The 67,782-nt window shown below is 44.0% G+C and overlaps 2 protein-coding genes across 3 annotated transcripts; both read left to right on the top strand.

Annotated features, from left to right (window-relative positions):
• Positions 1–11,661: 11,661 nt before the first annotated feature.
• On the top strand, positions 11,662–34,162 carry SLC2A2 (solute carrier family 2 member 2). Of its 2 annotated transcripts, XM_050966015.1 has the most exons (12): positions 11,680–11,694; positions 15,629–15,724; positions 17,957–18,038; positions 18,075–18,180; positions 20,001–20,125; positions 21,057–21,172; positions 22,901–23,063; positions 24,236–24,423; positions 25,956–26,060; positions 29,212–29,313; positions 33,526–33,729; positions 33,959–34,162. In XM_050966015.1, the coding sequence occupies exons 1-12, from the start codon at positions 11,680–11,682 to the stop codon at positions 34,160–34,162; spliced, it is 1,506 nt and encodes a 501-aa protein (XP_050821972.1). The 2 variants fall into 2 exon arrangements, with proteins under 2 accessions (XP_050821971.1, XP_050821972.1); XM_050966014.1 differs by having other exon boundaries at positions 11,662–11,694; positions 17,957–18,180.
• Positions 34,163–50,107: 15,945 nt separating this feature from the next.
• EIF5A2 (eukaryotic translation initiation factor 5A2) lies at positions 50,108–60,885 on the top strand. Its single transcript, XM_050966192.1, has 5 exons — positions 50,108–50,220; positions 50,764–50,956; positions 53,073–53,177; positions 55,015–55,146; positions 55,981–60,885. The coding sequence occupies exons 2-5, from the start codon at positions 50,792–50,794 to the stop codon at positions 56,038–56,040; spliced, it is 462 nt and encodes a 153-aa protein (XP_050822149.1). The 5' UTR covers positions 50,108–50,220; positions 50,764–50,791; the 3' UTR covers positions 56,041–60,885.
• The last annotated feature ends 6,897 nt before the right edge of the window (positions 60,886–67,782 follow it).

Here is a 67,782-nt window from a genome sequence, read left to right as displayed (position 1 = left end):
TGCCAGCCCAGTTATTTAGATCCATGCAAACTGGAATTGTACAAACTTCTTTTTAACCTGAACAGTGATAGTGTCCCAAAGCCAGTTTGTTGTCACAACCACCTCAGGAACAGGTCTCATAACAGCCCCAGTCCCAAAACCCCTCTCCTAGCCAGGCACAAACTCTCAGGAGATTAATGACACCTTGTGCTGCAGCTACAGCTGAGCCCTGAAGGAAGGTGGGAATGAGGTTGTAGTATAGGGAAATAGGCACCCAGCATGCAGGAGTCAGATGGAATTCACATTCTTACCCTCTGCATCAAAAGGTTGACAGGATTGCCAGCCTGGTACATTTAGAAATAGTGGGCCCCAAAAATCATGAGACTGGCTTAAAAATCGTGAGATTTTAAAACAATCATAAATTTGGGTTTCTTTTTCTTTGCCTTGTGGTTTTTCAGTCTTTAGGGTGCAGCGGGGATCATGTTTTCAAACTGTGGTCTGTAACCATGAGGGCTAAATGCTTTTTTGTAATGGAAGCTGGGCTTCTCATGTAATCTTTTACTTCCAGGGGCTGGGGGTTTAAGTAAAAATACTAAACATCATGAGATTTGTGATAAATTCACGAGAGCTGGTAATGCTGCATTGGTCAGGTCAGGATGATCAAGCCCGTGCTTTGAGTCCTGAGGTTCCCTGCCACAAAATAACATTCAGTAAGGAAATAGCGAATGCCACTAGCTCTCCATGGACTAACACGATTCCACTATTTCCTTCCAAGTAAGTGCTTTCTTTAGATGTTGTTTCTGAAATGGTGCCTTTCCTTGCTGTACATCCATACAAGAGCATTACTGATGTTCCGTATGCAAGCAGAGAGAGAGAGAACCAAGTCAGTGCAACATTCTGGCTTGATTACTTCCTCCACGCACACACATTCCTTTCTCCAAAAGCATTTCCTGAAAGACAAGATCTTAAAGTTCCTAGACATGTCCCTATGCATGATCAGATTACAGTGTCCCTTACTGGAAAGCTATTCATCTTAATCCTTGGTTCATAAGGTGATGATATATCACTTGCTTCTCACCAATATTATTTCCTACCTCTTTTAGCACAATAATCAGATGTGGCAGTTCAGGACTATGCTGCTTGTAGTCATCTGCATGGAACATGGAAGGAAGAGTCCAGGATGCAGCGGGATGAGTTTGGAAGAGGAATCAGGAAGTCTGTGTGTTAAGGAACGTTAAGCTGCAGCTGGAACAGCTCTGTACTAAGCTGCTTTAATAAAGAGCCAGGTTTATCTAATAAGAATGGGGTCCCCTCATGTTATTATCCAGGACGTGGTACAAGAATCACTGTCTTCACCCCATCCCAAGGTCTGTCTTCCACTTTTTGCCTATAACTCTTCCACCTGTCCTCTTGTCCCCAAGCCCTTTGTGCTTCATGTCATCCACAGCTCCCTGTGCCATTCCCAATCTCTCCCTTATCTTTAACAATCACCCTCTCCTAGGGATCATTTCTCTCTGCCTTCAAGCACACACTTATATCCATTATCTTGAAATCCTTGCCCAACATCTCTTACTGCATGCCTCCGATGAAGTGAGCTGTAGCCCTCGAAAGCTTATGCTCAAATACATTCGTTAGTCTCTAAGGTGCCATAAGTACTCTTTGTTCTTTTTGCCCATTCTCGCTCTCTCTGCTGGCCTGTGGCTCCTGGATTTCCAGCAGGTCAGGGTCTGGTAACACTGGTTTAGTATTCCTCTGTGGTCTTTGAGGAAAAAATGAGTAACACCTAACTCAAAGCACTGTCCATTACTGTCTTGGATCATTGAACTCTTAGGATGCATGAAAGATTAACAAACTCATGACACATCCGTGCCCTCTCTGCATGACTGAGCTGTGCCTTTCAGGGAAGCTACACCACTGCCAGGCCTGATTCTTGTTTACAGCAGAGGCCCTTTAAGCCACATTGGTGGTGTAAAGAATGGTGTAAATAACATCTAGAGCAGTACAAAGGGAACTTTGTGTACGTGAAAATCAGGCTCAACCATATCTTTAGTAGGAGACAGAGAAAGTGGTTTGAATTACATTGGCTCATTATTTTTTAATTTCAATATTTTTTAATTTCAATATTTTAAAGCTTCATAAGTAAAGACTGACAGCGAATTTTACCCATTGTACATTGGATTCATTGTAAATATTGCTACTTGTGTCTATTGTGAAATGCCAAATAATTAGTTAATGTATGAGGAAATAAAGTATAGTCACATGGATTAGTATGAATAAGTGGTGGTGTGGCTATTTTTGCCATTTAACTATTTTTAATCAGATAAATGCAAGGCAATGAAGCCTTTCAATACAAGCAGTTTAACTATAATAGTTCTGGAATTGTAAATAAAACTGAGTCCAATTCAGTAACTAGAAAAATATAAGAGCAAGACTGTGATTCCCTTATTTGCATGGAGTCAACAGGACTATCCATGGAGTCAGGCTCACTAAACATGAGCCAGTGGTATTTTGGTCTGACCTGAAATTGTTTAATTTACAAATGTTGGGGCATCCTGGACCATTATATTCAGAAAAAGCTCAGACCGAGCAGCTATCTGAACAACTGTCTTTGGAGGCAGGGCAGGATTATTGTCCCCTGACTGAACATTCTCCAGTGCTCTGTCTAACCAACACTTAAATATCTGCAGTTACTCACATACCACAAGCGACAGACCTATGATAGATTTAGCCAAGACATATAGGCCCTGGTTCAGCAAAGCACGTAAGCATGTGCTTAGCTTTAAACATGCGCTAATGTGCTTTACTGAGATAAAGCTGGACATGTCCATGCATTTATTTTGTGCAATATCTTTTTGTTACCTAGACTGCTGCCACCTAACAACAAGCAGGTGCATCTTTTTTCTGCAGATTGTTCCTGGAAAATTACTAAAGGCCTTTGCTTCTGATGGAACCAAACATTTCCTACTGGGATTGCAGAAACTCTCGGCCTTGTCTACACTACAAAGTTGCAGCGCTGGTGAGGGGGTTACAGCGCTGCAACTTAGGATGTGTACACACCTGCAGGGCATTACCAGCGCTGCAACTCCCTATTTACAGCGCTGGCCATACACCCGGTCGTGCCTCGGGTGTAGAGGATCCAGCGCTGGATCACCAGCGCTGGTCATCAGGTGTAGACACTCACCAGCGTTTTTGTTGACCTCCGTGGAATAAGCAGGTATCCCTGCAGTGTGCTCTGGCGTTCCCCAACCCCCCCTCCAACAAGGTCTCCTTCCCCGCGGTTTGCTCTGGCATTCCCCGACCCCCCCCCCTCCAAGCAGGTCTCCTTCCCCGCGGTTTGCTCTAGCGTTCCCTGACCCCCCCCTCCAACAAGGTCTCCTTCCCCGTGGTTTGCTCTGGCGTTCCCCGACCCCTCCTCCAAGCAGGTCTCCTTCCCCGCGGTTTGCTCTGGCGTTCCCCGACCCCCCCTCCAAGCAGGTCTCCTTCCCCGCGGTTTGCTCTGGCGTTCCCCGACCCCCCCTCCAAGCAGGTCTCCTTCCCCGCGGTGTGCAACAGCGCTGCAGTGTGGCCACATCTAACACCACTTGCAGCGCTGGTTGCTGTAAGTGTGGCCACTCTGCAGCGCTGGCCCTATACAGCTGTACTAATACAGCTGTAACAACCAGCGCTGCAAAATTGTAAATGTAGACATGTGGGATAGTGGCATAGCCAGAGATTGTTTTTTCCTGAAGCCCAATTAACCTGGGTATAAAACAGTAGGAGAGTAACAAACTATAAATCAGGTTAATATAATTAATTATTTCATCAACATAATGTGATTTATACAACAAATTATATAAGCTATTAATATATCTTATTATTAGATATTTAATATTAAAATCAATGCGAGGGACAAATACTATGAAAAATCAGATCACGATATTTAGGTGCCTAAATTTGAATCAACGTGTCTAATTTTAAGAATCCAAGTCTGGAAAGTTGGCCTCAATCCGCAAAGTCTCATTCTAAGTAGGAAATTGGAATAATTTAATGGCTACACAAACAGGTGATAGGGAAGTTGGATTTGATTGCTATTAGCAGTGGCTACCTTCACAGCTACTTCTCACAGCTTCCCTGCAACATACTTAAATATTCTTAATTTCATTCTTAAAATGAAGATAAGTGACAAGCCCATGGTCACAGAAAGAATTAGTGTCAGACCTCAGTAGTTACTAGAGACTCCCAGTTCTGCGCTCTGACAATTAGATCGCAGTCTTCCTGTCTTGATTTGTTGAATGCAAACCCAGTCCTTCTTTAAAATGACATTTTGCAGTCCATTAATACAAAACACTGACCTGCCATTTTCTAAACAAATATGTGGCCTTTGTAGTCAAAAAGATATTACTCTGGGAACTGTTACCTGCCGAAAATAACAGAACTTTTTAATGTTCAGATTTAGTAGTGGTCACCCACAACACTACCTGGCTGCTTAGATGCCTCTCTAGTGCCTCCAGAATCTACCTGGCACCAGAGCTGCCCCTTGGGTAGGGCGAATCAGGGCGATCACCCCGGACCCCGCGCTTTGGGGGGCCCTGCACTTCGATAAAATCAGGACTTTCCTGATATTTAGCTCTTTGTCCTGCATCCCGACCGATGTACAATTGGGATGCCATTTGTCCTGATATTCAGGTGAGGAGGTGGGTGGGAAGGTGAGGCGGTTTGGCCAGCAGGGTGAGGAGGCAAATGGGGAGGCAAGCGGCAGGCGGGCAGGCAGGAGGGAAGTGAGGAGGCAGGTGGGCAGGCAGACAGCAAGGAGGAGAGCGGAAGTATAGTGTGTGGTATATTGAAAACTGTGTGAAATGACAAGCTATTGCTTGCAGGCTAGGGGGCCTGAAGTAGTCAGTCTGTACAGAGTCAGCCTAGAGCAAAGTAGGTTGAGTTGTGTGCCTCTGCCTTTGGAAGCAGTCTGCTTGTCTTTCTCTCTCTCCGTTTATGGTTCTTGTGAGATAGGGTTCTGGATTCTAAGAAAAAAAGTAATTTTATGTTGTAACCTTCCTGAAAGATTAAAAAACAAAATATTCAACTTCCAGAATCTTTCTCTGTGACAGGAAAAGGCTCTTGCAGTTCCCTGTGGTGGGAAAAGGCTCTGCTGTGTGGAGCTACCGGAGCCTTTCCCTGCTTCCTTCCCTCTGCCAGAGCCTTTCACTGTAGTAGGGGGAAGGCTCCAGCAGCAGGGAGGCCGTGGGATGCCACACTGCTAAAAATAGCAGTATGGATGGGAGAGGCACTGCTTGGGTGTATAGAGAGCTGTGTAGGGTACATATCCTAAGGGTCTGGCTTGTCTGTACTCTGATCACCTAAGCTGTCCCTCAGCATCTACACTGCTATTTATACCAATGCCAGTTGGGTGTGTAGTGTCTGTGCTCTACCCACCACGATGAACATACCTTGTGTATATGCCATGAACTTAACATTTAGCCTCTCTGTGCCTCAGTTCTCTGTCTGTAAAATACAGATAATACTTCCGTACTTCATGCGGGTGATGTGAGGATAAACACTTTAAAGGTTGGAGGTGCTCAGTTACTATGGCAATGGGGGCTATATAAGTATGATAGATGATAATAAGGGATAGATTAAGTTGGCAACTCTTGTTATCTTGGTGAGGCTTGTTATCATAACTTATGCCAGTGAAGGCTGAGCAAAGTTTCCCTGACATGCTGTTCCTTGTCCTATCACCTTAACAATCATGATTCGGGGAGGAGAATTATCTTCCAGCATTAGACCTCTAACCTTCCAAATAACATCAGTCTACTGGCAAGCCTTAAATCAATTTCTCCGAACCAGCAAAGGGGAGACTGAGAGTTATAAATCTAGGCCCCAATTCAGCTTGTGCTTAAATTCCATTGATTTTTATGGGATTTATCCATGCGTGTACATGCTTTCCTGAATAGGGCTGCTTTCCTGAACCAGAGTGCTAGCCATATTGAGCTATACAGTGAGACATTTCTCCGTGTCACCTGTGTCAGTAATATGTTCTCTTGGTCCTGGAGGGTCAAACTGAGGCGTTAGAATATCTGGTTAAGAAATGCCTTTCTTTGCTGAGGCTTTTTGTTCGAAGTGTATGTTTTGCTCCCGTTTATAGAGCCGCAAGAGCTGAAGTAACTGATGACAGATTGTCCTCAGAAGCTGACGGTTTGAACTGCCATGTTCTTTCACATTAAACCACAGGTTTCAGGATTCAGATATGACAGAGTCAGCGCATGAGGGAGAAATGAATGATCCAAATGTTGTATTCTTTAGCCAGGTAGTTGTGACCAAATGCTGCTCTCAGTGACACCAATTGAAATCCAATGAGCTCAGGGAAAGTTTCTTTGGATTTACAATGATGTAATAGAGGAGAATTTCCCCCTATTTCCTAAAGACAAGATTGTGATTTACCATACGTGGCCACATAGGAATTAAGGAGCGCATTGAAATCTCCCCTTACGACTTCCCTGCATTGCTGGCCTGAGGGGGAGGAAGTGGGGTGAAAGCAAGGTCCACAAGGCAGCTCTGACCTATGCAGGTCAGGGGTCAGTAGGGAGTGAGCAAAGAGAGGTGGGAGAAAGGGTGGACCCTGGGCTCCTCCCCCTCCAAAATGAAGGCCAGCACAGCTGAGATCCACTGGGAGGTACAATAATCTGCTTTTGGCATGGGCTGGTGGCTCCCTCTTGGAGCAAGGGCAGAACTTGGGATGACACAAAAAGTCTTGCCCTAAATTTGAAAATGTTGTTGTTGACCAGCTATTTATTATGGGCCAAATTCTGCTCAGAGTTACATGGGTGCAACGGTTGTCCCATTGACTCCATAAAGGAGAGCAGAATTTACTGTGCATATGCTTTGTGTGGTTCCTCTGTTGCAGCTCCCCATTCTTAATATCACTGGCAGCAGCTTTTCTCTCTGTTGTTTAAACTGTAAATATGAGTATGTCTTCAGCAGAGGTTTGGTGAACACCAAGCCTCTGCATTAAAGCATGGTTTGATTTACTGTGTGATAAATGTGCTTCCCAGGCATTTGTTGAAACAACACAGAGATTACTAACAGTCCATTAGGTTAGTTTCAATGCATGGCCCATGGATACAGTTTGAGATTCACTTAGCTAAGATTCTGATCCTGCAGTCCCTCCACGCACAGTGCTGCCATGGAGGTCAATGGGAATTCTGCGCATGGGGTCTGATAACAAAGCCTACTGAAGTCAATGGGAGTCTTTCCATTGACTTCTATGAGCATTCCATTGGGCCTATGGTGAGCTTGCTGGATTGGGCCCCCAGCATCCACTTTTTCTGTGAAAAGAGCCTGACTTCAGGTGTCTGTCAGTAAATTCAGCCATTCATGACTAAATGATCTATCTGGTCAGTAAACACCCACCATCTAAACTCTGTTGTCCAATCTAGCCAAATTCCAAGCCAAATGGAATCTCCTTGATTGTCCTGATGCGTGTAAGAATGAATACAATGTGATTGGGAAGATCTTGTGTCCCTGCCACAAAAGACTGGTACGCACTCAGATGATGCTCAGACAAAAAGAGGATAACCAGGAGGTCAGCGGAAGTCTGAAGATGGTTGAGTCATTCAGGACCAGGGACTTTCTTTATTTAGCTTTCTTTATTTAAAAATGATTGGGACTTGTTTGAAGAATGTGGAAGCCCAGACATGCTCCTTGGCAATCTTTTCTGTTTCCGTAAGGGTGCTACAGCACTTACTTTATGCTGGTGGGTAGCTGCAGTTTATCTCCTGCTGTGAGCACTAGTTCTGTTTTCTTTCATTCATACAAGGCACATGCACCAGTGAGCTTTCTTTTTTTCAATGAAATCTTGTCACTTGGAGAATATTTCCCGTAGAAGAGCCAAATTCAGAGATGATATCTAAGGTGGCTTAGGAAACTCTAAGGCCCCAATTCAGCAAAGCATTTATGCACATGCTTAAGTCTATCTCTATTCAGCACAGCACCTAAGTACATGCTTAACTTTAAGCACATGCTCAAGTTCCACTGAATTCAACGGGACATGTGCATGTGATGATGTACTTTGCTGAGTAGGGCTGGATAGCTGAACTGGGGCCTAAATGAATTCTAGTTCATCAGCATGTAACGTTTATCAATTTATATCCATTCATCCCCACTTAGGTCTTGTCTACACATAAACTTGAACCCATTTAACTAAAGTATGTTTTAAACCTGATTTAGTTAAATCAGTGCAAAACTCTGGCCTATGAGTTTATGGTCTATGCTATGAGTTTATGTTGAATTTAGCAGGGTTAAATCGAATTAACCCTTCACCCATCCACACAACAAAGCCCTTTACTTTTATATAAAGGGCACTTAAAATCAATTTCTGTAATCTTCCCCGATGAGGCAATCCAGGGAAAAGGGCATGAAATGATTGTCTGCCGTTGCTTTCACGGAGGGAGAATTGACTGATGACATTTACCCATAACCACCCGTGACAAATTTTTGGCCCTATCAGGCATTGGGATCTCAACCCAGAATTCCAATGGGTGGGGGAGACTGCGGGAACTATGGGATAGCTATGGGATAGCTACCCACAGTACAATGCTCTGGAAGTCGACGCTAGCCTCGGTACATGGATGCCCACAGCCGAATTAATGTGCTTAGTGTGGCCGCGTGCACACGACTTTATACAATCTGTTTCCAAAAATCGATTTCTGTAAAATCGAAATAATCCCATAGTGTAGACATACCCTCTGTTTGATCTCTATTAAATCAATTTTAAAAGTCCTTAAATCAATTTAGTTTAATTTGGTAAGTAAACTAAATTGTAAATCAACGAAGTTGGTAAGTAAACTACATTGATACGAGTTGTAGGTGTGGACAAAGCCTTAGACTCACTTACACACCACTTTTGACTTTGAAACAGGGAGATGACTTGAGCAGTGTACTCCTTGCCCTTTCTTGGCACTGCGAATGTATAACCAGGAATAGAGTTCCACCTTCTTACTTCTCACACAAGTCCAGAAGTTCATTTTCACTTCAGTACAGTCGGCCTGGTCTACACAGGGGTGGGGGGTTGGGGGGAGGAATCGATCTAAGTTACACAACTTGAGCTACATGAATAGCGTAGCTGAAGTTGACATACTTAGATCTACTTACTGGAGTGTCTCCATTGCGGTAGGTCAACTGCTGACGCTCCCCATCAACCCTGCATCTGCTTCTCGCGCAGGTAGAGTACCAGAGTAGACAAGAGAGTGTTCGGGGGTCGATATATCGCATCTTCACTCCGGATCACTCCGGAGGTAAGTGTAGACATGCCTCTTAGTGCTGTGCTATTACTCTGTGTGCCTTATAGAATTTTATGTGGAGAATTACCAAAACCTATTTGTTATATGCAAGGAGCCAAATCCTCAGAAATACTGAGCAACTGCAAACTCCCACTGAAAGCTGTTACGATTCTCTTCTGTCTCTACCCTACATCCTAGCCTATGTCTCTAATATCTACTGATTAATAATAAATTGGGCAAAAAATCCCAAAGAGAAACATGTCTAAATGAGAGATGTGTCTGAGCCTCAGATTTTCACAATGTTCAGGATTATTTAGATTCAATGCATTGGTTTGGGCCCATATCTACTCACTGTAGAATCCAACCCAAACGTGAAAAGCTGTTAATTCCCTCGTCCTGTCAACCAACCTATATATAGGTACTGTATTTTGCTCTGCCTAGTGTCTGAATACAATATTAAAAAATGGTGTTTGTAAAATCTACACTTTCCACGTGTTTATTCCCCCCTCCCCCCTAGTTCCTCACATCTTCGTGTCAATTGCTGGAAATGGGCCATTTTCATTACCACAACAAACAGTCCTTTTTCTCTCCTACTGATAATAGCTCACCTTAACTGATCACTCTCCTTATAGTGTGTATGGTAACACTCATTGTTTCATCTTCTCTGTGTATATATGTATTTTCCACTGCATGCATCCGATGAAGTGGGCTGTAGCCCACAAAAGTTTATGCTCAAGTAAATTTGTTAGTCTCTAAGGTGCCACAAGTACTCCTGTTCTTTTTGCGGATACAGACTAACAAGACTGCTACTCTGAAAACTTTCCAAGCACACACTGATGAAAAGGAGGAGGATATGGTCAAAAATAGCAAATAAAAGCTAAAAATATGGGGACAACTTCAAAAGGTTCAGACTACTTCCCTTCTTCAAAAATAAATACACTTCAATAGCTTTAGTTCTTGTGGCTGATCCTCTGACAGCTCAAAAATCAATAGGAATAGATTAACGGACTGAACTTTTCTCCTTAAGTTAAAGTTTTACTTGCACATGCACCCAGTGCAAAGATTTCTTTTTTCTTCTTTACAAAGTACATTTTATGCCCATGTGAAAGGTGTCTGACTGACAACACTGGAATCTTAGGTCCTCTGGCCAAAGGACAGATTGATCATAGGCTGCAGCCACGTGAAATTCCTCAGTTCTAACCAATACGGATTCCCTTTTGGAGTAAACGTATTACTCAATCTCTGGCTGCGCTGCTGCAGATGCCAGAGTTACTGTGGTGGTTTTTTTGTTGCTCAAGATGTCACCAATCGCTCAGACTAAAGGAGCACCAGTTTAGCTCATTATCCCAGCAGGGACATTAGCTCATGAGCTAGCAGCCAGGACCAAACTAATGATCTAGTACAAAGCTCATCATTATTGATTAGTCACCTGGGCCAAAGGTTAAATGCTATTAATGAACAAGAAACCATGAACTGGCGAACTGTTATTGAAAGGCTGGGTATGAGAGCTTTTTTAAATGAAGAATTTTTGTGAAAATATTAAGGGTAATTTTGTATATTTATAATATGTAAAAAAAAAGGTTAGTGCATTATGTTAAATAATTATTTATTTGTATAGATATGTATTTGTGTGCATGTGTACAGATAAGTAGATAGATCTCTTTCGGTGTGGGTGTATGCATTATCATTTATTTGTATTTCCATAGTGCCAATGTACACACAGATATCTTTTAACGCAAGTTTTATGCCGATTAAGAATTAATTACTGTGACCTCTCCGTTTTGTGAGCCATCTCTTTTTATTATATCTGCTGGAAAGAATTTCTTTCCACTCTCCCTATTGAAATTCTGTGACAGGCAAAAGGAAGCATTATAATTCAATACACAAATCCTGCACTGAAGCCAAGGAAGGTGATCATGGCTCTATCGATCCTGCTAGAACCGAACAGCATGTACTGTAAACATATACTGAAGCAGTTCAGGCATCCTATACTTTTGCTGCTGCACAATTCAACACAATTTCCCATTATTGCAGACTCTGTCTATTGTTTTTTTATCGTTCATGAAGCTGGACTGATAGAAAAATGAGAAGTCATGACTTCCCAATGTAGCATTTTAAATTTCACCATATCTTCTGATCCCTTTCTCTGTTTCCAAATTGTTGATTTGTTCTCCAAATCTCTCTATCCTTTACTATTGTTCCGAGCTAAAGGGTGTTGAAGTGCTGCTAAATTTTGGGTTTTTCATTAACATTCATGTTGATTAATCCCGTCTTCCTGACTGCAAGTCATTTCCCCCAACCCTCCCCTCTGTGTCTCCTTTCAACTGCCCCTCCTCCTACACCTGAGATATAAGTACTCTCCCAGTGTCTGGAAGAGTCTCAAGGCTTGGGAAAGGACTGCACCCAGACAATCCTCTGCAAGACCAACAGAATGGAGAAGACTAGTAAAATGCAAGAAGAAAAGGTAAAACTGACTCAGTGCTATTTTACTGAAGTGCCAGTGTCAGGCTGCTTAATGGGGAATGCATACCAAATAGTTGGGGAGCTATTGATTGCTCATAGCAAGAAACCGTCCAAGTTTGGGACCTGCTTAGGATTTTTTTAAAGGATCATTTCTGTTAACCAAATGTTTTGCTAAAATGTGCCTTTTTGGGTCAATTTTTGCATAATTGATGCTGCAGCTGACTTCAGTAGGATTTAAGTTTGAGTAAAGACTGAGGAACTGAGCCCATCATATTGAATGTATGCTTTTTAAAACTCTATATACGAAATCTTAAACTTATGAAAGAGGCACTTGAATTACTGCTCCTTAGGAGTATTTCTTTAGGTGTGCAGAGGAATCTGTTTAGTAAGAGTCTGTTTGTAGCCAGTCTCTGTTCACACTGGGGAGCAGAATGAAAATCCCAATTGCTTTTTGCCCCACAATATGCAGTTCTGGTTGTAGGGCCTAGTCTTGCAATGCAGGGAGAATCCTCTCAAAGATATTGTCTGCCTTCAACTCCCAAAGGAGTTAACAGGCATCAAGGGTGCTCAGCACCTCCCAAGAGGCACTCACTAGCTCATGGGATCTCCACCAAGAACTACCTCTTCTAGCACTCAATCCTGCATGATGTGGCATGTCCTCAGCACTCACTGATTTCAGTGGTGTTGAGGGTGCTCAGCATAATAGTGTGTGTGTCAGGAGGGAATTTTTCCACTGACCTCAATGTCAGCAGGATCAGGCCACACTAAGGAATTTGATTTGCAGGGGAAGCAGCAAGACTTTCCCTCCTTGCAATCCCCCTGGATGTGCAGATCTCCCTGCCCATGTCCTGCCATAGCCAGCAAACGTTGTCTCCAGGGATCGCTATACCAGGGCCGGCTTTAGGCCAATTCAACCAATTCCCCTGAATCGGGCCCTGCCCTTAAGAGGGCCCCGCGCCCAAGCCCTGGTATGGCATACTGGCAAGAGCCAGTATGCCGTACTGGGGTAGCCTGGCTTCCCCAGGGGGGCAATTTAAAGGGCCTGGGGCTCCCAGCAGGGGCTGGAGCCCCAGGCCCTTTAAATTGCCACCAGAGCCCCATTGCTGGAGCCCTGGGGTAGGGCTGCGGGGCTCTGGGAGTTATTTAAAAAGTCCAGGGCTCCCACTGCTTCTATCGCCCTGGCCCTTTAAATAGCCGCTGGAGCCCCGCTGCTTCCCCAGGGCTCCCTTGGCTATTTAAAGGGCCGGAGCAGTAGAAGCAGGGGAGCCCCAGGCCCTTTAAATAGCCCCCAGAGCCCTGGGGTAGTGGGGGGCTCCCAGGCTATTTAAAGGGCCGGGTCTCCAGCTGCCTTTGCCGCCCCGGTCCTTTAAATAGCCGCCAGAGCCCCGCCTCTTCCCTAGGACTCCCTCGGCTACTTACAGGGCAGGGGCAGTGGAAGCAGGGAAGCCCTGGGCTGCTGCTGCTATCCTGGTGGGGGAGGGAGGAGGAGGAGGGGGCAATCACCATACAGGGTGGTCTGTACCCTCTGTGCCCGCACACCCTGCCTGCAGCCAGCCCCTGCTGCACCCCCTGCCCACAGTCAGCCCATCTCCAGCCAGCCCCTGCTGCACCCCCTGCCCTGCCTTGCCCGCACCAGCCCTGCACCCCTGCCCTGTCTCCAGCCAACCCCTGCTGCACCCCCCCCACCTGAAGCCAGCCAGTCCCACACTCCTCTGTCTTCAGCTTTGCCAACCCCTGCCGCACCCACCCTGTGGCCCTGCCTGAAGCCAGCCAGCCCACCCCACACACCCTTGTCTCCAGCCAGCCCCGCACCCCTTGCCCTGCCTGCAGCCAGATCCTACCTCTAGTCAGGCCCTGCCCTACCTCCAGCCAGCCTCATGTTCACTGGTGCCCTGCAGTTCCCAGGGCAGTGACCCTGCACACCTGCTTCAATAAGGAGGGCGGGGAGCAGCTGGGACCCACACATGTGCACACCCTAGGGTGACCAGGCAGCAAGTGTGAAAAATCAGGACAGGGGGTGGGGGGTAATAGGATCCTGTATAAGAAAAAGACCCAAAAATTGGGAGTGTCCCTATAAAATCAGGACATCTGGTCACCCTAGCGCACCCCCAGGGAGTGGCAGGGACCCACACATGTGCAGGAATTATGGAGCTCATTTCTAGTTCAGGTCCATCTTTTTAAAAAAGAACTTTAGGTAGGGTTAACATACATCTGTATTTTCCTGGACATGTCAGGCTTTTTGGTTCTTAAATCGCCATCCGAGAGGAATTTTTAAAATTTAAAAATTTCTCCTGGGAAAATATGGACGTATGGTAACCCTATTGGTACAAAAAATAGATATTGTGGCACATCCCTTAAATCAAAACTTCTTTTAGGGAACCGGTTGCTAAGAAATGAAAGGCTTTTTTTTACATGTTTTTTTTTTTCAGTCATCCCTGCCGGGGCCCCACAGAAAATGTTCGAATTAAGCCCCACACTTCCTAAAGCCGGCCCTGGCTATTACTGCTGTTTTTACAGTCTCCTATTTCGACGTGACTATAGAGTCGGCAGAGTCCCTATTTTCCATGCTGAACCAGTTATTGGCAGGTGTATCCGTAGCTGTTTCCTCACCCTTCAGCTCCTATTCCTAGGGGATTTCATGCTGAAGATGGGAAATAACTATCAGGCCAGTTGTCTACACAGTCAATACAAGCGACTCCTTGGGGCGCCATGCTTTGGAGGCCTCTACATATACTGAGTGACTTACAGATCAGGCCACCTTTCCCTTCCAACAGAGGGAGCGGGGGAGCAGCCAACTACCCATATTTCTCCATGTGGTTGTGGGATAGGATTGAAAGGCAACGCGCTGTCTGAGCTTGCCTGTCCAGCAGATCAGTGTCCTCTAAGTCAGTGGTTCTCAACCATTGCGAACTCCTAAAACTGTTGAATGGAGGTGCAGATCCCTGTAGAAATCTGTTGTCTGTATGGATAGATGAATTCTGTTCAGTCAAAGTCTTTTGCAGACCCCTTAGACATAATCTGCGGACCACAGGTTAAGAACCACTGCTCTGAGTTGTAAGGCAGGCCCTGGAAGAGATCTGGGGAAAGGCACCGAGAATTAGGACAGCATATTTTAGACTTGATCATGAGATGAACTGCATTTAATGATATAGTTGATGTCAATGAGAGTGATGAGTGTTCACTGGATCTTGCCTTAATTAATTCTTTTCAAGAGACCTCCCCTTACATACAATGTGCCATTCAGTCATTATGGTAAAAGGCATAAAATCTTTAGGCTAAATCCTTAATTACATGTGGTGCAGGTGGGCCACCTTTCTATCCCCCTGATCCTGAGGCCAGATTGGGGCCATTTTGTTCTCTGGTGCAACTTAGAGCAACCACAGGGCTGCTCTAAGCTACATCTGACTGGAAGGAAGCTCCAAAAGCTGTTACATCTGGCCACAGGCCTTCCTCTCAGCATACCCCCCTTATACCCCTTTCACTGGCTTTCTGGCTGCATTATGAAACTGGGACTGGCAGGCAATCAGTCTGGCATAAGTTGAAGAAGCCTCAGGATTGCTCTTCCCTACTCCCAGCTGCCTATGGGATCCCATGGGATCATTCTGGCACCTGGGAATCACCAGAAACTGGACATACTCCCTTTCTCCTAGACATGTCCTTACACCAGGAGACCGAGACTGGGGGCATGAAGGAGTTACTGCAACAGCTTTACATTCACTGAATAAATCCTCCCCTCCACTTGTTATGCTGCTTTGCACTGCCAGGACAGTGCAGACAGAATGGGCCAAATTCTGCTGCCACTTAAACTCATGCAACCCCCCTGACTTCAATGACAGCAGAATCCATCCCAATGTGTTCAAGGTTTATATGGCAGAAATGTAGAGCCTGGGAAATAGAAAAGTGACACCATTTTCTGTTTCACAATCCTCTCCTAGCACCTCACAGGAACCTTGGTTCTCTCTGTCTTCACTGCGGTGCTGGGCTTCTTCCAGTATGGATACAGTCTTGGTGTCATCAACGCTCCTCAAAGGGCAAGTACAGCATATTGGATTCCTTTCAAAACAGGCCATGACTTGCAGCAGCACTTATGAGCCCTGTTTTATTGCTATACTATTATCTATCTATAATAACCAATAAATTAACAAAAGCATATGTCATTAAGATGAACTTGTCATTGCTTTCATTACCATTGTTTCCATAGAGACAGTATAAAGGTTTTGAAGTTGTTGGTCAGATACTATAAGTGCTAGCAAAGCATACAATGCGAGTCTGAAAACTGGTCAATAAGCTTCTGAAGAATAGGACTGTAGTAACCGAATAATCCCTGAGACAGCTGCAAGTGAGTTTCTAAGTTGATACCCTGGATGTCCCTGTCACCTTCTAGCTGTGTCCTGTGTCCTCCCAGCAATCTGCCCCCTGCCCAGGCTTTATGAGATAACTGCCCAGTTTTTCCCAGCATGCGCTGAAATTAACACAGTCAGGTAGCCTAATAGGTGTGGACATGCAAACATGAATGACGTGTGGTTCTGTCGTAAAATAAAGCTTCAGTGTAAACACAGCCATGTTTTCCCCAAACTGGTCACATCAGTGTCACACACTGGTATAAAGGCACATTTGTGTTCATAGGTTGCAATCTTGACCCTATTGATGTCAATGACAGCGCTTCCATTGACTTCAGGAGGGCCAGGATTTCACCCATAACGTATACAGAGCCAGGTTGTCACTGAACTGGGCTTCTCCCCAGCTCCAAAGCATGTGCTGCCGCTCCGAGGCTCAGGCAAGGGGGGTTATTTCTTTAACAGAGCTTATCAGACAAACAGAAAACAATCTTAATTCTGCCCTCAGCCCCATGGTCACCCCTTCCAGGGATCTCTGGCACTTGAGTTCTTGGCAGCCACCTAGCATCAGTTGACTCAACTCCCTTTCTGGCATGGCAGCTGCAGGGCTGCTTCTCTGAGCCCCAAGCCCACGATGGGGAAACTACGGCCTGTGGGCTGGATCCAGCACACCAGCCATTTTAATCCAGCCCTCGAGCTCCAACTGGGGATTGTCTAGAGCTTTCCCTGGTCCAGTGCTCCAGCTGAGGAGCAGGGTTGGGAGCCGTTCCACACAGCTCCCAGGAGCAGAGGCATGTTCCCTCTCTGGCTCCTATGCGTAGGGGCAGCCAGGGGGCTCTGCTCTGCATGCTGCTCCCACCCCAAGCACTGCCCCCACAGCTCCCATTGGCTGGGAAGCATGGCCAATGGGAGCTGCAGGGGCGGTGCCTGCGGACGGGGCAGCGTGCAGCAGAGCTGCCTGGCCGCACTTCCACGTAGGAGCCAGAGGGGGGACATGCCGCTGCTTCTGGGAGCTGCTTGAGGTAAGCGCTGCCCGAAGCCTGCACCACTGAGCCACTCCCTCCCACCCCGCGCCCAACCCCCCTGACCCAGCCCTGATCCCCCTCCTGCCCACCAAACTGCTCGGTCCCAGCCAGGAGCAACCCTCTTCACCCCAAACCCCTCATCTCCAACCCCACCCCAGAGCCCACACCCCTAGCCGGAGCTTTCACCCATACCCTACTCCCCCTGCCCCTGCGCAGAATCCCCTCCTGCACCCTGAACTCCTCATTTCTGGCCCCACCATGGAGCCTCATCCCCTTCCACACCCCAATCCCAATTTCATGAGCATTCATGGCCCACCATACAATTTCCATACCCAGATGTGGCCCTCGGGCCAAAACGTTTGCCCACTGCTGCCCTAGCCCCTTGCTCCTGGGACCCACCACAGGCATTAGCTCTGCTGCAGGGTGGCTTTCCCTCCCCAGAACACACGCTTTTGTAGGCTCAGCTGTAGCCCAGCCCGCTTTAATTAGCTGGATTGCGCTCACCTTCTCTGGTCCGGGGGGCGCTGGGCTTAGTCTGCCCACAGGGACCTGCTACCCTGTGACACTGGGTTTTATGGGCTGCAAAGTAGAAAAACCCTGACTAGGAAATGAAGGCTTCCTAGCGAGTTAGAAGCAGAAGAACTAATGCATTCATAAGAACATAAGAACAGCTATACTGGGTCAGACCAAAGGTCCATCCAGCCCAGTATCTGTCTACCGCAGTGGCCAATGCCAGGTACCCCAGAGGTAGTAAACCTAACAGGTAATGATCAAGTGATCTCTCTCCTGCCATCCATCTCCACCCTCTGACAAAAAGCGACTAGGGACACCATTCCTTACCCCATCCTGGCTAATAGCCGTTAATATACTTAACCTCCATGACTTTTCTTTCTCACTGCAGGTAATAGAGGCCCATTATGGCCGTGTGCTAGGCATTGCCCCTATTGACAGAAGTGCCATCGATTTCACAGACACGAATGGAAGCATGATCTTCCCAGATCTAGAAGAACTGGATGTAGGCAAGAGTACGCTCACTCTGTACTGGTCCCTGTCTGTGTCCATTTTTGCCATTGGTGGAATGATTTCCTCTTTCACTGTTGGATGGGTTGGAGACAAGTTAGGCAGGTGAGAAACACTCTATCTCTGTAAATTGACAAATGGCCAGAAAACACTGAGTAGGAAAGGAGGTGGGACCCAGCTGAGATGGCCCAGGGAATCCCCAGCTTGCAGTCAGAAAGCCATCTTAACTGGTTATGAGCTGCCAGAACAGCACAAAGCAGCCAGACCTAGGGTCAAGGATCTGGCCCAGTATCTTTGCTGATGATTATGACTTTCCACAAACTGATAGCCTAATCTAGAACTAAAATTAGACTTTGGCCTCCAGATTGTATTACCGCACTCTGTGCAAAAATCCTTTCCCATTCATTTCCGGTGATTAAACCTTAAGCCCCTAGATTTGAATTTTCACATGGAGATGACCTCTCCTGAAATTGGTTCTCTGTTACTTTTTCCAGCTTGAAAAAAAATAATGAACCCTCCAAAACATGGCCCCTGAAACTATAAAATGGAAAAATCTGGTTTCTTAAAATCCTAAATTTTAAATCAATTTTTTTTATTGTTACCTGTAGCTTTTATCATTTCAGAAAATAAAGAGGTGAACAGCCTTTATTAAGTTTTAATTCGAGCCTTTTTTCCCCCATAACAAAAGAGACTACAGTATATGTGAAAAGAACTTGTACAGGATGTACATTAGAACTCATTAGCCATTCAGTTATTCTGATTCTGCCTCTCCAGTACATTTTTCAGTATGCACACTCATTATTCTTTATCCTTTAGCTTTGATTAACTCACTGACAGATTGCCTAAATTTGTATTTTAATGCCTAAAAGATGGGCGTACGTCTTCATTTAGAGGCATTTGGAAACAGACATGCAGCATCCTTGCAAAGTAATTTGGCAGACAGCAAATCATGTGACTAGCAGGGAAGTTAATCCAGAATTAAATCAAGTAAATGGCAAAACCATGGGCCAGTCCTTCCCTTGTGCTGGTGGCTTGCGGCTTTGAGTTCAGATCGTGTGCAGTGCTTTCTGCCCTCAGCTGCCATAGACATCAGTAGGCCCTGATGCCATTCAGAAGCACGCAGTACTCCCAGTGAACAAGACATTGATTAAGAATGTAAAGCAAGATTCTGTTCTCAGTTACATCAATATAAAACTCCAGTGCCTTTAACTCCCTGAGCGCTCAGCACGCCACACAGAGTGCTCAGTAGCTCTCAGAATTGGGCCAGTTTTGGTCCATATGGTAATTTGAATGGTCTTTTTTTATTATTAAAAACAACGAGGAATCCTTAGAGACTAACAAATTTATTTGGGCATAAGCTTTTGTAGGCTAGAACCCACTTCATCAGATGCATGGAGTGGAAAACACAAGGGCAGGTATAAATACATGAAAAGATGGGAGTTGCTTTACCAAGTGTGAGGTCAGTCTAACGAGACAATTTATTTAACAGTAGAATGCCAAGGGAGGAAAGGTAACTTTTGAAGTGGTAATGAGAGTGGCCCATTTCAGACAGTTGACAAGAAGGTGTGAATAACAATAGGGAGAAATTAGTATTGGGGAAATTAGGCTTAGGTTTTGTAATGACCAGCCACTCTCAGTCTTTATTGAGACTTAATCTGATGGTGTTCAGTTTGCAAATTAATTCCAGTTCTGCAGTTTCACACTGGAGTCTGTTTTTGAAGTATTTTTTGTTGAAGAATTACCACTTTTAGGTGGAAGATATAGTGACTTTACTTGAATTTATATCCAGAAATGTATAATAACAATTAATAAGGCCTATGCAAAGAGCATGGGACCACTCCTGGAACTCCAGAATATCTACGGTGTAGTTGAATTCAGTGCTGGTTTTACTATCACATTGTAGTTTTCTTCTTAATTAATTGCAGAGTGAAAGCCATGCTGGCTGTGAATGTTCTTTCTATCATTGGAAATCTCCTCATGGGGCTGGCAAAATTTGGCCCATCTCACATCCTTATTATAGCTGGGAGAGCAATCACAGGGCTGTATTGTGGTAAGTTAAGGCAAGTTCTAAAATCTTGCTTGTCTGTGTATTCCTAGTGGGCTGCTATGGTAAGCCCATTGTACTAAGCTAGTGCACACCAAAATGGCTGCAAAACATAAAGAAGAAATTTTGAGAGAGGAGACTTGTTTTTTTAACCAGCACAAATGGAATCTCATGTTTGTGCCAAGACTTTGGGAAATAGAAGGTGACACACATGAAGTAGAAGAGGAGGATCTCTTTCCATTTAGGGAATCACTTACCATTTAGGTCCCAGTTCAGCAGAACACTTGAACAAGCATGTGCTTAAGTACTTTACTGAACAAGGATGCATTTAAGCACATATGCTTAGCTGAATCAGGGCCATAATTCGGGATCACAGCTTTGTAACTTTTCACCAGAAAGAGAAGATACTTGGGCCATCTTAGTGGAAGATCTGGAGGAGTCCTTTGTGCTGCTTGGTTTTTTCCCTAGCACTCCCATGAAATGGGAGAAGAGTGTAGAAGCAGAATGACAGGAATAGAGAGGTTCCTAAGAGAAAACATAGAGACTTGGAGGAGATGAGCCTGCGGAGAGATCTCTTGGGGTATGCAGATGGATTGAGGAGCCCATTATTAAATATTTGCCATGTAGACATAGACACTGACTTGATTCTGGTCCTGATTCAGGAATGTTCCTTTCTGGATAGCACTTATGTATCTATTTAAATGTAAGCACTTGCTTAAATGTCCTTCTGAGTTGGGGCTTCCACCAACAGTTCCTGCCAAGTGCTGAGCGTTCTTCACTTCCATTCCAACCAATGGGCATGGAGGGAACTCATAACCCTGCAGGAGGCACTCAGGATCACACAGAATTGAACCTCAGTTCATTCTGTGGTGAGCTATTTCTGCTGATGGCTGAACTGTCATTTACAATAAGTGACTCATGTGTACACTTTGTTCAGGGCTATCGTCAGGACTTGTTCCAATGTATGTTGGTGAGATATCACCTACAGCCCTTCGAGGAGCCTTGGGAACGTTGCACCAGCTTGCTATAGTCACGGGTATTCTCCTTAGCCAGGTATGTAAGAGTGCGCACAGAAGCACTGAGTGATGTCATTTTAAACTAGCTGGGTTACATCAATGATATACTGACAGAGGCTCCTTCTTAAAATGCCACTAGCAAGCTGAAGGGAAATTTGGGGTGATTTATGGCACCTCCTTCCTGGATACTAAATCATTCCTAATAAAATGACTCACCCCCAAGAGATGAAAAACACTTCTGACAGCAAATTATCCCCCTTCCCTAGAAGGGCTTCATACACTGCCATTGACATTCAAGTTGAACACTGTGAGTGTAATACCCAGTATTAGTAAACTCAGTGGACTCCTGGCCCAGAAGATTCATAGAATTTAAGGTCAGGAGGGGCTATTATGTTTATCTACTTTGACCTCCTGTATATCACAAGCCAAAGAATTTCACTCTGGAAACAGCTTGTTGTATCCCTCTTTGGTCGTGGTTGTGAGAAGAGCTCGGCAAACAGTGAAAAGAAAATGTCTGCCAATATTTATTTGGTTTAGAAACCTAATAAACCTAATTTCAATTTGACGGTGTTTACAGCCCTTTGGTATTCACTCTTCAATAGCATTTGAGCTGTTATTAGACCAAACACACACAGAAAGCAAATTTAAACTTGAATATTTTCTGAAGAGCATTTCAAATTGCACACTGCAACCTCAGAATTCACACTGTGTTGTGTAAGTGACTGTGACTTAGGTAACTAGTCATCACACAGTGTAAATTTTGAAGTTTGAATATTCATAATGAACTGTTGCCCTTTGTGAATTTTTTAAGACATAGGTGCAGGCAGGTTAAAATTGGACAAAAGCTTATGCCCAAATAAATGTGTTAGTCTCTAAGGTACCACAAGGACTCCTCGTTGTTTTTGTTTATTCATTATGATTCTGATGAGAGAGCAAAGAAAGGTGAAAGCAGAACTTCGTAAGAAAGAATTCACTCAATGTGCAGAACTGTTCTTTTGAAAGTTCATAAGCTGTCACCACTGAAAGCAATAAGAGTCACATGTGTACTTCTGTAGGCAGGTTTGGGTTCAATTGACTGTTCTGTAACATTTTTTTCATCTTATATATTTTCCTAAGAACATGCCATTTATAAAATACAAGAAACCAGGAGAACAAGGTCTGAGGGGGGGAAAGAATTCATCTGCACATCTATTTTTCTTAAGTTATTTACACTAGGGCTTAATTTTGCCCACATGCACTGATTCAGCAGGTGTTCCATTCATGGTTTAGCTGCAGAATTATGCAGTTTCATCAATTATATTGTCCCTAGGCTGTCAGATACTTCTATAATCATACTGTCCCATCTACTCTACCAACAAAAACCAGTGTTACAGTACAAGCACTCCTAACTGTGCCAGATACCCATGTGTAGTTAAACATAAAAAACCAAATTGTACTGTCAGCTACGCTGGTGTAAATATAGAGTAACTTCACTTAAGTCTATGGAGTTATTCCAAATTACAGTGACATTACCAAGAGCACCACAATTTGGTCCATCATCTAAACAGGGCCCTGACATGACCTGTCCAAGGCTTCATGCCATTCGTTAGTTAGTCCATTACGAATATGTTCCATAATCTATGGAACCAACCTGTTGGGATAGGGAGCTCCTATTTCCTTCCAACTTCCTTCCCAGCAGCTATTTGAAAGTGCAATATTAGTCTAGAATTTCTGGTTCTACAGCCTAATTTCATCTGTTATATTTAACACAGCACCATAATTTCAGGTCCTTGGACTAGACTTTCTGCTCGGCAATGATGACATGTGGCCTCTGCTTCTTGGTCTATCTGGTGCTGCTGCTCTTCTTCAGTTTTTCCTGCTCTTATTGTGTCCAGAAAGCCCTCGGTATCTTTACATTAAACTAGGAAAGGTGGAGGAAGCTAAAAAAAGTAAGACACCAATTCTGTTTTGTTTTTAAATCATACATAAAATAAAACACTGTGGTTGCTTGGAGCAGTGTCTGGGTGATAACTCATTTGCACAGCTGTGGGTCTTTGCTCCATTCCATGTATGAACATTGCTGGACTGAGAGCCATAGATACCTATTTGTGTGTCTCTTCACTGAAAAATGCACACCCCATCATGTTATTATTTATCTACTAAGCTGCGGTTTGTCAAAATTTGCATAAAGCAGAACATATCTTAATGGAGTCCAGAGCTGTGTGGGAACCAAATTTCAGGTTTGGGGAAAATCCCACCATTCTGAAATTAATTTACATGCTGAATTGGCATGAAAATAAAGAATTTCAAATATTTCCCACAATGTGAAATTTTCCAAAAATAATCCTTTCAAGTCAACTGATGAAACATTTTAACTTTAACTTCTTTAAATTTTTTGTTCTGGACTTGATCCAAAGCACATTGGAGTCAATGTGAGTCTTTTCATTGACTTCCATGGACTTCAGAGTAGGCCAGCTGTCCATATTTCAGTATTTCAAGAAAAATCTACGGCTATAACTTATAATATGAGTAAATTTCTAAACAGAAAGTTGTTTTGAAACAAAGAATCAAAATGTTATTGAATCGCTTCATTTCATTGTTATTTTTGTAATGAAATTTTGTTGTAATAGACCTATTCTGGCTATGAATATTTTCAGTTTGATGAATCAGCATTTTCCAACAGACAAACATGCCACTGGTACATCATCAGCCACTTTTAGTGGAACTGCATCTCATGGACACTTCTCCTCCTCTTCCAGTGCCACCTGCAATTGCACAACATATGTGTGGCAACTATAGCAATTGCTTTTATTCAGCGTGACAGGCTCCTCCTCTCTGTTTCCAGCTGTTTCTACAAGAAACAAGAACAGTCCACATTAGGAAACACATGGAAACAGAGAGGAGGTTCAAGACTTGTGTAGCCTTTGAGTATTTCAGAGGTGCTTCGTAGACCAACAGTTGACCACAGACCATAGTTTGGGAACAGCTCATGTACACGGTATTGTTAATTCTTGTTTTGATCTGTCCTTACCCTGATATTGATTTGAATGAGTTGGTTGTTAATGAACTCCCATCCTTTGATACTTCCATTGAGATAAAAGCATGTTCTTTTTCCCTTGAGGCTTGAAAAGGCTCAGAGGAGACTGCGACCCCACGAAAGAGATCACCGAGATGGAAAAGGAGAAACAAGAAGCTGCCAGTGAAAAGAAAGTCTCCATCAGGAAGCTTTTCAGCTCTTCCAGTTACAGGCAGCCAGTCATTGTGGCACTGATGGTTCAAATATCTCAGCAGTTTTCAGGAATCAATGCAGTGAGTTTGTCCTCTAAAAGAATTGATACTAATTGTATTGTAAGGAAAATCTAAGGCCATAGTGGTCCTTCAGTATTTGCAGAAGAAATCATCATTGAATCAAATGTGTGCCTATATGAGGCTGTTCTCCTGAAAATCAGATGGCACAATATATTCATAGACTCTAGGACTGGAAGGGACCTCGAGAGGTCATCAAGTCCAGTCCCCTGCCCTCATGGCAAGACCAAATACTGTCTAGATCATCCCTGATAGATATTTATCTAACCTACCCTTAAATATCTCCAGAGATATGCTAGGTACTAACATGGACCCACTCACCGTGGTATCCGAGCACCTCACAGTCTTTAATATACTTAACCCTTAGACTAACAACACACCCTGGGTAGTGTAGTTATCCCCATTTTACAGATGGGGAACTGTGGCATGGAAAGACTAAGGGTATGTCTACACTGCAGCTGGGAGCAAGCCTCCCAGCCTACGTAGACAGACTCATACTATTTCTGCTTGAGGGGACATTGCAGCTCGGATGGCAAATACCTGAACCCCTAGGTCTGAGCTCTGCCAGCTAGCCCAAGTCTCCACCAGAGTCACAATGGCCACATTGCTATTTGTAGCGTGATAGCTCTCACTGATTCATTTCCCTGCCATTGCTGGGGCCCCAGGCACTGGAGCACTTCGGTCCCTCCTATTCTCTGACTGTGACAGTCTAGTCTCCTGTGAGTTGCAGTACTTTGGTCTCATTTCAGTTGTTGGGTTTAGTGTACAGATGCTGGGAGGAGCTGGTGGCCTGTGTTATATAGGAAGTCAGACTAGATGATCTAGTGGTCCCTTCCTGCCATAATCTCTACCGGGGTTGGGAGGCTCCCAGCTGCAATGTAGACAAACTCTAAGTAACTTGCCCATGATCACACAGGAAATCTGTGGCAGAGAAGAAAGTGAACTTGGGTCTCCCAAAGACCAGACTAGTGCTCTAATTACTGCGCCATTCTTCCTCTCTTCCTACAATACACTGTAAGGGGAAATTCTGCACTGGCAGAGGAGATGGAGTAGGCAACCTACCCATTTTTCCTTCTATCTCTACATCAGTGAGAAAGGATTCACCTTCTCTTTGGAGAGAAAGGAAAACATTTAAATTATTCTAATAAAGGAAAGTGTATTAAAAATTAATTTTAAAAAATCAGCCATATTAAGAGGTTTGTCTAGCATGCAAAAGAAACCTGCCATTCTGGCGAATTGGCTTTCAAGAGAAAACCCAGAATTATATGGAGGAAAAACAAGTTTGGGTTGGGCTTTTTAAAAAATGTATATTTTCAGTGATTTAAGATGGGAAATTCAGTAGGATTTCTAACTCCTTTAGGCGCCTTTGAAATTTCTAACCTTAATTATTAAAACAAACTGTTAAAAAATAGTTGAAAAACAAATCATAATTAAATTGCTTCAAATCTCAGCCAAGAAAATGAAAATCTTCCCTCTAAGACAGAAAATTCCACCCACAGTGGGATATAACCTTTCATCCTAATTTGTTTCAATAGATCTTTTACTACTCTACAAACATTTTTGTAAGAGCGGGAGTTGATCAACCAGTCTATGCAACCATTGGTGTTGGTGTCGTGAACACTATCTTCACCATTATCTCCGTAAGTAAATACCTCTGCATTAGATAGATTGACAGCCAAGTAAAAAGATTAAAGATTTAATTATGGTGCTTGAGGGAGTTGTGGAGCCAGGAAAGTCACAAAGAGCTGATCCTGCAAACACAGGGTTACCATATTTGAACTTTCAAAAAAGAGGACAATCTTGGGGGGGAAGGAGAGGTAGCCCCACCCCCTATCCACTCCCTCGCACTTCCCACCCCCTGTCTGCCCCCCACAGAACCCCCAACACATCCAACCCCCCTGCTTTTTGTCCTCTGATTGCCTCCTCCGGGACCCCTGCCCCTAACTGCCCCCCAGGACCCCACCCCCTATCGAAGCCTCCCTTCTCCTTGCCCCTGAATGCCCCCTCTTGAGACCCCCCCCACCGTAACTGCCCCCCTAGGACCGCACCCCCTATCTTTCTCCTGACTCCTATCCACACTCTTGCCCCCTGACAGGCCCTCCCAGAACCTCCGGCCCATCCAACCCCCCAACTCCCTGTCCCCTGACTGCCTCCTGGAACCTCCTGCCCCTTTTCCAACTCCTCAGCCCCTTTACCATGCCACTCAGACCAGCATATCCGGCTCCACATGGAACCAGACATGCTGCTGCGCTCCTCAATGGAGCACACAGCCTCGCCCCCCTAGTGTGCTGCCAGCGCGGCGCGCTGAGGCTGAGGGCAAGGGAGGAGCAGGGGAGGGGATCTGGCTGCTGGAGGCCCTGATATGAGCAGCTCAGTCTGGCCCGGCAGCTCTGTTAACCGTACCGCGCTCTGCATTGGGAGGGAAATCCCAGACCTTTTTAGATTTTTACGAAGTCCTATTTAAAACCCAAAAATCCGCACATGTCCGGGATAATCTGGATGTATGGTAACTCTATGCAAACCTTACTCACAGGAAAAATCCTTACTTGCATGAGTAATGATTGCAAGGCCAAGTCTCAGCGTATAGCAAACTGTCAAAGGTACTGAGAATGAAAACTCTGCCTGATTCTGTACAAATCATGAACCTCAACTGGTTTGTGTTTTCTGCAAAAACAAAACGTGTGTCAGTTGTTAAACTGAGTCCTGGAGACTGAAGTCCTATTGCTTATAGTCTTGTCTATAGAACAGCTACAGCATGGGGAACACTGGTGAATGTTTTTCATTATTGCCTTGCCAGTGTGCCTCAACCTCTGTCTTCTCTCTGATATTATCTATTGTATTTATATAGCATCCATCCTGGTAATATCTAGATGATGGTCTGTGTGTCCAGGAGGATAGTTCAAACTTCACGGCCCATTTGATCAATAGTCTTTCTGCCTAGAATGCCAACAAAATTCAAGTTAGTAACCAATTGAGGTTCTTTTCATGGGGACACTTAAACAACAGGCACTGGATACAGAAAGCCAAATCCTTTTCCTTAGGCCTCCAAATAGCCTTCTGATGGTGAGATGACTTTCACCCACTAACAACCAGGAGTGGATGTGAACTATCAATCTACAGTCATAAGACTGTGTAGCCTACCATCACCAAGCCTGTAAAGCTGCCCCAGTGTCCCTGGACAAAATTGATTTCATGAAAAAACACCAGCATTCCCTATAAGAAGGTGGTTTGTGTCATTTATTGTGAAATGAGGGAGTTAGAATGAGTTCCCGTGACAGCGCTTTGTATGTTCTACTGCCATTGCATATCAGTTACAGGCATGTTTAGTTTGCTGCCTGGTGACATTTGCTCTTCAGTTCTTTGACCATGAGTATTTAACTATTACCTAAAATTTGTCAATCAATTACAGAGCAACCATCTGTTTTCCCGAACCATTTGCACTGTGTTGGACCTTGACAAAGGGAGCAGAGATAGCAATCAGAACTTGCACTCTGCAAACCAGTGAGATAAACTGCTTGAGCTAAAAGCTCCATTTAACTTCTAGGAAAATAGATGATCATGTCTTATCTCAGGGTGACCACTACTTAGTGCCGTGTAGGAGGCAAGGAGTGTTCCTGGCCACTGGGAAGAGAGGCCAGCTTGGGACTCATGGGTGGAGCAAGTCCTGAGATGTCCTTCAGGAATAAGTAGGTAGACGGAGGCCTGGTTTACACTAGGAGTATACATTACTATAGCTGTGTATCTCAGGCATGCGAAGTTCACTACACTTAGCAATACCGAACTAACCCCTGGTGCAGACTGCGCTAGGTTGACAGAAGGTTGAGGACATGGATCGCTAATGCCGACAAGAGAATCACTACTGTCTGCATAGGTAGTGTCTACACTGAAGCACTACAGTGACACAGGTGCCACGATGCAACTGCGACGCTGTAGTGTTTTAAGTGTAGACATACCCTGATACAGCTGCACTTGTGCAAACTCTAGAATAGACCTGGTACATTAGCGTAAGCCATGACTTGTCTGGTGCATATTATCCCAGTTTGAAACTTGCCCTGATGCAGTGTATCCAAGTGGATTAAAAGCCCCAGTGTAGACAAGGTCAGACTAGTAAAATATCCCCCAGACAGGTGCAAGCTTCCTCCACTTATCTCAATAGGCTGGTAAATGTAAAGGATCATTGGGGTACCTTCACCAGAGAAAAATCCTAATTGAAACCAAGAAAAGCTGCATTTGTGCCAGCCACAGTTTAAACTAATGAACTACATCTATACTAGGGGGTTGCACCAGGGACTAAAATCTACTCCAATATGGACAAAGCCTCTGTCTCTAAACACAAAAATTCTGTGATGAATCACTTTACTTTTGGAAGACAATCACGAGAATAAGAAAGGTCTTGATTGTTTTTTTCTTCAGATTGGAAGGCTGGACTCTATAGAAAATAACCTGTGTGAGAAATCATTGGAATGACCTTCAGTCTTTGGAATGCATGAGTTCAGCATATCAATGGATCTGCATTGTCCTTCGTTATGTTGCTATGTGCAGTAGCTGGTTAACAATCCCCACCAGCAGATATCATCATAGTGTAAATTAAGGATCTTCATTCAGTACCTAAGTGCAAAGCTCTGCTAAATGAGTTAAAAGAGCAAAACCATTAGCTGACAGCAGTAGTAGGCTGTTATAATCTATGAGGACCAATTCCTGGAAGGGGACTTGATGTAAGTTTTATATATGTGTTACTAATTGAAGACTGTAGGATTGATAAAGCCTAACATACTTAATAAATTTCTACAGGTCTTCCTTGTGGAGAGAACAGGGAGACGGTCCCTGTTTATTGCTGGTTTGATTGGTATGCTGGCAAGTGCCGTAGCCATGACAGTTGGACTTGTACTCCTGGTGAGGTTTTTTTTAATCCTGGTTTCACTCCATGGTTTGTTTTATTGTCCATTTGCATACAAACATATTGCCAATGACTCTGTTTAACACTGAGTGTGTTGCAAGTTTATTTCAGATACAGAGATCAGAAAATAATCCGCCCTCACGCACAATTTCATAAGCATCATCCAAATCATGTGAACTCCCAGGTCACACACACGTTACACCTTGCCTTGTGAGATGATGTCACACAACATAAGTAAACTCTGATGCTGCTTTGCTAAGCCCATACAGCTTTGAGAATGTTGGAACTGCTACCATCAATCCTTCAGAGAGTGCATTTTAGAACTTTCCATGTAGGACAATCATTGGCTAATTTCAAGACATTTCATAACATTGATAGTTATGCACACAATGGCAGGTATAATAAAATCTCATACTTCAGAGCATAAGCTGATCACTACAGGTGTTAGGAAGGAATTGTTCACTACGCCAGGCAATACTCAGCCTGTGTTTTCACTTTCCTCTAAATCAGGCCTGCACAACTCATAAAGCGGCGAGGGCCACATTACTCCAAAGAAAACAGCTGAGGGCTGAAACCGCCCTGCCCCGCGGAAACATCTCCCCCCAACCCGCGGAAATACCCACCCCCACCCCCAGGACCTCCTGGCCCACAGAAACACCCTGCCCCAGCACCACCCAGCCCTGCAGAAACAAACCCTCCTTCCCTAGCGCCGCCCCACCAAAACGGCTGTGGGCCAAAAAGGAAGGTTGGAAGTGGGGAGGTGATACTTGATTTTAAATCAACCAGGGGCTCCCAGCTGAAGAGGTGGCTGGGAGCTGTCAGGGGCAAATTAAAGGGCCCGGGGCTCCGGCGGCTGGGGGAAACCAGAGCTTTGCGGGGCTGGGGCAGGGATTTAAAGGAACCAGAGCTCCTGCCGCTGAGGGGAGCCCAAGCCCTTTAAATCCCAGCCCCAGCCCATCCACTGGAGCCGCGGGCTGGGATTCAAAGGGCTCTGGGCTGCCTGCAGCAGCGGGGAGCCCAGAGCCCTTTAAATCTCAGCTACCGCCGGGATTCAAAGGGCTCTGGGCTGCCCATGGTGGCGGGGAGCCCTGAGCCCTTTAAATCTCAGCCGTGGCCAGGAATCTCTGCGGGCAGCCCAGAGCCCTTTGAATCCCAACCGCTGCTGGGATTAAAAGGGCTCTGGGATCCCCGCCGCTGCTGGCAGCCCAGAGCCCTTTGATTCCCCACCACGGCTGAGATTTAAAGAGCTCTGGGCTCTCCGCCACTGCGGGCAGCTCAGAGCCTTTTGAATCCCGGCCTGGGCTGAGATTTAAAGGGCTCTGGGCTCCCCGCCGCTACGGGCAACCCAGAGCCCTATGAATCCCGGCCGCCGCTGAGATTTAAAGGGCTCAGGGCTCCCCATGGCTGCAGGCAGCTCAGAGCCTATTGAATCCTGGTCTCGGCTGAGATTTAAAGGGCTCTGGGCTTCCCGCCGCTGCGGGGAACCCAGAGCCTTTTGAATCCCGGCTGTGGCTGAGATTTAAAGGGCTCTGGGCCCTTCGTGGCTGCAGGCAGCCCAGAGCCCTTTGATTCCCCGTCGCAGGACGCGGGCAACATGTTGTGCAGGCCTGCTCTAAATCATCAGGCACTAGCCTCTGCTGGACTCAGGATATCAGACTGGCAAAGTCAATGATCTGCTCCAATATGACAATTCCTATGTTCTTATTATAAGTCCCAGCCACAACCACAGACCTGTATACCTTCATGCTTTGTAGAAGCCCTGTTCTAGAAGTGAATCTAAGCACTGTGGTTCTGGCCTGTCTCTAGTTCCTATACTTGCAGTTTTGAGTCTTGAGGTGGGAACCTTTGTTTGGAATTAGGAACAGGCTATAACATCAGAATACATTTACAGAGGGATTCAGAGAGGAAGGTACATTTTGATGGTGGATCTTCTGAACCATTTGAAATTCTTTCCTCACTAATAAGAATAGAATTTGGTACCCACTAGAGGGCAGAATTTGTCCCAATATAATTAATCAAATATGTGTCTTTGCGACTTTGTACTTTAGAATCTGGAATCAAATTCGACCTTCAGTTAAACTAGAGTAAATCCACCAAGCCAAGTATATAGATGATGCATAAGGCTCTGAATGTTACCTGTCAATGTGTAAATGTAAGGGGGTAAAATACTTGCCTGACTGAAATCAATGGCAAAATTCCCACTAATACCTATAGGGTCAGGATTTAACCCTCTGAACCTAACAGGATCTGAGGGTAAGAGATCTAAAATATTGGTGTAAATCACATGTAAAGAAAATGTACTGTAAAGTAGGGGGTGGTTCAGGGCTGCCCAAAGGCGGGGGCAAGTGGGGCAATTTGCCCCAGGCCCCGCAGGGGCCCCCACGAGAGTTTTTTGGAGCCCCCGGAGCGGGGTCCTTCACTCACTCCATAGGCCCCGGAAAACTCTCGCAGGGCCTGGGCCCCCAGAGCTTCTCCCACTCCAGGTCTTTGGCGGTGGGGGGTCCTTCCACCCCGGGGCGGAAGGACCCCCCGCTGATGAATTACCGCTGAAGCTGGACCCGCCGCTGAAGTGCCGGGTCTTCGGCGGTAATTTGGCAGCGAGGGGCTCCTGCCGTGGGTCTTGGGGGCACTTTGGTGGCGGGTCCCGGAGCGGAAGGACCCCCCACCGCTGAATTACCACCAAAGCGGAGGCCCCCTGCCGCCAAAGACCCCAGGCTCCCTATGTCCTCTGGGCGGCCCTGGGGTGGTTTTCTTTAATAAACATCCTCTTACACTCTCCGGGTAGTTGCTTCCTCTGCTACTCTCCTCTCTCTGGCCACTCAATGGGTGCATCTACACAGCACACGTCTTTCAGTGGCATGTAGTACATATACCCCTAGCGGGGTATAAATAGCAGTGTAGCTAGTGAGACACAGCTTAGGCAAGTAGAGTAAAGACATGGCTGGAGGGTGTGGGCATGTAAACCTTCTGGGTGTGGTGTTCTCTCCCATCTAGTGGCACTGAGACCACTTGGAGAGAGAGAGTTAAAATGAGGCTGCTCTACAGCCTTAGCTAAGAGCCAGTCGGCTTTTAGTTCGTGCGCTGGAGGCTCATGCACTAAGCTCCAGAGGTCCCTAGTTCGATCCCGTTCGCTGACGACCAGGGTCTGTCGGCGTAACACAAGCACACACCATCCCCATTCTCTTGTTGCCCAAGCTGTGCCTCCTTCTCTACCCAGCTATTTTTAGCAGTGTAGTGCCCCACTGCCTTTCCCCACGAAGGAGAAATAAGCCAACCAGAGCCTTTCCCCTTGTTGGAATCTTTCCCTGCTTCTGACCCTTTGCCAGAGCCTTTCAGTGACACATGTAGCTATACCCCGCACTAGGGATGCACCTTGCTTTTCATTGTGGTGTATAGCTACACGTACACTACATGCTGCTGCCAGGGGTGCATAGTGCAACTATAATCAATATATGTTTCACCTGCTTAGGATATGTGTTGCTGCAGAGCTCTGATTGCAGCGCATGTAGATTTACCCGAGCTAGCTTGGGTACCAATATAGTGCCGCTATAGCCGCATGGGCTTCAGTGTGGGCTAAACAAGCCCATCTGGGACTCTGGGTAAGTACTCAGGTGGCTGGCCCATGCTGAATGCTGCCATGGCTTCTCTGTTCTGGTACCCAAACTAGATGGATTAAATCTACCTTGGGTATGTCTACATGGGCTGCAATTACACATCCCTGATTTGTAGTGTAGACAGATTCCCTGTAACTCAGATTCATTATAGTCCAAAGCCTTATTTGGTGAAAACTGGCATCACTCCATTGGCTTCACTGGAGCTATGATGATTTACACCAACTAAGGATCTGGTTCAGTGGATCGTATCCAGAGGTGATGCATAGGGATATAATTGCATTTGGGTCAGTGGATGTGGATCTAAGCAGTCTACAGGCACTTCTTCTCACTGGTGTGAACCCAGAGTAATTCAGCTCATGTTAATGCAGCTACTTTGGATTTATCCCAGTGTAACAGACCAGTAAATGGGCTGCTGCCTTTAATCCATTACAAGTTTAATTCCTCATGTCTGTTGCTTTTACCCAGCTTGTTTGAACTGAAAGAAACTTCTGCAGCAGCACAATAATTCAAGATATTAACAGTAATGAAAGATGACTGTATCGGAAACCTAATCACTCATGCTGTGAATTCACTTTTACTTACTTCTATTTATAGGGCACTTTTGCTTGGATGAGCTATGTGAGCATGGTCGCAATTTTTCTCTTCGTAATTTTCTTTGAAGTTGGGCCTGGACCAATCCCCTGGTTTATTGTTGCTGAACTGTTCAGTCAAGGGCCCCGCCCTGCCGCCATAGCCATAGCTGGATTCTGCAACTGGACCTGCAACTTCATCATTGGAATGTGTTTCCAGTATATTGCAGTAAGAAAAGTTCCTAAAATCTTGCACGTAACTGACACCCTTTGAGTGGTTGAGATTTCCAAAGCAGAGCAGGGCGGTGAACACACATACCTTCCATTAAAATGAATGGAAGATGGGTGTCTAAAACTCTCTAGATTGCTTTGAAAAGCTTAACATTTGCCATACAAATGCTAAGCAAACCATGGGTTGTTATTAATTCGTCACTGTTGTTTCACTTTTCCCATTACAGGATCTGTGTGGCCCTTACGTGTTCATGATCTTCGCCGTTCTGCTCTTAGGCTTCATTTTATTTGCACACTTTAAAGTACCAGAAACAAAAGGAAAGTCTTTTGAAGAGATTTCAGCAGCCTTCCGTCGCAAGAGGCGCTCAGCCATAAAAGGACACAAAGCTGCTACTGAACTGGAGGATTTGCGAGGCAGCGAGGAGGCATAAAAACTGCAAAATGTGTTTCAGGAGGAGATTAAAAACCGTATTTTAAAATGCATCTGAAAGAACCTTAGACAAAAGCATGATTTTATAAAAACAGCGCAGCTCAAAAACCAGTAGGTCAAATCAGTATCATGCTTCTGACTGATATGCCTGGTAGTGTATGTAGCTTATCACCCCTGGCCCTGAGACTAACCTGACATTATGTTCTAAGGGCTTGGTGTATCTTGGTGTTGTCCTAAAAAGACACAGGAAAGAATGGAAGGAATAGATACAGATAAGCTTCCATGGGGGACTGAATTGATTCAGTACAGCAACAATCTTCATTGGCTGGAGACTGGTATAGACTGACCAAAAGCGTAACGCAGAAAGAAAAGAGACGCTGCGCGATAATTTATACTTATGGATGGTTTCACCCTGAGAAAACCAAATGCTACTGTAGTTGCTAGTATAAAGCCATAACTAGCTGAAGGGGATAAATATTAAAAAGTGAGTGAATTTGCCACCTGATCCTAGAGTGGTGTAGCAGTATTTCCATTACAATGTGTTAGTATTAAACCCATCTCGTTTTATTTGGTATTTAATAGTTACACACATTCTGGCTGGGCCCATAAGGATTTTTCAAACCAGTAACATACCTGAGGAAAGTCTTATAAATGCTGGCCATGGTATTGATATTTTGGGAAAAAATATCTAATTTCTCTTTCCATTGTGGTCCTTTGTTTTATCATATTTACTGCCACAGCCTGAAAGGTGGTATTGTAGTCTAGGGGAGAGGGCACTGAACTAGGAGTCAGAAGACCTGGATTCTATGCCCAGCTCTGGCACAGCCTCTCTGCGAGACCCTAGGTAAGTCTTTCCACCTCCCTTCTGCTGTTTTCCCTCCCAACCTGTGTCTGTCTAATACTATACGTTCTTTGGGGCAGGGACTGTTTGTTTCTTACTATGTGTTTGCATAGCGCCTAGCACAGTGGGGTTGTGAGCTCCATTGGACCTTAAAACACTACTGTAAACCAAACAACAAATAACCACCAAGGGCCAGATTAAATTGGCCTAGCACCATTAACTTAAAATGGCTTCCTGTTGACTTCATCAGAACTCTGTGACTTACACTAGCTGAGGCTCTGCCTAGGGGATGGTCTCTGCTAAGGACACATTTATTGCAGACTCACTCAGTCAAAGGTGACCACAGAGGATTTTTAAAGTCCCGGACATATGCTTTTTTTTTTTTTTAACTTTGGAAATCTCAGAAATATCTATTCTCTTCTTTTGAGGTTCTTTCACTGTGGCAGCTTCCGGGCTGGATTAAGCCATCAGTCAGTCCTTGGGGAAAATACACTTTCGAGCATCCCTCATGAATAACAACAAACAGGCGTACAATACACTTATGAATGCCAGGCTGATCATGCTGTGGCTCTGTCAGTCTAGCTGTTCATCCTGCTGCCACTCGTGATGTTACCCACCACGCCAAAGAGGCAGCTGGGCCAAATTTGAATGCGTGGTGTTGCAATTCCCATCCTGGTGAGCAGCGCCTTGCACAGCAGCAGGCTGGACAGCCGGTCCTGATGGATCCATAGCAAGCCCAGCCCAACTGCGGTGAGTGTACTGAACAGCTGTTTGTTTGGGACTGGGAGCCCCCCATCCCCAGATACATTTGAGTCCTAGGCATGTCCCCAGTTTGCCTATACCTTAATCTGGTGCTGGGCCTGTGAATGCCTTAGGGTCAAGGTTTTTGCTATAGGGAGCTATTATTTATTTATATATGAAGCACAAGGCAAACTTGAATCAATAATGATAATAAAACTTAATTAGGATGACTTTAGCTGATGCCATTATAATAATATATATGTACAGTGGATCAAATGGACAGAAAAACATCAGCGAATAGAGGGTCAGGGGTCAGATCCTCAGCTCGTGTCAATGGGTATGTCAGTGAGCTATACCCACTTACATGGACAGAAGGTCTGGCCTATATTTCTTTCCTCTCCAACTTTTACTTCTTTGGTGTTAAGGCTTCGAGACAAATTCTGGACTCATTTAAGACAGGAGTTTGGTCACTGACTTCAGTGGGACCCAGATTTGGCCCCGTGGCATATATTCAGGTAATGAGATTAACACAATCGGCTAAATTCATTCCTGGTGTAATTCCGTTATCTTGGCTGCAGTTATACTGCAAAGGAATTTGACCAATGACAGTCATGTGATACACTGATAACAGGTAAACAGCAGCTGAAACAGTGCATACAAGATCACGTGAAAACCAGCAGTGCCAACTGTGATACTACAGAATAGGAGGTCAGACCTTAAAACACTTGTTCACAAGTAAAATGGTACAGATCTGACAGGAGATAGGTATCAGAGATTGCCAGTCAAGAGTTTTATACAGTATATATCACAGTAAGTTAAATATTAAAATACATATTGTGAATGCAAAAGAAATTAGGCTTGTGCCTTCAGTGATATTCTCTTTGCCTGTTACATAAAAGCGACCATGAATAATGCTGTCGATGTTTGTCGGCTTTTGTTTCTCTTTTCCCTCGGTCAGTCTTAACTGTGGGAGCTAGACCCCTTGAACGTGAGAGCTAGCTTCTCAGGACAAGCTTATTTAGTGCTCAGATCGCCCTGTATAGCAATCACTGCACTGGCCCTGATTTTAAAATGTGCTGTGTAGCGGTTAGAGCACAGGTCTGGGAGTCAGGAATCCTGGGGGCCTGATAATCTTGAAGTAAATGGGAGCTGTGTGCACCCTGGCTCTGCCACTGACTCACTTTGTGACTTTGGGTAAATAATGCTTGTTTGCCCATTTGTAAAACGAGTACAATACGTGGATGTTGTGCAGCTTGACTTATTAGTATTCCGAAAGCACTTCAAGATCCTCACTGGGAAAGCAAAGTATTATTGCATTGAAAGCCTTCATGGGGCTGATACTACGGCTATGTCTTCACTGTAGAGTTAGCATGGATGATTGGCACCTGAGTTAGCCTCATCTGAGTGTGAGCGTCCCCACAGCAAAGCTCTACCTGCATTACTGTGTCCTCATCAGTTCTGCACTGACCCATGTGTGTCCCATGGTTCTTTGTGCTGAGATGTTCTAGGATTCTTTCCCAATCAATTGCAGGAGAACCTGTCTGTCCTTTGGGGGAATTGTGGGACAGCACTGGAGAACTTAGCCTATGTCCTCGCTACAAAGGTTCTTTCCAGACTTAAGTACAGCAGAGCACGGGCTCTAACCCACCCTACTCCCCTCCCAGCTAGCCTGGGCTTAACGTACCTCCAAACTCAGGAAAAGGTTTTTGTGTGTAGATGGCAGAGGGTTGGTCTAAAACCCACAAACGCATTTGAGCGAACTCTGCAGTGAAGACATACCCTGTCTTTTAACAGGGTGCTGCAAATGTTTCAAGGCAAAACAAAACTAGATTTTAGCAGGAACATGCTCTTGGAGACATTCATGTTGATTGTATAACATGAAATAACAAATGTCCATAGGCTTTTATATCACTCTCAGCTGAACTCTGTTCTGCTTTACGTATATAATTCACACTGTTTCATAAATGTCGGATGTCGGTGGTGCTAAGTCAGTATAAAAATCACTCTCAACCTGAGCTAGGTTTAAAGTAATGTCTTAGGGCTTGTCTACACCACGGCACTTTTGCCAACAAAATACTTCCAGCCCCGCGAGCGGTGTTAGCTTTGGTGGAAGGAAAGTGCTGCTGCTGACAAAGCCGCGTTCACACTGCCACTTGCGTCGGCAAAACTTTTGTCTTTTGCGGGGGTAGGTGGGGGGCTTTTCTTAAGTACCCGTGAAAGACAAAAGTTTGTCAACAACTTTGCAGTGTAGACAAGCCCATAGAGGTGAGAGGCCACCCAGTCTTGGACTATTTCTACCCAGCCCCGTAATTCAGACTGTGGAGGTGTGAACTGCAGTACACATGAAAGTGCTGTGCTGAAACTGCCCAGTATGGACACTGCTGACACAGACTATTTGAAGAAAGCTACATTCACACGAACTTAGGTACCTTGTAGTTCACACCTGCAGTATCCACAGAGTGGGAGTCGGGTTTACAATGTAGCACTTTGGTACATGCTGCAATTCATGCCCCTATAGTCCAAACTATAGGGCTGTGTAGCCAAGCCCTTGGTTTTCCTGCAGGAAGAGTTTGTGTGTCTGTACAAGAACGATAGTGAAAGCGCTGATTAAATTAATATATGTATTAAATTAGACTAATTGAAAAAAGCAGGTACTGATAAATGTATACCTGAATTTTCAGTAACTTCTAGCCAGAGTCAGAAGCCCTTTTGTAAAATGGCTTCATTAAAAGTACTTTGTATTTTTAAGCAGTCTTTCTCTCATCATTTTACCCCACATTGTTGTGAAGCTTTGTACTGAAGTTTGGAGCATTGTTCGTGTCACACTATCTGAAGTGGTTCATGACCGTGAGTGCCAGCCTCAGGACAGAGTATACAAAAGCAGGGCTGAGACCCCCAAACTGGTGGTATGTTCTATAACTAGATTTCACCAACCCAGTAACAAATGTAAACTCCTGAAGCACTATAACAGTCTTACCATGGAGTCCCAGACAATCCCCTTGGGTACTCCAGTCTATCTTGCCACCCAGGAAAGTTGGATTTAGAGATAGTTGGTAGCTGTACATCAAAGTTCACAAAAGATCCAGGTTGCTTCCAGGCCCATGAGACCAGGTAAATTTGTACCTCAGATCTCACACCAAAGACATCACTTGTAGCCAATCTTATGGTAAATTAAGTATTTATTAACCAAGAAAAGAAATGAAAGCGTTATTACGATGTTAAAGCAAGCAAATGTAAATCCATAAATAAGTTACTGCCTATGGTTTTAACAGGTGACAGAGCTGTAGAAATCTGTCAGCTCTGAATGGCTTTTAGGGCTACCCCAGGTTGACCCTGGGGATCTCTACTTCTGTTTCACAGCTCCGGCCCTGTCAGAATCCAGACAGCAAAAGAGATGAAAAATGTTCTTGTTGGGTTTCTTTATTTCCTTCTTCCAGCATTCACGCTGATGGGACGACCCATTTTGCACATAACCTCTTCATGGGTGTGCAGGGGCAATTAGCAAAGTATTTGTATTTTGATGTCCCACCCAGGGCCGGCGCTACCGTTTAGGCAGCCTAGGCAATCGCCTAGGGCGCCAGGATTATTCAGGGGGCGGCATTTTGCCTGGGGGGCGGCAGGCGGCTCCGGTTGACCAGCCGCAGGCATGCCTGCGGAGGGTCCGTTGGTCCGTGGCTCTGGTGGAGCTGCCGCAGTCATGCCTGTGGATGGTCAGCTGTTCCCACGGCTCCGGTGGACCTCCCGCAGGCATGCCTGCAGCAGCTCCACCGGAGCCACGGACCAACGGACCCTCCGCAGGCATGACTGCGGCAGCTCCACAGGAGCCGCAGGATCAGCGCGGGGGGCGGCGAAATGGCCGTGCGCCTAGGGCGCGAGAAACCCTAGCGCCAGTCCTGGTCCCACCATGGCCCATTTAGTTTCAACAGTCCTAGGGACTAAGTAATACATTTTCATAGGGATTTAGCATTTTGCACCTGGTACAGTTTTTTCTTGTTTGGCGAGTTACATAGTTCAGAACAAACATATTACAGCTATAGCCCAAACACTTCAGCATTACCTTATAGCACGGGATACAGACATTATAAGTAGGATTAATACATGTAGCACCTTACAAGCATTTTACAAAGGTCTAAATACTAAACCTGTTGTTATGAGTTCAATACTCATCTGAACTATACTAACACGCAGGTGAGCTGGACTGGTTTCCAGCAACGAATTTGTCAATGCTTGGCTGAGGCCTTAAAGCCTTGGTAAGATCTGGCAGCTGGTATGCCAGCATCACTGTCCGTATGGCTTGGAGAAGGAGTACAGAAAAGGTAGCAGCCACTATCCCACAACAGATTCATTTCTTATCGTTGCTATATGTATGATTATTTTTCCCATGTGCTGATGATAACATTATGTGAATCAGGCAGTATGAATATGCATCACCTTTACACACACTCTTGGATCTGTTGGTACAGAGCTCCTGAGCAAACTTTTGTTAGCTTCTCAGCTATGCTGACACAAAGGAAAGCATCTAAATTCTTTTACGGTCCATGAGCTACAGAATCACGGTGGGGAATCCCATCTGTGCTCTTTGTACCGTTCCTGAACAACATTCCTTGATCAGTTTTATTCAAAATTATTTCACTCCCTGCTAGACTCACAGGGTTATGTATATACAAGGATTTTTCAGACACAGAATTCCCAGGGGGTGCACCTCTGCTAGGGGTAGCACTGGTGCAGGCTATAGCATAGAAAAAGCTGTTTTTATCACTGTGTGGTCCAGCGCTGACCAGACTATTATTACTATATGACGTGCAAGCGTTTATCTATGTTGTAGGGTTAATGTTCTACATTAAGCCAAGCGATTGCAAGTGTACTTTACCATGTCTGGTGACTTGCAAAGAAAAAGGTCATTGCAGAGTTTGTTATATCTAGAAACATGTTTACTGATGTCTCATCACATCAGTTTGACACTTAGAACTTGTACCCTTTATCTGCATGTTCCGGCTTAAACTTGTTCCTGATATCCAGCTTGTCCAATCATCACGTTTATCTTAAAATGTTACAGTTTTACCAACTTGCTAATCATTAAGATCATTTACAAGACCAAGTCATGCTTATTAGATAAATGGCTGTTGCACTTTAGTTAACATGCAAAGGATGTTCCCATGCTGCAGTTAGCTAATAACACATTATAATTAATAATCCCTGGAAAAGCATCTTGTCAGCAAGAGCTTTGATGGTGTTTTCCTAATGCACAGAGATTATTGCCATTAGAACTTCACTGTTCTGTCAGATAAATGGCTGACAACATCCACTTTCCAACTCTCTAAGCATGATTTTAAAATTAGCTTGATTTCCCTAATCCAACAAGCTCAGGACATTTGGACCCATTAATTTATTTTTTGCATAAATCTATTGCAGATTTTTCTGCCCCACTTCATGCTGTTTTCCACCATTTCCTTCCAACTGGGTACCCTCTTTCGACTGAATCAAACAACTGATGAAAAAGAGACTGAGTCAACAGGTCTGCTATAAATTCAGGGTGCAGTCCTTCGAGGTGCTGTGCACTTTCTGAGGTGTTCCTCTCCCACTGAAGTCATGTACAAGTGGGAGCTCCTTTGCGAAAGTTCTCATGAATTTGGCATAGATCAAGACCCTGATTCAGCAAAACAGTTAGGCATATGCTTAACTTTATACAAAACCCACTAAAGTTAAGCATGTGCTTAAATCAGAGGTTTTCAAACTGTGGCGTGCACACTCCTAGGGGTTGTGGAGGAACCTTCGGGGAGGCGAGTGGTGATGCCAGGCGGCTTGGGCTAGACCCACACACTGGGGCTTGAGGAGGGAGTGCTACCTCCACCCTCCGACTCATGTCAGTGGGCCACCCAGCCGATGGGTCAGTGTCAATCCCTCCATGCTCACTGACTTCTCCTACCCAGAAAACCTGAGGGGGAGGGACAAGTATTGGGGGTGCACAACCAAAAATTGTAACTAAAGGAGAGGGCTCAGCTCAAAAAGTTTGAAAACCGCTGATCTAGACAGATATATGCCTAGTAAATTAAAGCTTCATTTAGAAATCAGCAATGGCCCATTTAAAACATTAAAACCGATTTGCTTAGTAGCCACAACAGAGCAGAGAAATTGCTTTAAGTGAAAAAAAGTTCTTGCAATGCAAAATGTATGCCAGCAAATATCAGCTCACAGATGTTAACTGAAGAGAACAGGTTTGCAGACAACAAGAGGTGCCACTTGGATTTTTCACAATGGTACTATTAGCCTATTGTTTAGAGCCATTTATATACATTGCACTGAATGTAGTTCCTATCGCAATTAAGAAGGCATGCTCTTAATTAGGTGTTGGGGGGAATATTAAGTAACTTCTGTTGGCTTACTAATAGCATTAAAGCAACTGAGTTGGGGATTTCAAAAATAACTAGCAGACCTTGTTCTGCTGTGGGTTCCATCTGTCTAGCTGTATGGGAGTATTTGTGACATCATAGCAGTCAGCACCTCTGAAAGTGTGTGTGTGTACTTATGGTATTCATTGTAAAGGAAATAGCACAAAACAAGCTTCTGCACTTCCCCCCCAACATAAGGAGAAATATCATAGCCATCTGCAGTACATATTAGCACTGAAACACAGAAATCTGCTTGTTACCTTTAGAGGACATGAACGCCAACTTCATGGTTGGATGTCAGACTAGTTAATTGCCACTTTTGCCTCAGTAAGTACTTGCATACTAATCCACCACATCAGAAGAACATGTGATTCAGAATATAGAGGGTGATGAAGCTGATAGGTTGGCATTTTGCTGTCAATCAACTCAGCTAAACAGAGCCTGCAAAATGTTGGAGGTGTCAACACTCTCTAGCCCATTTATCCCAACTAGCTCGTTTGGAATGAATCTGTATCCCCAGGTCTCTAGTTCTGAATTTATCCCCATGACACCTGTCAAGATATGTGTATGAAACACTGTGATTTGGAGACACTCCCTCGTAAGGGACCGTGATGTGAGAGTGGGAATTTGGAGATGTGCCTTGGAAGCAGGGGTTGGGAACACCACATGGCTGTGTGCAGCTGACGACCAGAGATGCTCCCCATTTTGTTTTAATAAAGTTTTATTCCTTTCTCATTCACTGGTTGGTTATTTAATGAACCCCAAGCTCGTTACATGGTGTCAAAAGTGGGATCTCTGAAAATAAATTCTACAGAAGACCCACGAGGGTTATTTAGTAATTGAGAAATGCAGACAACAAACACAAGAGTTGTTGTATTGCCATGGATCATTCACATCACTAATGTGGCGGGAAACTGCTTTTCCTGATTGATCCAAGCCATGCCATCAAGCAGAGCCACTGAGACCTCATCCAGTTCCACAAAAGGTCAGCACTAATTTATCTGGCAATCAAAGGATTATTTAATAGTCTCAGATTATTATTTTCTGTATCCAGAAATTTGCACACTGCACAATACTAATAGTAAGTCAGTGATGGCTGACATGAAGGGAATCTTCTCCAGACCACGGAATTCCACATGAAGACTTCAGAGATCATGGGCAACAATTTTCAGTGCAGATTTTAGGTAATTTGCCATAGATTGGGATTTTCATCACAAAATATCAAATCCAAATTACCCCCAATAAAATGGATTTGTGGAAAAGTCTATATGGACGCAAAAGAACCTTATGAAAAAAGACTTTAACCATGGAGATGATTTGTATAAAGCTTTATTGGTTTACCAAAATACACCTCTGGAGAATGGCTTTTCTGCTGCTCAGCTGTTAATGGGAAGAAGGAGCAGATCCAATTTACCAATTAACACTAACCTGCTGAAATTTTATAACAATGAAACCACACAGAAGAAGAAAGAAATTCAGAAGTGGAAGCAGAAATATTATTTTGACAAAAGGGCCCATGATCTCCCATCTCTTAACCCAGGCAATAGAATGTGCCTGAGGATTCAACTCTCTTAATACTTGGGCCAAAGGGATATCATTAGAGAACAGCTGAATCCAAGGTCTTATGTAGTCCAGACAGACCAGGGGGACACATTGTGATGTAATCGAAGGGATCGACGAGTAATCCCAGAAAGCTCCAACACATTGACAGCTGAGGTGGACTCTGGCATTTCTCAGCTGACTGATCCTTCATCATCGAGGCACAAAGGAGAAATTGTCAAGGAACAAGAGAACAACTCAGGCTCTAATGAAATAAGAGTGGGAGATTAAGGCTATGTCTACACTATGGACCTCATTGCGGCACAGCTGTACTGTGATAGCTATGCCGCTCACTGTAAAGTCTCCAGTGTAGCCGCTCTTTGCGTGCAATAGAGAGAGCTCTGTTGCCAGCATCGTTAAACCACCCCCAAAGAGCAATGTTAGCTATGTTGGCAGGACAGCTTCTCCTGCTAACATAGTGCTGCCCACACCAGCACTTTTGTTGGTGAAACTTAGGTTGCCAGGGAGGTGTTTTTTCACAACAAAAAATTTACCGACAAAAGCACTAGTGTAGGCAAAACCTAAAAGTCCTGAAGACACACAGAGACTTGCTAACCTCCCTGGAGAAGGGGTTAGAAGAAAGTGAGTGGTAAAGACTAACTCCACAGTGAGGTGCTGGTAAGTAGTTGAGACATTGGGTTTATAGAAATGTACTAGATGGGTTGAGGATTGAATATGTGTTATTAGATAGTTGTTAATTGTTTAGAGAGAGAGAGAGAGAGAGTTAATCCTTTTTTCTTTAAATGGGAAGATGTAAATGTTTATGAACTATTGTGATTTGGAGATACTCCCTCATAAGGGACTGTGTTATGAGTGTGGGAATTTGGAGATGTGGCCGGAAAGGGGGGTAGCGGTTGGGAACAGCCCAGGGCTGTTCACTAGAGACACTCTCCAGTTTGTTTTATTAAAGTTTTATTCCTTTCTCATTCACTGGTTTGTTATTTAATAAACCCCAAGATTGTTACAACACCATTAGCCAAACTGTGCCTGTTACAAATACCTAGCATAATAAATAGGCTCTGTTAATGTCACATTTAACTTTAGATGTTTTCCGTTCAAACTCACCGGCACCATCTGCAGATCAAAGTAGTAAAGTGCAGCAGAAACCATTGAACAGAGGATTCTCACAGGAACAACCTCAGATGACAGATGTTTTTGGAGAACCTGAAACCATATTTTACTCTATTTTATTCATTTAACCTGCCTCATATTTGTGTGAGGTTCAGTAGGCTTCTCTTGCTGGGGAACACATTAAGATTGTGTGAGGGGAATGGAGGTTGTTTCAAAGGAATCACTGTGATACAGTCAAAGCACCGTGGTGAAACGTCACAACATAAAGCTCTCACTTTCCACCCCCACAAGACCATGTCTGCACCACTTTAACTACCAGCCCCTTAGTGTGGGTACAGTTATACCTGTTAAATGTGCTTATCACAACTATAAATGTTCTATAGCCTATTCCCATCTACTTGTACTGGTATAACAGCATCCATACCAGAGGTTGTACCATTATAATTACTTCAGAAAAAAAAAAAATCACACCCCTAACTGTAAGTTATACTGTACAAAATCTGAGTGTAGCTCAGGCCTTATCTGCCTAGAATGGACAGTTACCTCCGTAAAAATGTTCCCTAGTGTCACAAAGATAGTACAGCACAGAGCTGGCATTTATGCCCAGATTTCCTGATCCGAGTCCTGATTTTTAATACCAACAACTGAGGTTGACCTAGCTACATCCCTCAAAAATTCACACCCCTGAGAGATGTGGTTAAGCTGACCTAAGTCCTGCTATAGATATTGCTACACTGACGAAAGAATTCTGTCGACCTGCCTACTGTGTCTTGAGGGAGTGGATTTACTACAGCAACAGAAACAGCTCTTCCGTCACTGTGGCAAACACCTGCCTGCAGCACCATTGTGGCATAGCTGCAGTGCTACAGCCGCACTGCTGTAGCACTTGTAATGTAGACATACCCTTAAATGGCGATAGGACAATTGGACCCTGATCTCTGACTGGGGCCTCTACTTAAATCCAAGTAAAAAATAATAGTAAACGGGGTTCAATGTCGTGCTCCACCACAGGCTGGGTGAGCTTGGACAAGTCACTTACTCTCTCTGTGCGCCAGTCCCCCACCTGTAAAATGAGGATAACAGCATTATTCCACCTCACAGGGGTGTTTGTGAGGTTTTTGGCCACAGCAACAAGGAGAGGCCAGGAAGTGTCTAGACAGATAGACGTCTATTACCCATACCAGTGCTGCTCAGCTTTTTATGGCAACTTTCACCAGTAGAGTGATAATTGCCTGTTCATGATGCCAACTGTGGATTAGCCATCTTTGAATCAGTTACCAACAGATCTACAGCAGTCCAAGGTTCCAGTTTCCACAGGGCAATACCAACTTGTTTCTGGAGTGTTATTGCCTCTTTCATCCAGGTGTACTGGAATCCAAGGATTGGGGTAAGCTTCTCACACAGCTAAAGGAATGTTGATTTCCTCGTATGAAAGTCTGGGGCCCACTGCTGGTCATCGCATATTTTCATCATAATGGATTCCCACCACTCTATGCTTGTAGCCCTGATCCAGCTCTGATCTCCACAGGAGAAAAACACATCAGCTAAGTCCATGTCCTTGTGTCCGCAAGGTGCTGGCCTTTACTCCTTCTGCTTGTAATAGCAAGCTGCAACTATCTTCTGTGAGCAAAAAGCCACCCTTGAAACATGTGACATCACCCCCTGGGAGCAGCTTTGGCAGTTGCATGCCAGAGAAACATGATCTCCAAAAAAAACAGCATCTGTCAGTTCCAGTTGTTAGACTGAATGGGATCCATACCTGACAGCGCAAGAATGTAATAGCACATGAAACACGAGAAACACCCAGAAATCTTTGTATCTCTCATTATTAGATACAGCGTCAGTGTGGACATGCGGCATGACAGACAAGATGTGGAACTCAAATGCTGTGGTCACACTCTGTCGAATAAGGGCTTATCTACATGGGGAAATGTAGAAGCATAACTATAGCAGTATAATTCTATCAGCATAGTTATTCTGGTAAATTTCCCATAGAGATAAGCCCTTAGGCTAAAGCAAGATGGCTAAGACCTGGTCTACACTTAAAATTTAGAGTGACCTAACTACATTGTTCAGTGGCTGTGAAAAATTCCCACCACCACACCATAGATAAGCTGACAGATGCGGCTTAGGGTGACCAGATGACAAAGATGAAATATCGGGACGCAGGGGCGGAGTAAAAAAAAAAAAAAAGCCTGCGACGGGGAAAAAAAAGCCGCCAAGCCTCCCCTCCACTGCCAGAAGCTGGACAGGAGCAGTTAGCAGGGTGAGTGCGGGGGGCAGCTGATCAGCGCAAGCCTGGGAGGGAGGAGGAATGCGGCGTGCTTAGGGAAGAGGCGGGGCCAGGGCAGGGATTTGGGAAGGGATACATCGGTCGGGACGCGGGACAAACAAGCAAATATCGGGACTGTCCCGATAAAATCGGGACGTCTGATCACCCTAATGCGGCTACCTCAATGGAAGAATTCTTCTGTTGATTGCTCCACCACTCAGGGAGGTAGATTACTTACCCTTCAGTTGCTGTAGGAAGTGTCTATGCTATGGTGTCACAGATGCATAGCTGCAACTCTGCCGCTCCGGCACCCGTAGCGTAGATACAGGCTAATTCATGAGTCTTCCAATCTCTGCATACAGAAGCGGCACCTCCCCCACACTACTCTGTCTTCTTCAAACCCCACCCTCTGCCCCACCTTGTCCTCAAAGGGGCAGCTCCTGTTAACCAGAATACAAACACTGAAAATAGAATAACAAAACAAATTTAACACAACACCCAAATTCATCTCTAAATATGTTTTGCAATATAAATTCATTTTAATAATTATTCCTGTGTTCTCAAGCTAACAAATGTATTTTTCCTCCTAGACATGTCAGCAGGTTGGAGTGACTGGTGTGGGAGGCATTCTGTTATCCTCTATGAGGAGTAGCCTGAAGTGGGGATATAATAAGTTTTAATACAACTATTTGTGGAACTAGCCATCACCTATAGCCGCCAACTAAAATCTCTCCAGCACATCATCAGGGATCTACAACCTATCCTGATGGATGATATCTCACTCTCACAGACCTTGGGAGACAGGCCAGTCCTCGCTTACAGACTGCTCCCCTTTAACTTGAAGCAAATACCAGCAACTGCATACTACACAAGAAAAACACTAACCCAGGAACCAATCCCTGCAACAAAGCCCATTGCCAACTCTGTCCATGTATCTATTCAAGAGACACCATCATAGGACCTAATCACATCAGCCACACCATCAGGGGCTCGCTCACCTGCACATCTACCAATGTGATATATGCCATCATGTGCCAGCAATGCCCCTCTGCCATGTACATTGGCCAAACCGGACAGTCTCTACGCAAAAGAATAAATGGACACAAATCAGAAATCAAGAATTGTAACATTCAAAAACCATTAGAAGAACACTTCAGTCTCCCTGGACACTCAATAACAGACTTAAAAGTGGCCATTCTTCAACAAAAAACTTAAAAAATAGAATTCAGTAATAAACTGCAGAACTGGAATTAATTTGCAGACTCGACACCATTAAATTAGGCCTGAATAAAGACTGGGAGTGGCTGGGTCACTACAAAAAATCATTTTCCCTCTGTTGATACTCACCCCTTCTTGTCAACTGTTGAGAATAGGCCACATCTACCCTAACTGAATTGACCTTGTTAGCACTGCCCCCCAACTTGATAAAGCAACTCCCATCTTTTCATATGATGTATATTTATACCCGCCTACTGTATTTTCCACTCCATGCATCTGATGAAGTGGGTTATAGCCCATGAAAGCTTATGCACAAATAAATTTGTTAGCCTCTAAAGTGCCACAAGGACTCCTTGTTGTTTTTTATTTGTGAACCAGCATTAGAATGTCGGGTAGCAGGATTCCTGGGTTCTGTTCCTGTTTCTGTTTGCAGAGTACGACCTAGTAGTTAGAAAGAGCATAGCAAATATAACAATACCCATTCTTCACTCTGCTATGGGACCTGAACCTGGGGTCTCAAAGCATAAACCTTTACTAGAGCACAACAATAGTGCACATTAGGATGGTGGTAGTAGCAGACTCATAAACCTTTGTATGCATCTAACCACTAGAAAGAGACAAAGCTCCACATAGCATAAGTTAGACAAGCATACTTTGGCCCATTTCTCTGAAAGGCAGTGTGGTAAAGTCAGCCTGGTCAGCTCTGGCCCACCGTCTCTCTCTGTTGGGTGAGCGATAGCTGCTTCTGAGCTAGTGCTCTGTGGATTTGGCTACTAAACTCTGAAATGAGGCAAGGGTGGAATGTAAGGTGAGAGGCTCACTCCAGGCCTGGTGTTTCATAGGTGGTGGGGGGACATGCCAGTTATGTCTAGGGTTGCCAACAGTCCCTTATTACAAGGAATGTCCCTTATCTTTTCATCTCTGTACAAGATCAGGAACTGCTGAGTGCTGCAAAAAGGAGCAAGAAATACTCTGGTGAATGTAGGTGAGTACTGCTTATTATTAATACTAATAATAATAAGTTTGAGGACTTCTTGTTGTATTTACTAATACTAATGATATAATCAGGAAGAGGAGTAGTACAGGGCTGCTAAGAAACAACCCCTTATTTTTTAAATACTTTGGCGACCCTACATGCCACAGCCCCACAGACCGTGCCCCCCTGGCAGGCTGTAAGGGGAGTCGCCCCGCCAGGACGTGTAGCACCAAAGGAAGGACAGCCCTCACAGCAGGGGCGGGCTGCATGGCCTCCCCGGGAGCAGCAGGCACAGTGCGCACCACCCCTAGGGTTCAGGGGCCTTGCCTGGGGGCACTGCCACTGTGGATTGCCTACAGCGGGCAAGCACCAAAACGGCCCCTTTACACGCTTTGAAGTTGCCTCGGTAGTAATGGCCGCCACCGTCATGTAACAAGCTGCTGGTGCGGCGGAGGGCGGTGGGGTGGAGGCGGTATTGTGACCCAAGCCGCTTTCCATAGTAGGGGAGACGCGGATCATCGCCATACGCCTGTGGGCAAACCTGTTTCCGGTTAGAGAGACGCCCCAAGCGGAAGTGCCGTTGCTTTAAGGCATGTGGAGGAGGAGCGGATCGAGGAGGGGGAAAGTTGAACTTTCCGTACCACGTGGTCAGCCTCCAACCAATGTTGAGCGGCGGTGAATCGTCACGGTAGGGGCGGGGCGCGAGGCGCGGGTGAGCCGGAAGTTTGTGCGCGCTGAGTCACATGGAAGGGGCGGAGGCACACAGAGCCCCGCCTAACATGACCTCCTGGCAGCCAATGAGAGCTGCGTCCGCGGGTACAAAGCGGAAGGGGGTGGGCGGGGGAGTAGAGGAGTGCGCGTGAGGCTCTGCCTTGTCTCCCTGTCCCGGCTGCCGTAGCGCTAGAGGCCGGGCGCGTGTGCGCAGCGAGCGACGCTCCGTTTCCAATCGGCGGGTAAGAGCCGGGCTGGGCCTGGCGCGCGCCGCGCCCGGGCGCGGGAGTTGCCGGCGCGGGGTCGGGCCGCCCCACTCTGAGCCGGGAGCCCCGTGGGAGGTTAGGGCCCTTCACCCTCCCCAGGGGGTTGGGCTCGGCGTGGGGTTCTCGGCCCCCCCCCCCCCCGCACGGTGTGTGAGGCAAGGGCGGCTCTGTCTCCGCGCTCCGGCCGGGCGCTGCAGCGGCGTTGCCGCAGGCACGTGAGCAGGGCCTGGAGGCCTCCCTCGCGCCGCTGGCCGGCCCGGGGCAGGCGGACCGTGTCCAGCTGAGGGGCTGCCCGGGCAGCCAGCAGCCCGCCTCGCGCCCCGCCAGCCTGGGCGCAGCTCGGCGCTAAGGCAGGACACGTGCGCTGCAGCTCAGCTCCCGCGGCTGGCCCGGGCTAAGGGGCTGCTTAATTGCGGTGTAAGTGCTCGGATTGCAGCCCGAGCTCTGGGACCCTCCCCCCACGTGTCTCTCAGCTCTCTGGTTGCTGGTAAAAGCTGCCTCTTCTCCTTATTCTCTAGTGGTACCCATTAACGGACCCAGCGCACCATGGCCGATGAGATTGACTTCACGACTGGAGATGCAGGTGCGTCCTCCACCTACCCCATGCAATGCTCCGCGCTGCGCAAGAACGGCTTCGTCGTGCTCAAGGGACGTCCTTGCAAAATTGTTGAAATGTCGACCTCTAAGACTGGCAAGCACGGTCATGCCAAGGTAAACAAGATTGGCACACTCATACCTTTGCTTTTGGGCTTGAAGATCTCCCTCAATTACTTGGATTTATATAAATGTACATGTATATTAAAAATAAATTATACACACACTGCACAAATCACCTGTCAAATCCTTAGATACATTTCTAGTCCTTCCAGTTATGGAATTATGATGTACATAATACCAGTGTGCCTGTGCCTCAGAGCAAGTTTTTTGTACTGTTCAATCCCAACTCTACAGCAAGTGAGAAACAGTGGGGGTAATAGTCAAGACAAGATCCCACTTATGCCTTTTGCTTGAGGAATCTTGAAATTTACATGGGGATGAACTAGAGTTTATGGACTTGATGGAAGTGCTCTGAGAAGGTGGAGGGATTACAAATTAGCCTTTGCTTAAAGAATGATTTGGAAGGTGTTTGAGTAATGCATATTAACAGCCTACTGTAGATAACTGGAGGTGCCTCTGACATATTAAAGGACTCAATATAACCCATAATAGACTTTTTTCCAAATCCTAACTTAGACAAGAATCTAGAATTAAGGTACAGTACAGTGTGGAAGAGTCTCCCCTGTCTCCTCCTCCTTCTCTCGCAGCACCCTGCCCCCCCCCCCACACACACACTCACTCACTTTCTGAGACCATCTAAATGGCTTGACTAAGTAGACATAGTTTGCACTAGTCCTTGATATGGCTTCACTTAGATTCTTGTCTCTTTAGCTAACTAGCAATTAACTGATGTGGTTTTTGAAGGCTGGTGTAGACACTCCCTTGCCTCTGTTCTAGGTGACAAATACTTGGCTTTTACTATATGCTAATTGAGTACTTAAGTCTTCACTACGCTTCCTACCTTGAAGTAGAAGCCTATGGTATGTCTGTCATCTAAACACCAGAGGCTAATAGCAATTAACTAAAGGTACCCAAAAAAAAAAAAAAAACTGAGACTCACACCCACCCCTGGGAGCAGTAAGGAGAGATGTGGGTTTATTTGTGGGGGACACACACTCATAGCTCTAAAAAGTTCTAATCATATCCTCAGGCTTGGTCTACATCTTGTTAGGTAGACTGGCTACATCAGTCAATGCTGTGTGTTGGATTACCTATATCAATAGAAAATGTTTTCTGTTGATGATGCAGGGAGCATATGTGCTATGGTACTATAGCAGTGCTGTGGTAGCTGTGCAGTTGTAGAGGCCATAGTGTAGACATACCTTTGGGTTAGTATCTTTCTCTAGAAACTGTTCTTAAAGCTAGTTTTAATGTCTTCCGTGCCTACCAGCAGCTAAGATGCCCTGAAATAATTACCGAAATAAAGAGAAGGGCAGGTAACCACCTTGTTGGTTGGGGTCTCTTAGTTAAGTGACCTGGAAACAGCCCAGATTCTGATGTTTAAGAGGGTGGACAGAGACTCCTTAGTTGGAGTTAACAGTTGATAGCCTGGTTTATACCAGAGTTTAGTCTACATTTCATTGTGGTAATACTAGTTCAGCTCAGTCTGGCAATCGTGGGAGTCTTAGCATAGACATGTAGCAGCACAAATATGTCTAAGGCCATAGCAAAAAGACTTGTGAATAGGTTATTTTGGTGTTGGCAGTACTGGGGAGTTTCTAGAAATGCCCCTAATACTAGGGGAGAAGAGCTTAAATCCCATTTCCCTCTCCTTTTTGAGGCCTGGCCCAAGGTAAGTATATATCTATACCAGCACACGCTTTTTTTTACACTGGGCTTGGGAAAAGAGACCTTTTGGCATTGCTATACTAGTTAGGAGTGAGAATTTTTTCACACTCCTAACCAACATAGCGTTAGTCTCAAATCTAGTGCTATCACTGTAGAACTGGGATACCAAGGCTCTTATTTTCTTACAGTCCGCCTTTGTGACAAATGGTTCAGACAATCTTCATATGTGACCGGGGGTGGGGGTGGAGGGAAGGGTACAAGCAGAACTTTTTCAGGTTACCCATAAACTCTTGGACTGAAATTCTTGCGCCTCCCATTCAAGTGGAATTGGTTTGATATGTAAACTGAACCAGAAACTTAAACTGTTGCCTTGAACAATGGGCTGCCAGTGACTGATCCTAATTGGAGAAAAACTAATTGCTCTTTACTTCTGTTCTTGCAGGTTCATTTGGTTGGTATTGATATATTCACTGGCAAAAAATATGAAGATATCTGCCCATCCACTCATAACATGGATGTTCCAAATATCAAGAGGAATGACTATCAAGTGAGTCTGTTTACCGATGGTGCTATTAGGCAGCTTCCTTACTGTTGCCATAATGACCAATTTAATTTACTTATAGTAACTGAGCTCTACTCCTAAACTGCATGTCATAATTTTTTAGCTAGCTTAAACTAAAAAAAGTTGCTTCTTCCACTTCAGACCCTTTTTTCTTTCTCTTCTGAGGGTAGTTATTGCTCCCTTATTGAGCATACTAGCAGTGAACTCTAAAATTTTGTCCTGAATTCTAGGATGATACCTTTATTATGCTGTCAGGGAGTACAAGATGATGATATGACTATAATGGGGAAAGGAGAATGGTTATATACAGGAGGATGGGAAAGAGTCTTTCCCAGCCCCTGTAGTAAAGACAATCTTGGGTATAACTTCTGGACTTCCTTAGAGCAGCACATTTACTCTTGGCTGTATCTGTTTCTGCCTATTGAACTTCTTTTGAATTGAAACTGACTTGAACCTTTTTAGATGACATTGCTCCAAAGTCATTCTGATGCTCCTGAACACTATTGAGAAATGTAGATATGGGGAACTGGTTCACAAATTTCCTGTTAACTTTTTTTGAAGTGTTAGAAGGATGCTGACAAATCAGCCAGACTTCAAATCTCTGCCACCTGCCAGTCTGCTTTTCACTTCTCCATAACATAATTAACATCTTAGGATAGTCAAGTTTCTAGCCTTATCACTTCTATTAAGGCTTTTAGTCTGTGTGAAGCAACAGCTGTGAATTCAGAGTGCACTGAGTTAGGAACGCTAGAAATTGTCAGCTAACTTGGTGCAAATGAAGTCAAAAGGTGGATCACTCTGAAGTAATGAGTTATGGAGAATGGTAGAAAAATATGGTGGAGTTCATCTTAAAGTCACTAGTTGATTTCTGTCCAGATGAAATGATGTCCTCAATTAGTATGTATTGGCCAGTTCAAGGTCACATGGTTAGATTACTAATACTAAACCTCCTAATCAAGGTGGACTCTTCTTTATTGCCCTGGTGTGCATCATGTATTCTGCAGCCTGTAGTGTACATGTTCTGGATAGTAACTGTTCTTCAGAGCTGTTGGTTCTACATAGCAAGTACTAAATCACAATTTTATAGCACTTGAGCTTCCCACTTGTATTTTTAGGACTACTGTCTTGGTTCTTTAGCTTCACTTAGAGGTCCCTCTAAGAAGTTACTGAGAAGTAATGCCCTCTCTAGATCTGTTATGAAAGTTCATATAGCCTATGTGATGCACTCTTAGGAGAAATTCAGCCTTTTGGTGTCCAAAGCTAGTTATTTTCTTAACTATTACCATTCAAAAATTAGAAATAGATTAACTTTCATACAGAAAATGGCAGTCAGATTTTCTTCCTGACTCACCTTATGTGTGCCTTGTACAGCAGCCCTTAAGAGCTAGAGTTAAAAACCACTGCAGTGGTTCATTCAGATAAGTGGAATCTGATGATGATTTAGAGAGTATCTCTAGACCACCACAAGTCAGCTTATTTTGTAGTTGTGCTACCATCCAGGACACTATTACCCCTGTGCTTAATAACATGACCACTGAAAATAAATGTGCAACTTAGCTTAGCAGAAGCTAATAGCTTTCAATCCCTTCTCTTGAAAGGTCATTTAAAACTGTCAAAGGTCATGATTTGCACTCTGATTAGGCAAAAAAATGAACATGACTAATGCAGAATCTGTCTGCAAACTACTGTGATATTAGAAGCAGCAAGTAACAGGATGGCCTAATTTCAATATTTGATACACTGAACTAATACAAACTAGCAAATCTTGCTGTTCAGACAAATTAGCAGTATGAATGTTCTAAAAACTAACTTCTCCCTGTAGCTGATCTGTATTCAGGATGGCTACCTCTCTCTGCTGACAGAAAGCGGTGATGTTCGTGAGGATCTGAAGCTGCCAGAAGGTGAACTAGGCAAAGAAATAGAGGGGAAGTACAATGCAGGTGAAGACGTACAGGTAAGAACAAACAATCAAGGTGCCACTAAAGGGCAAGTTTAAAGGGTGTCTAGACTTTCCATAAGAGTCTGATAAAGAATGGTCCTGGTCTTAGGCTTCCAAATTCAGATTGTGAGAATACCAGTTTCCCACACTCAAACTCCTTCCTACCAAATTTAGGAGCATAGCTACTTTGAAATGAACCTTAATAGCCCAGCTCAGGCAATTAACAGTGGTCTCCCTTCTGTGGTTGATAGAAAGCTTGCTGGTTCTCACCTCAGGTGCGTTTGCATGTGTCCAGACTCTTTGCTGTTCCACAAACTAGAAATTACAAGCCAAGTTGAGGCCTGGTCTAAACTTCAGTTTTGATGGCATAGTGGTGTGGGCTCAGAGCATCGAGGGGGGGATTACACCATTACCCAACAAAGCTGTAAAGGTAAAAGCTCTAATGGAAATCCATCTTACATGAGCAAAAGCACGCTCTCGCAAGTATAAACTGCATCTCCACTAAAAGGGTTTTAGTATAGATAGGTCTAGCTGTCTCTAACATCTGCTATGAGAGAAGAACTTAGAGCTGCCAGTCACTAACAGATGACCAAACAGCAGGGCAAAGAAAGGGATGCATATCCAGAGAGCGATCACCGATGGAATGACCAGGTGTAGAAAACGTTCTGTATTAAAGACAGAGTAAATAGATTTCCATGTTGTCTGCAGTTATGCTACTTCCTCAATAAGAGGAAGTAGGATAGAAGTCCCTCCAACGTTAGTTTTCAGTGGGGTACCTTTTATCACATTGTTTTAAGTCTCTTGTGATTAAGTTATCCATACATTTTTAATGTTTCTTTTGTCTTCTAGGTGTCAGTCATGTGTGCAATGAGTGAAGAATATGCTGTAGCCATAAAGCCCTGCAAATAAATGGAATCTCCAGGCTCGAGCAATTGCTCAGGTCCAGACAAACCACAGATCTTAAAATTTGGTTCTGATTGTCACCAAAGCTATGGCCTTCACAAGCAACCTCATTTATTTTTGGATTGTTTCAAAATAGTGCTGGATTCTGGATTAGTGTTGCAGGCTGACTGGCAATTTTCATAATCACTGAGGTTTTAATTCCTTGTGAATTGTGTAACTAACATGCCTGTAGGTTTCAGTTCATGGGTCCAAGAAACCTGATGGTTTCATTCATTAGCAGGTATATTTTATTTGTTTGGGCAAAACATGTTTTTCTGTGTGAACAGACAATGTACAGTATTCAGGGGATTTTAGATAAGATAGTAGATGGTATCTAGGATTATAAATTAACCTAGAACATAAATAGTATTTAGTTTTTTGCCATAAAATTTAGCTAGAACTGACATATTATAGAATTGTTTTAACTTAAACATTAATATCTTTTGTATTGGACTTCTCACTGAATTGTGGGTGCTGATCACATTTCTTAGACCATGAAACTCAAGTGATTAAAAAAATGCCAGTTAGCTTGACAAAAGTCCTGGTGGCCATGTGCAACTAACTGTATTACCTCTTGTTATAATCTCCCTTTGCCAACTTGTTGGCTTGCTTATTGTAACTTTATAAAATGTCAAAATCTGCCTTTGATGTAGGCTGGCAGCCAGAATGTTGGTTGGATGTTACATAGCCAGATTAAAGGTGCAAAAATAGGTGGGATTAGATGTTAAAGTGACAGACTTTCACTTGAGGCCTTTGTCAGACTTAAAAAATAATAAAAATAGAAAAATGCAGTTCAGTTGCTCTTATTGTATTATCTGAAACTATAAAAAGGAGTGACTTAACTCCACAGGAATCTCTTGCAGTGCTTCCAGTGTTAGGTGTAAATGTTCAGGTTCTAACTACTTTGATTTTGTAGCACAAGGAGTATAGGTTTTTGACCACTTTTTTGAAAATGAATTGTAGCATTGGAATTTAAATGCACATCTTTTTCTTGTATAAAGGAAACCTAACTTCAAATACAAAAATTTGCATTTATAAAAGTAAAATATAAGCCCAGCAGACCCAATATAAAACATAATGGCTCAAATATAGGAGTAGTATTAAGTTACTACATGTAACTGTTCTAGAAATAAACATGGCAGAAGCTACATAGGGTTGCCATCAACACAGCAATTGTTCCTGACTCATTTAAAAATGTGTATTTAGGCATGCTTTCATTAACTTATTAATGGCAAACATGAGAGGCTCTGCAAAACTGCTAGAATTGTCACTAACTTAGCATCGTGTGCTTTCTGTATGGTGTTCTTACATATGAATTTCATTCTATTATAAATTTGTTCTCAGACTAGTTCATGGCTTAAACGTCAAGTCACATTTTCCTATAATGGGGCTTAGCAGAACTAGATTTGTTTTTTATATTAAACATTTTTATCCAAATCTATATTTCAGTTGTAGGAAATTTGGGAGCAGGGTGAGATGTCTACTTAATGACAGATGTTGATTCAAAGTTAATTATAAATCTCTAAAACGCAAATGGCCAACCTCATGTATCAAAATCTGCAGTTAGATGTCCCTAAATCAAACTAAGTTCTCAAGCAGCATTTTTTTCTGTACATTTTGTTTATCAGTGTAGACATTTTAGTTGGTTTGTGAGCATGGTCAAATGGATATTTACCGACAGATTAAAAATCTGTCCTTCCAAGCCTACTTCTAATGAACCGCTTTATAAAGTTGCCTTAAGCTCCAATGGCTATTGACTAACTTGGGACGATTTAAATACTTGGAATGCTGCCCTTGCAAAACATACAGTGTTCATAATCTCTATCTTTCATTGGCTGCAGGAGCCATGACTTCATGCTACTATACACTATCTTAAAATAGATTTAACTTAGCAGTAGGAACTCTCCAACTTACTAAAGAGGTTGGAGCAGAGCGACTATTTTATAAGCTGAACTTGTATGTGAAACCTAGTCTACATCATAGTAGACTACAGTGAACCTGAGTGATGAAAAGTAAAATCGACACACTGAAGGTATGCATGTGCCTAGTATACCATGATAGAAGGGGACAAGCATCATGCAGCTCAGGCTAGCAATAAATAGCTACCTAATCCATCTCAAAGCACAATGTACTGTAACTATCCTTACAGCAGTCAAGTATCACTACATATTTCTGCCTTGCTTACAGGGCATTGTGATTGAACTTCCTAAATAGCACCTTGTTTCGTATGCAACAATAAACTTGATTCTTAAAACAAGGCTCTGCACCCTATTACAGGCTGAAACCTGCGTAAACTATAGTGCTCTCTTAAGAGCTAAACCTCAATACTCTTCTTGTCTTCCTGTACCCTACCAGGAAGTGGAGTGTGTGGTGAGTGGGGTAGGAGGGAGGAGCAGTGCTTGCTATGTTTCAGTATCTCATGGTGTGGGTCAATAAAAACCAGTGCCTCTGGACCTGGTCTTAAGGGCAAGATTAGGTGCCTGCAACCAGGTAGGATGTCTAGCACTGACACAACCAAGCTAATGCAAGTTCTGGCTGCTAAACTATATTAAAATATAGTTCAAAGGCTGGACAAATTCAACTAGTGTAGCATCTTACTGTGTTGGTACAATTTTAAAGGTCATATATGCAACTAAAACATTTGGTGCAATCGGACGTTGGATGCAGCTCATCCACAAATGTGTCCAAAAAGTGTAGGACTAGGTATCTCAAAGGAGTCTCTTCATTGAGAGTTTTCTTAAGGCTAAAAGGCAGTTCTACTAACCACCGCCTGCAGTTCTTCAAAATGTAGGTTTGAGATGGCAGTACTTCTCCAAGCAAGAGTTCGTTCTGTTGCCTGGTTCTGTAGCAGTCTTGCATATAACTAAATACTTATTGCTTATCCACCTTTATACGACATTTTGATATCTATGAAAGTAACTTTCTCCAGGCAATTCCATATGTATGATGATCTAATAATTAATCTGTTACTAGTATCTTGGACACTTCATCAGTTCAGTTACAGTATTATGTTTTACTAAACTTAAAACCAATGTTTGAGCCATTTCTTTAATAGCAAGCTTATTTCAGCTTACTGTCAATAGTCATAGTTACATAAACCTTAAATTTGCTACTAGTAGCAATTTAAACTGCTGCATCTTCCTGAAATCTCTGTCAGAAACACCATGAGGGTGAATTTCTTCCTCTCAAAGCTTCACTTTAAAGCAGATCTCATCTATTTATCTGGTTTATACTACTAGCTTCTGAATTTAAGGTTTTATTAACCTGCTGCTACCAGAACATGAAAACTGCAAACTCTTAGCAGCTGCTGCAATTCCCTAAATTAAAAGGTGGAAAACTAGAGGGTGTAGGAAATATTTTCACTTACTGTTACACTTTTATGGCACCAGTCTCTATAGGGTTCTTGTCTTTTTAAATTGTTTAAATATACTGTAGGCTGCTTTTTGCCTCGAGTGTTGGTAAATATTATTTAACAACTTAAATGGACCCTTTTAATTTTTGCTTGATAGGGTTGCTTTTCAACTAGACTATTGCCAGTTGAGCCATGATTTGAATGCATTGTTCTCAGGGCTGAAGTTCATTATTTTAACAGTAACTGCTTGCAAGTCTCTTACAGGGTTTTTCTGATCCATAGTAGCCTGTAGCTTTCCCAAGATGGTGCACAGTCTGTATAGTCTCAGAATACTGTATTCTACATAATCTGTAAAAGAATCACATTTGGGACTAGGTCAAACTATTGTAGTGAGTAGGTTTACTGAAGTCAAGCATGTTAAAATATGGGCTTCAAAATTCAATAAAACACTTTGTTGAATAATTAGAATATAGTTTGTTACAAGAATTCAGGTTTGGAAAAGAAGATTCAGTATGTCCTTACTACTAAGGCTGTTAGGTATCGCATTGAATTTTATGTATCAAGACAATTTTAATGAAGGTATAAATCTTATATTGAATATATTATGCTGAGCATATGGTGGAATTTTAGTTTTGCACAGTCCATTTAGAGCTTCTTGGGTCTCATTTAGACATCTGTAGTCTAACCCTAAATTATTTGGCTTTTGAGGGTGATTCTGTATTGTGGTAAATAACCAGTGTAAACTTAAAAACTCTCTTGCTTAGTTTAAATGCTTGCCGCATATTGCTGTAAAATAAATGATACCCCATTATTCTCAAATTATTCTATATTATAAACATACTGAGTACTAGTCAATGTATTTTTTTTAAGAAGGGAGAGGGAAGAGAAGAGGTTTTACTTACCTTATTTATGCAATGACATTTTACTAATCATAGCAAAAAGAAAACACCCTGTAAGTTGTTGTATCTAGTTTTAGGGATAAGTGAGCAAATAACCATTAGGTCTATCAGCTGGAAGGATTCAAATATTCATATATTGTAGAATAAATATTTAAAGTCATAAAACCAACAACTTGAAAGGTATAACTGTACATCTTTCATTTGTGTAATAGTGAAGTTTTCAGTTACTAAGAGTAAGGGAAGTTTGTTTGGCTTACAAAAGATGATTGAAAGAAGGCCCTTTAACATTTAGATGATGACGCTGGCTAAATGTTTCTATGAAATGTTTGCACATTTGACTTTTAGTTACAGCAAGGGAGATAGTGGAAGCTAAACTTAAGGTCCAGTCTTGAAATATCTTTTATTTTTATTCACTGCCTTTAGCAATACATTTGTTCATTCTATTTGAAAAACATTTTTTATTTTTTTTAAAACTAGAAGGGCTTGTCAAAGTTGTATTGGGGGTGGGTGGAAGTGCTGACTTTCTTGTCAAAAGAAATAAAATCAAACTGTAACATTTTATAGCGACTATTTCTTGACATGTTGTGTATATTGTAAATTTCTCCAAGAATAAAGAAATACCATGGTGATGGGCATGATATAAGAACCTGCTTTCATCAGGAATTACTATTAGTATGTGAGTAAGTGTAAAGCTTTGCTGATGTTGGAAAAATACTTTCCTCACAAACTGAATGATAGTTTAGAAAGAACGGTGATGGCTTGCTGGATGCTGCAATCATGCTCCTTATAGATTTCTGTTTCCTCCAATTAGGAGAGAAGCAAGGTTTTACTAATCCATTGCTTCTAATGTAACAGACAAACAGGGTGACATACTGCACAGAGGCATCATAAGAATGGTTGTACTTGGTTAGATCAGTGGCCAATGCCAGGTTCTTCAGAGCAAGTGAACAGGTAGTCATCAAGTGATCCATCCGTCCATTCCCAGCTTCTGGCGAACAGAGGCTAGGACCACCAGCCTGGCTAATAGCAATTGAGGGACCTATCCTCCATGAACTTATCTAGTTGTCTTTTTTGAGTCTTGTTATAGTCTTGGCCTTCACAACATCCTCTAGCAAAGAGTTCCAAAGGTTGACTGTGCATAGTATGAGGAAATACTTTTTTAAAAAAAAAAAAACTTGCCTATTAATAAAGGGTTAATAACACATTATTTTCTCCCCACAAGGCATGATTTCATAGATCTCTATCCTACACCCCCTTACTTGTCTCTTCCAGCCTGAAAAGTCCCAGGGTACATCTATACTAGCTGCCAGATTGGCAGGTAGTGTTCAGTGTATTGGGGATCGATTTATCGTGTCTTGTCTGGATGCGATAAATCGATTGGCTAATCAGTGCCCATACTCCACCTCAGCAGGAGGAGTAAGTGGAGTCGATGGGGGAGCTGTGGCAGCCAACTCGCCACTGTGAGGACAGCCAGGTGAGTCGAACTAAGATATGCAACTTCGACTTCAGCTATGCTATTCGCGTAGCTGAAGTATCTTAGTTCAAACCCCACTTCTAGTGTAGCCCAGGCGTAAGTATTATTAATCTCTCCTCACATGGAAGCTATTCCATACCCCTCATCATTTTTGTTGTCCTTTTCCATTTCCAGTTCCAATATATCTTTTTCTTGAGAGGGGGTGAATACTCTGCATGGAGTATTCAAGATGTGGGTGTATCATGGATGTATATAGAGGTAATATATCGTCTTATTATCTATCTCTTTCTTAGTGATTCCCAACCTTCTGTTAGCTTTTTTGACTGCTGCTGCACATTGAGGGGATATTTTTGGAGAGAGAGCTATCCACACTGACCTAGATCTTCCTTGAGTAGTAAGAGCTAATTTAGACCCTATCCTTTGATATGGACAGTTGGATTAGGTTTTCCAACGTGCATTACTTTACATTTATCAAAATTCAATTTCATCTGTCATTTTATTGCCCAGTCACCTAGTTTTGAGAGATCCCTTTGTAACTCTTCGAAGTGTGCGTTGGATTTAACTATCTTTGGTAGTTCTGTATCATCTGCAAATTTTGCCACCTCACTGTTTACCCCTTTTTCCAGATCATTTATGAATATATTGAATAGTACTGGTTAGGGCTGCCACTCCTCCAGGACTGGCCTGGAGTCTCCAGCCTTAAAATTAATCTTTTAATTAAAGATTGTCATGTGATGAAATCTCCAGGAATATAGCTAACCAAAATTGACAACCTTACTACTGCTCCCAGTAGACCCATGGGGGACACATTATTTATCTGTAGTCTGAAAACTGGCTGTTTCTTCCTACCCTTTGTTTCCTATCTTTTAAATCTAGGTCTGATCCATGAGAGGACCTTCTTTTTATCCCAGGACAGTTTACTTTGCTTAAGAGGTACACTGTCCAGTGGATCACCCTTGTCTACATGCTCATTGACCACCACCCCCCTCGTTACCTGTTTCTAGAAATCTAGAACATTCTTTTCCAAGTCCTCTGAGCTGTTCCAGCACAGACAGCAAGATTGTAAAGATGCTCCTAGACTCACTTTGCTGGCAAGGAAAGTTGATAGCACTCTGCTAATTTCTGACATGTTCATAATGCTTTTATGTGTGAATTGGGACTATGCAGCTTCCTCTCTCAAGTGAGTCCTGTACTGAGAGCTGATGAGAGGGAGAGGCAATTGTACTGGGCCCCCGAGCACAGGGAGAGCCTCAAAATGTCAGTGTAAATAAAGTGAAATGTGAGGAGGGGGGGGGCTCTACTGAACATGATGTACTAGGGCCCCAAATTTCTCTTGATGGGCCTGCCTATGTTTCTTATTGTTTTGAAGATACAACTGGCTGTCATAGCTCACCAGAGGCATAGAAATTAAACTTATTGTATAAATCTCAATGGATTAACTCAACACAACTTGGGCTAAAATTTTCAAGCATATTGTCCTATTGAAAGCCCATGTAATTTAGGCACTTAAGTGGGGGATTCATAAGGGGGATTTAGGCTGAGCACTGCAGCACTTAACTTTTCAGCCCCCTGCCACCAAATGGAATTTACATCCCCAAGTTATGCATCAGGGCTCCCTATACAATGCCTGAGGAGAGTGAGGTGCTTAAAACAGGGAGCATGTTACATGGGGTGTTGCCCAAGTTAGCCAGTAGAAAATGCTGAGGAGAAAGGTAGAGTTTAAGCACCAACTATGGGCTAAAGGGAGGTGCCTTTCTACCCTTCAGATTCACTGCCATGAACCCTCTCTTGAAGTTAGGTGCCTAAAGCAGGTCAGTCTTTTCTCAAGAAAAAACGAGGTGCAACCTATACCCAGTAGCCCTGTGGTTAGAACACTCATGCAGGATGTGGGAGCTGTGAGTGCAAATTCCCATTCTGCCTGAGTCGCAGGGAATTGACTGCAGGTCTACCACTGCCCGGATGAGTGCCCTAACCATGGAGAAGATGTCTTGTGCTTGAATGAAAATTCACAGGTAAGACAAATTTCCTTTTTTAAATTAATAGTGTGCTTGGAGCCTATGTGTGGGTATGTTTTATGTTTCTAAATAGAAAAAAATTATATGTGGCACTAACTCTTGTACACATTTTAATTGTTAGTTACACCACAGAGACTGTAATGACTGTATCTGATATTACTTGGTCATATGGCCATTATATAGTCACTTGGCTTTTAAACATGAAATTGTATAGAATCTCTCACCACCCTATGTGAAATTTTGTGGTCATCGATGAGGACTCAAAATGAACTTTCAAGTTGTGAAGTACTTGCTGCCTGTTGCGTAGGTATGACAGATACGGCAGTGTCATAAACAGATAGTTAAGGGTTAATGTCTCTTTTACCTGTAAAGAGTTAACAAACAGGGAACCAAACACCTGACCAGGGGACCAATCAGGAGACAAGATACTTTCAAATCTCAGTGGAGGGAAGCCTTTGTTTGTGTTTTTTGGGTTTGGCTTTGTTCTCTCCGGGTTCTGGAAGGGGCTAGATGTGCAACCAGGTTTCTTGCCAATCTCCCTGCTACAGTCTCTTATATATTCAGAATAGTGAGTATCTAGTAAGGATCAGGCGGTTATATTCTTTTTAATTGGTTTTTGTTTATTTGCAAATGTGTATCTGGCTGAAAGTATTTTAAATTGTATTTCTGTTGGAGGAGGCTTTTTATCCAGTTTCTAGAAGCTGACAGACCCTGTAATATTCCATCTTGAATTTACAGTGATTTTCTTTATTCTTTTTTTCTTTTATTAAAAGTTTTGCTTTTAAGACCTGTCTGATTTTTTCCCCCTTGTTGAGGCTCAAGGGAATTGAGTCTGTACTTAACAGGGAAGGAGAAGGGAGGGGAAGGGTGAAATCCCTTTGTTTTAGATTCACGGAGCGTGAATCTGTCTCTCTCTCCAGGAGACCTAATTTCTCTGTGTTGTGATTCAAGGAGTTTGAATCATAGTGATCTTCCAGGTAACCCAGGGAGGGGAAGGCTGGGAAAGGCAACGGTGAGGAAAGGGGTTTACTTTCCTTGATTAAGATCCAGGGGGTCTGGGTCTTGGGGGTCCTCAGGGAAGGTTTTGGGGGGACCAGAGTGTATCAGGCCTGGAATTCCTGATTGGTGGCAGCTTATCAGATCTAAGCTGGTAATTAAGCTTAGAGGAATTCATGCTGGTACCCCAACTTTTGGACTCTAAGATTCAGATTGGGGAAAGAAACCATGACAGGCAGTTTCCTGCACTGTCTTTGGGAGCTCAGACTGTATTAAGTTAATGTATCATTGCAGGTCAGGGATCGTATGTAATTCCATGGGGGAAGGTGACCACTGCTCCTCTAGGAACTTAGAGTAATGGTGGATGATTAGGCAAATTCTTTCTGGTTGTAACACCTCTAGAAAAATAACACCATTGGGAAAAATCCTAGACAGGAGGGCCAGAGGCTCATATCTCTACCCAAGTCACATGATGGTTGAGGAGCTGGGAGCCTACAGCCTCAAGGGACCACAGAGGGGACATACAGATTCAGTTGCCCTGAACTGTGGCAGTATTTACACAAATCCTGTTTTGTTGTGTGTTTTTTTTAAAGAGTTCTGAGTCTATTATTCTAAAAATTGTGTAGGTGCATAAGTGAGCTAGCTTCAGCTGTCTTGTTCATTAGGTGCATTGAGAATCAGGCCCCCAGCATTTGATGAGGATGCCTCAGCTGATGTACATGTGGGCATAGGCATAGCAGTGACAATAGGCTGTTTCTTTTTACAAATCTGGCTGTACAGCTGTGACACCACCCCATATTCTTAATAGAAATAGTTATAATATGATTACAGCATAACTATGATATGTTTTATGCAAGATAAGGTATGTGAGATCACTAGAAAGAATAATCATTTTCAGTAAATCATAACCTATTTGTATGCATGTATCATTTCTGTATCTGTAGTCAGGAACATTGACTATGTATCAATTACAAGTGGTTTTACCCCTGGGGAATGCCCACCAGATAGAATGCAATCAGTCTGGATGAGCCATTAGAGAGAACAATATATCTTAGAAGATGTTTATCACTTTCCTGGAAAGCCTTCCTGTGGACACTGCAAATAAACTTTTGACTCATGGCTGCTTTGACACTGCAGGGTCATGTGATCCTGTCACCTGGTACCGGACTCCATGATAGAACACCAGTATTTTTCCGGGGGGACGGGGAAACCAGGGAACCACACTGGGAAACAAAGGGTTCCCGCCATATGTAAAACCTATTTAAGGCAGGGTAGTGACTTAATCAGGGTTAGTTCTTCACTGAATCGCCGCCCAAGATGACTGCTGGAAATATCTAAGAGGCAAAGGTGGGGGAGGACTGAGCCCAGGTTAGGAAAGTGTCTGGCCTGTGAAAGAAATACCTGGAGTTTTAAGCTGCAAGCAAGAGCATCTTGCCTACAAGAACCTCTGCAATCTGCCTAAAACAACATTTAGGGTGAGAAACTACTACTTGTAACCGGTTTTTTAGTATCTTAAGCTTAATTACGTTTTTGTTTATTTTGCTGGGTAATCTGCTTTTATCTGTGCTATCCCTTATAATCACTTAAAATCTATCTTTTGTAGCTAATAAACTTTTTTGTTTTCTCTAAAACCAGTTTGTGGAATTCATAACTGGGGAGGGGAGGGAAAAAGGTGAGCATATCTTTCTCCACATTGAGGGAGGGAGCGAATTTCACTCACTTATGCTGTACGGTTTTCTATGCAGCGCAAGATGATATTTTGGGTTTGCACTCTAGAGACGGGTGTGCACTTGAGTACCGGGTGTGTCCCTACCTGTGTGTGCTGGAGGAGGCTTGAGGGCCTAGCTCAGCAGGATAAGGTATGAGAGCCCAGGCTGATGAAACAGGTGGGCTCAGTGGTACCCTAGTATATCAGGTGGCACCCCGGAGTGGAGGGATAACCCATCACAATAGCCACTTGATATATGCTGTCCCAAATATTGCCAACAGGTTTTTCCAGATCATAATTATGAAGGAGGAAGTTGGAAGGATAATAAAAGGACAATTTTCTAGTACATTGGGAGATGCAGGAAGAAACTAAACTTAGGGCTTGGCTACACTTGGAGGTGTGCAGCGCTGGGAGTTACAGCTGTCTTCGTACAGCTGTGTAGGGATAGCGCTGCAGTGTGGCCACACTGACAGCTACCAGCGCTGCAGTGTGGCCACATTTGCAGCATTTGCAGCACTGTTGGGAGTGGTGCATTGTGGGCAGCTATCCCATAGAGCACCTCGTCCCATTTTGGCGCCATGGGTTGTGGGAAGGGGACGGAAGGGTGCAGGTCATTCCACTTCCTGTCCCAACGCCCCGTGGTGCATTGCTTCACATCCCAGCACTTTGGCGCTATTGTGAGTGTCTGTGCAGCGCTATTTCTGTGGGAAACGGAGCCCGAGCTGCTGAGGACTTTGCTGATGAGTGTCGCCAGCACATCACGTTTGGCAGTTGAGCTATTCCTTCAGCTCCAAAGTGACAGTGAGGAGTCTGACGATGATATCGAGTCACCTGACGCGTGTGACACTAAATTGCTTGTGGCAGTAACGGAAATGCTCAGCACCGTGGAACGCCACTTTTGGGCTCGGGAAACAAGCACTTCGTCATTGAAGTCTGGGATGATGAGCAGTGGGTGCAGAACTTTCAGATGAGAAAAGCCACTTTCATGGGACTGTGTGAGGAGCTCGCCCCCACCCTACGGTGCAAGGACACGAGATTGAGAGCTGCCCTGCCAGTGGAGAAGTGGGTGGCTATTGCAATCTGGAAGCTGGCAACTCCAGACAGCTATCAATTGTTCAGGAATCAGTTTGGAGTGGGAAAGTTGACCACTGGAATCGTGTTGATGCAAGTTTTCAGGGCCATTAGTCACATCCTGCTAAGAAGAACCGTGACTCTGGGGAACGTGCAGGACATTCTGGATGGCTTTGCACAAATGGGTTTCCCTA

This window comes from Gopherus flavomarginatus, chromosome 8, assembly GCF_025201925.1.
Source record: "Gopherus flavomarginatus isolate rGopFla2 chromosome 8, rGopFla2.mat.asm, whole genome shotgun sequence".
In the NCBI taxonomy this organism is placed as follows: Eukaryota; Metazoa; Chordata; order Testudines; family Testudinidae; genus Gopherus; species Gopherus flavomarginatus.
This window is presented reverse-complemented; position numbering and strand designations above follow the sequence as displayed.

What these genes read in the sequence shown, in the direction of transcription:
- SLC2A2 (XM_050966014.1), top strand. Translation starts at nt 11,662, where the DNA reads ATGGAGAAGACTAGTAAAATGCAAGAAGAAAAG. An exon ending in GTTGGAGACAAGTTAGGCAG is followed by an intron (nt 18,181 to 20,000) that starts GTGAGAAACACT and finishes AATTAATTGCAG; the next exon opens with AGTGAAAGCCATGCTGGCTG. An exon ending in CTATCTTCACCATTATCTCC is followed by an intron (nt 26,061 to 29,211) that starts GTAAGTAAATAC and finishes AAATTTCTACAG; the next exon opens with GTCTTCCTTGTGGAGAGAAC.
- EIF5A2 (XM_050966192.1), top strand. Translation starts at nt 50,792, where the DNA reads ATGGCCGATGAGATTGACTTCACGACTGGAGATGCAGGTGCGTCCTCC. An exon ending in GCAAGCACGGTCATGCCAAG is followed by an intron (nt 50,957 to 53,072) that starts GTAAACAAGATT and finishes CTGTTCTTGCAG; the next exon opens with GTTCATTTGGTTGGTATTGA. An exon ending in TCAAGAGGAATGACTATCAA is followed by an intron (nt 53,178 to 55,014) that starts GTGAGTCTGTTT and finishes TTCTCCCTGTAG; the next exon opens with CTGATCTGTATTCAGGATGG.